Source organism: Coloeus monedula (assembly GCF_965178545.1).
Source record: "Coloeus monedula genome assembly, chromosome: 4".
In the NCBI taxonomy this organism is placed as follows: Eukaryota; Metazoa; Chordata; class Aves; order Passeriformes; family Corvidae; genus Coloeus; species Coloeus monedula.
The window spans coordinates 41,714,922-41,786,583 of NC_138784.1; the positions used below are offsets into that span (position 1 = coordinate 41,714,922).

Genomic DNA, 71,662 nt, shown 5'->3' on the forward strand with positions numbered 1-71,662 from the left:
CTGTATGTTCAGTAATGTGTATACATTGAACCTGAAGTGGCTGGTATACATCAGCAGTGATAAAAAACATGAGGTAAAGCTCAATGGTTGACATATTTATTAAAGTGTTTTCCCCACATAAGCTATTCCTATCTCTTAGCTATAAGGAGAAGATCTAAAATTGAACTTAAATCAATCAGTGCATAATGACGGATGTGAATTCCATTGTTTCAGGATAATTTATTGTGTTTTATTTAAAAAAAAAAGAGAGAGACATGAAGAAATATAATATGCATATCAGCATGGTGTTTCTGTACCTACTATGTTTCTGCACTAAAGAATCAAATCCATCTCCAAATTCAGACAGCCCCAAACCATCTATAAAAGCATTGTTGTAGTTTGGTAATTAAAAAACACCCTAAAAACATACGGAAATTACATTTGGCCTAGTTTCCATATATATATCAGAGAGGAAAGATTCCTGGCAAACCTGGAATATGTATTTTGAACATTGTATTTTTGCCAGCTGGCTTTTCACATTCTGTAGCAAGTTTGCGCATTACTTTAGAAAATGTACTGAACTAGACCTGATTGAACATTACGACATAAATCACTATAATAACAAAACAAACAGCTTTATATGGTGGACATAGCAGTTTCAAGTGTAATCGGCAAGTATATTATACCAAAAATTATTGCCTTGATCTTGAAACTCATGAATAAAGATGTATGAAACTTGGAAACAGTATCAATGCAGGACCTTTCTTCTGTCTTCCCCCGCCGCTGTTCGCACCGCAGAAGAATATTTTACTTTGCTCGCAAGCGTTTCGTTACAGATAGGTGCTCTCTCCTGTCTCACATCGACAGTAAAAAATTGTTGCTGGCCAGTTACACAGGGTCCCACCGGACCTAGACGCTGCTTGAGTGAGTGGGTCTGGCACTGACATTCCTCCCGTGCCTGGCAGGGCGCTTTGCAGAGGCAGAGCTGACAAAGCCCTCGCTCAGGAAGCTTTCACTGCTCCAGAGGCAACAGCGACCAGAACAGGCGCTGGCAACAGGAACACGGGGAGGGTCGGCAGCCACGGGCAACACTGAATGTAAACAGACCGCCCTGGCCATTCTCGGGCGGTGCGTCTGTCCGTGCACTTTTCTTTTCACAGCCCTCTCCGTTCTTTTTAATGTGATACAGTCAAAACCAGTCTGGATGGAGATTAGCAGGGGGAAGGCAGTCGGAAAAGCGACCCCCGAGGGAACAGCTGAACAAGAAGGTGGATTAGGATCTCCTGATCGGGTGGCGAGGTCGGGTGAGGTGGCGAAGGCGGACCGGCAGCTGGCACGCCATCGCAGAGGCTCCAGAAGGGTAGGAAACTTGGGGTTTTTCCCTTCTAGAAACGCTATTTTTGTACCAACATAAAGCTACATGCGTGGATACGCGGGTTTTTTGGTAACAAGGCGCCCGAGATCCCCCCAGCCTTGCGATGCATTAGCACGGGGTGCCTGCCCGTCGTGCTTCCCCAGAAACGCAGCGCTGGCCGCACAGCACCGTTACCCTGCCACGCGCGGGGGATCAGTCCTTTAATGTGGGCAACACGGCGAAAACAGCCCGCGGGAGCATTGCCGCCAGCGGAGGCGGAGACCGCGCGGCCAACACGGCCCCGGGGCAGGGCCGGCAGGGGAAGCGGCGGGGCCGGGCGCTCCCCGCCCGCCTTAGGCGGCCGCCGCGCAGGCGCCCCGCGAGCCCAGGGGAGGCGGGCCGGTGGCGGGTCCGGGCCCGGCGCTGCGGTGGCCGCGGCTCCGCCATGCCCGTGCGGTTCAAGGTGAGCGGGACGGGAGCGGGGCCCGGCGGGCCGGACACGGCCCCGGGCCCGGAGGGCGGCGGGAGTGGGGCTGCGGCCGGTCCTGGGGTAGCGGGAAAGGGGAGGCCCCTGCGCTGCAGCACCGGCAAATAAAGACAGAAGGAGGTTAGTCGTGCGGTGACAGCGGGTCCAGGCTGTGTTTGTTCTTGAAACCATTCACTTGAAGACGTAAGAGACATGTTTTTGGTTTTGTTTTTTTTAAATTTTATATTTTTTTTTGGTGCATGAAATGCTTCCACGTTTTCTCAGCAGTACTTTTTGTTCTCCGATGGGGGTGGGTTTGGAAGATGCAGAGCAACCTGCCAGCTTAGCTCATCCTGCAGCAGCGTGTTGGTGTTTTTCCCTCCTCGGAGATCTGTTACCGGCAGGAGCAGTGAAGCAGGATATGCGCAGGTGTCTTGACAGACTCCTCTCTGTTTGCTGTAGGGACTGAGTGAATACAAGAGAAACTTCAAATGGAGAAGCCCAGAGTTTGGTAGCCCATCCCAACAGCAGAAATCCTTGTGGGCAGGACTTCGGTCGGATCAGTTTGGTAAGTGCCCCTGAAAAATGCGCCCTTGGTTGCAGCCAAGGCCCGCAAAGGTTTGCAGCAATGAGTGCATGGCCACAGTGAACTGGTGGTGTTTACAGTTTGTGCTTTTTGTAATTAAATTAAAAGTATAGTCTTGGTCATCATCTAGAGTGTGTTTTTGAACTCTATATTCTTTATGGCTACACTGAAACTTTATTTTCAATTAGTGCTATTTATATAAACCTTGGAAAAAAGTAGTTCTGACATGCAGCATATGCCAAGATCCGAACATGAAATGCAGGTGCAGTGTTAACCCATATAAAGTGTGTAGAGGGTGGTATTGGGTTATCTGTGATGTATGGAAAAAGTAAATAAAATTCTGTTTTTAAGGGGAGACTAACTTGGGGCAAAGTTCGATAAAGTAAAATCTTTATGCACCTAACAGGTACAGCTAACTAAAAGAGAAGGTCAACCACTAAACTGAAAACCTTGTGGTACTGTAGTGTAGGATTTAAGGATTGTAGACGTTATCGTGGCAGGGAAATGCGGGGAAGAAAAAGGAAATAGCATTTGGATTGAAAGGACTGTAAGGAGTTGAGGAAGAAGAGTAAGCTGAAAAGGGACGACAACTGCAGTGCTTTGAAAAGGAGTGGTAAAAAATAGTAATTATTGTAGTGGCACAAGGCAGATTAAAAAAATTTCGTGCTGTTCACTGCAGCTGCAGTATTTAGTCTGTGTAATTAGAGTACAATGCATTCATTCCTACAATACTAAGTGTTGTAAATTACGGCCTTGTAATTAAGAACTGACTACCGGCAATATGGATTTTTTTTTAGTCAAGGTGCTAGACATTTAAATAAATAATTTAATCTTGCTAAAGATTTTGCTTTATGTATTTATTACTGCTTTCTTCCATTACTTGAAAATACGTATTTTTTTATCCTTGTTTTCCCTAGCACATGGGTCTGTGTATGGGTACCTCTTATTGAGGACTATAATTGTCACTAATTCTGAAATGCTTAAACATCTAAGCATGTTAACTTCTTTTTAAAATGGCAACCTATGCTTATTTTCCAGTCAAACTAAACTGCAAATTTTACAAGCCTTGCAGTAAACTCATAAGTTAGCAATGCAGCAGCTTCTCCTCTTTCTCACATTGTAATGATGGTTTTGTGTATGCCTGCTGTCGTTTCTCTACATATTTGTGTTAATTTTCACTCCCACCTCTTTTCTGGCCATTTAAGCACCTACATCTTTAAATGTCACTCTTGGTACCTCATAGGATTTGCAGATTGTTACTGATAATTTACTTACGGTTCTTCCTGTTGAATCACATAATTGGCAATTTTAGGAATCACTTGGAACATTTCACCAAAAAGTTGACAGCTGCAGGTGCTTGGAGTGCCCTTTGGCTGCTTTTCCAGTGCTTTACCACTGTAATGATTTTCCTATCCTATATGTGTAGTCAGACATATGGACATTCTGTATACCTTTCACCATAGGTTGTTCTCGCTTTCTACATTGCTTCTTCATGGGATGGGAGTGTCCCTCTCATGGAAGATACTTTTTTTCAGCCAGTTAGGGGCTTTCACTAATTTTTCCATTGCAGTTGAGCACTTTGAAGTGAATTATGATTTCCCTCTTCAAATGTGTTCATTTGTTCAATACTCTTCTTGAAATGATGGGGTAATTTTGTTTTCACCTGCCTGTGTAAAGCCCAGCAATTCTTGAAATAACTTGATAGCTGGTTTTGTTACAAAATATTTTTCTATTTTTGGAAATGTTTTTGTGTTCATACTGCAAAATGTTATCTGAGATGGTCTTAAATTGTAGGTGGATAGTGATCTGTCACAATCAGAGGGAACCTGTTGAGCAAGGTGTGTTGTGCATGGGTGATGAGAAGTGCTTGTAGCGTACTTGTCCCCACAGGTTGGTTATTCTGTATCTGTGTGAACCATGTTCTTTTCACTGGCTATGTTAGTTTTCTTGTTGTTTAGCTCCCAGAATCAGTTTGCACAGGATTGTCCTGGGGACATTTTTGCTTTATAGGGTTTAATCCAACATGGTTCTGGAGCACCATGTTCCTGTCTGTTCAGTGGAAGGAAGATAATTTGCACATAGGAAAGAACACAGAATTTCACAGCCATGCTCATAATTCATAGTCTGTCACTGCTCCAAGATACTAAAACCATGCTTTCTAGTAATCAGCTGTATGATAAACTTTCAGTTTATTCTTGTTATAGAGTGGTATTATGTCTTCAGTGAATGTTTTTGTTAAATCTAATACGGCTTTTTCTCAGGAATCACGAGAGAACCAAAATTCATTTCCAAGAGAAGGGTACCTTACCATAATCCACAGATTTCGAAGTCCCTTGAATGGACAGCAGATTGTGATTTGAGTGACCCACTGGAAACTGAAGATGCAGAGTTGCACACTGACCACAACAACAATAATGTGAATCAGGAAAAACTTGAAACACCAGAAGGACCCAGACTCCCCCCAAAAGTTCAATCACATGTGGTAGATTCTAGTGGTGAAACAGCTCTTGCCCTTGCAGAGAACATCATGACAAAATCAGCCTCTGAAGCTCCACCAAATCAAAATGAAACATTTTCGTCTCCAAAAAAGCAACCAGAAAAAATGGGTAATGGGGTAAGGGAATAGTTTTTTTTTTTTAATTGACCAGTCTAAAAATTACTAACAGTAATTTTGCACAGATGCTGAGACTCTCTTGTTGAACTCTTTCCTTAGTTTTGTATTTTGATACTCTGCTGTAGCTTCTTTGTTGGGAGAACAGTATGCTTGAGATCAGATTTTGGTGCTACTTAATTCAATAGGAATTTGCTCTTCATGTGTCATCACTGCTAATTTCAGTTAAACAAAGATTTAGCCAATAATATATAGACTTTTTGGGGTTGTTGACTATAATGAGAAAGTGTACTTAGCAATTCATTTTGTTCTTGAAACAAAAACCCAAACCATTGTTTTGAAAGTGTGTGTTGAAAGATGTCTGACTAGCAAAACATTGTAGGAAAGGGAACAATCATTGCTATTTTTTTTCTTTTTTTTTTTTTTTTTTTTTTACCTTGTCAGTTTCACAGAGCCCTTCAGAGAAAAGCAGACATATATATTCCACCTTTAAAAACTTTCCCCAGAAATTCTGAATATCGAAGCCAATTTGTCTGGAAGAGTCCTCATGAAAAGTCACCGATACTTGCAGCTGAACAGGTAACTTTATAAAATCCAAAAAGCAAATTAATACTTTTTTTTATGTCTCAGCAAAGTTTTCCTTTCAAAAATATTTCTTTTTTTTTTGTTCTTTTGGTGGGGGAACAACAAACTTTAATGTTGTTGCATGATTTTTTTTTCTCTCTCCCTTTACAAAAGTGTAGTATAATTGGATTTGTTTCCATGTGATTCTGTATTGTGTTCAGACCTAATAATTTGTTCTCCTTAGGCCTTGCATTTCATTCTTTCTAACAGGACCATGTTCTTCTGTTTGCATTAATTTATTTGTGTTGCCCCAGTTTCCTATTCTCAGTCTCCATCTCTGTGCACATACACTTCTAAGCCATAAAGTGTGTCTCTCTAGTATTTTATTCTTTCATGACAACAGCTTGTATTTAAAGTGGAGTCTTCTGATTTTAAGATACTCTTGTGACATTTTAATACATCTCATGAGTGTTTGGCCTTTGTAGGGTTGAAAATGCTGCTATTTCTAGCAAGACCTCAAAGAGTAACTGAGTGTGAGACTGCTTTGTGTTTTCAATTAACTAACTGTTGCTGGGATCAGGACCTAGGATCAGTCTTTTGGTCATTCTACAGTGTGAAATAGGCACTTCTGCATTTGTCTTCTATTTCTTCACTAGAAGCATATGTGTTAGTGCGATTACTAGAGATGGTGTGCTCTTTTTATCCTCAGGTGGCAGGTTTGTTCAGTAACAGCTTTCAGAGGCAATAAATGTTGTTGACTAAGATAATCACTATCCTGTCTTTTTCTGTTGGAGTACCAAGCAGGTGGATGTACTGCAGGATGTTTCCCAGCAGCCGCTTATGCAATGAAAACTCACTGAAATACGTGACAGTAGTATAGAGAAGCCAAAGGACCTTTTGAGGAAGAGGCAGGTCCCAGAAAGTCACCTTATGGAAAATGTCAAAGAGAATTCTGTTTGATTCTGTGTGCAATCAGTTTGATAATTTCCTTATTAATGCTTGTGAACATTGTGCTTTTTTCAGAAGAAAGACTTTTTTTCACAGCTCATACAGAGTAAGAAGCAGTGAGAATAAGTCTGTAGGCTCTACACATCGTGGATAAGTAGGACTTAGGGAAAATGTAATGATAAAAGTTACACATATTAACAAATTGATATTCTTCACCATTGATATGACTGAGAATATACCTTAATACTGACAATACCTTTCCTTTGAAGAGATTCTGTGAAAATATCAAAGTTATCCAAGTTAGATTATAAGTCAGACCTAAATTCTCACAACAAATCTATGGAAAATGCATGCTTCTCATGTATGGCGCAGTCTTGAAATTTGGAACCCCATGAGGAGATAATACTCTGTTAGGCAAATTCTCTACCTTGGTTTATAATACTACATTAGTTGAAAAAGAGTGGATTTTTATTTGCCCAAGCTGTAAGCATCCAGCTCTAAAACTGAGGGCAGTTTTCTCTTACTTATGGACAGGACATGTACTGAGGACTCATATGGAAGTTTTATGGCATGCCTTTAAAAAACCATGATCCTCCATACAGCTCTGAAGGTTAACAAAAAATAACCAACCAAACCAAACTTCTCATAGTAAACTTCAGTAAGAACAGTGTTTGATCACAGATTTAATTGTGTCTGGCTTGGTCACTTCTAAATGTATTTAAATTTCTCTTGAATTTCTCCTAGAAGTTCATTTGTCTCCACATGCTGTATTTGTACAGATGACTGTCACTCTGTTCATATGTGATGTATTTGTGTGAATAAATTATCAGATTTTGAAAATTTAGCCTTAAGGTAAACAAATCACACTTTTTTTTTGTTTTGTTTTGTTTTCTCTCTCCCGCACAGCTTATTTGCAACACGAAGAAATCTGTACCTCTGGTTAAATCTCCTGCAATTACTTCTGAAACTGCTTCTGAGAGAAATTCCAAAGGGTCTCCTCTTAAGAGTCCGCAAGAGAGAGGTGGTTCAGAAGAGAAAGAATTGCTGGTGTGTGAACAAGTAAATACTTCCCTGAAAGAAAAGCTTCAGTAGTACTTCTGCAGTTTTGATCTAATCTATAAGGGGGTGGGTTTAGGTTGAAATTATTTAGTGTTGCTGGTGACACTGGACTCAGTAGCGGTTTTGCTGTAAAAGACTGAAAATAATACTGTACAGCTCTGCTCTTTGGGGGTTCTGTAGTCTCTGTAGTGCAATTTTTCAGTTTAAAGTTTTAAATTTCTGAGTTTTGAAGTAGTTTTATTTATTTTTTTTTGTTCCCTATTGACACTTTGTTTTTAGTCATTAGAATAGCTTCTGCAATCTAAATCTCTGATTTATACTCTCATTGGTACCAGTGTTGTGTCTTGGTGTGCAGTAGGGCTAGGTGGGAGGTCTGGAATTTTTTGAATGTCATAAATCAGAGATAGTGAATTTTCTCCCTACAGTGGCAAACAGTATCTCTGTATTCTTTCCATGTCACCTGACTTTGCTTCCACTGGGCATACCTCTTCCTTTTTTGCCTTTCTGAGTCAGCTCCCTTAGGACCTGTTCCATAAAACTGTCATTCTGGTTTTTTAGGTATCTTCTGGGCTGGGTTGTACCAGCTGTTTGATGCTCCCAGTAATCTAAGTCTCCTCACTACCCATCTCTGTTGCTGATAGACCAGAAAGGGCCATTGTCAGGCAGGGTGTTCATTAGGACCACTGCTGAGCAAAAGGTGTACTTAACATGCAGTGCCTTGGCTTAGTTTAAGCCATTGGTGCTTCTGAGGGGATTGTTGGCTTGAAGGTTTCATCATTTAAAACTCAGACCTGTCCAGTTCTTTAAATCCCATCTGGGGATGAGAAATTTTATGTCCCCTTTTGCCTCTTTAAGTAGATATGAAGAAAGCTTGAAAAGCCTGAGGCTTTCAGGAAGCATTTGTCTGGTTTAAGTATTGGAATTTCAGGTTGTTTTTTGAGAGCAGCTAATAAATGAAGTAAGAGAAGTCATAAGAAGGGAATTTTTGTGGAAGTGTCTAAAAATTTGGCTGTTTATACCAATACCTCATCTCTGATGAATATCTTGAAAAAGTTTTGGGGGATTATGGTGGGCTTTTTTTTTTAAAAAATTGAATTTGAACAGTATCGGTGAAGATCTCTAGCAGAATCAGAAGTCATGCACTGGATTTCCAAAAGATTAAAATAATCAGGAAAAACAAAATCTTTGGTTTAAAACCCAAACAAATAAATCTAAACATATATAAAACAGAATAAAAAAATTTAAAAATTTGCCTTTTGGACTCAGGTTAGAATGCGCAGGTATCATATTATTTTCTTTCTGTGTTTCATGTTAAATTAATTTTGTAAAGTGGACAAAATGGATCATCTAACCAACAGAATGTTGCACTCAGTCTTAACTTTGGCATTTTGCTAGTTTATTTTTGTGTTAACGAAAGAATGTGGTGTTCTCGTTTGCATTAAATATTCAAAACAGCTAACACTAAAATAAAATTAATTATTTGCCAGAGCTTGATGTCAAAAGAAATATGAGGGTTTTCAGATTGTTAGCTAATGTGGTATTTTTAAAATTATCTTTGCCTTAGAGTAAGAGGGAAGAACCGTTTCAAAAACCAGCAGAAGATGCAGCAAAACAAGGGAAATCAGAACAGAAACATCCTAAACAAAATAATAAGCAGCATATCAGTCCAAAGCCCCTCACTTTACATACAAGTCGTGGGTATGTATAAAATAGGAAAACCTAGACTAGTGAATAGGTGTGCAGCAGCCTAGTATTTAGAATGATGGACTATGGACCTTGAACCACAGCATGCTGCAGTTGCAGGGGCAAATGCCCCTTGCAGCACTGAGATTGAGCTTCTTGTGGGTACGTCTAAATCTGGTGTTAATTTCCATCCTCTTCTCTGGGCAGTGGCAGCTTTGTAACCACTCTGTTCAGTTGAACCTTGTGATGCAGTAACAGTAGTATTAGTAAATTCAGCATGAATGAAATAAAATCAGTGCAGTGCTGCAGCTAAACTTTCAGCAAGTGCTTTGGAAGTCATAGTCACTTTTCAAACTGCTCTATCTACTGTGCCTACTCCACACCTTAAAGTTGTGGTGATTGTACTTGATGTCTGCTTATCCTGGTCTGTAAGACCTTGTGTGCCTGAGTAACAAAAGCATACACATGAGGTAGAGGGAAGTAAAGAAATCTGTCCCATGTAGAGTAATCTGAGAAGCATGGAAACGAAATGACATTGTATGTTATTGAGTGCTATTGAATTACCTTTTCTTTTCTGCCACATGCCTACATTGCAGGAATTGAACTCATATTTCCATTTCATACACATGTGAGATATGTCAAGAGAAATAAAAGCCAGGAAGTAGCCTTTAAAATGCTTAGATTAATGCATCTCTCCTGTGTTTGTGCTTAATGTATGCCCCAGCAATTGCTTTCATTCTTCGTGACAGTGTTAAGGCATTAGATTGAAGATGGGAGAGGAGACTTACCTGAATCTGAATGCTGTTGGATGTTGAGAATTGATTACAAAATGATCACCCAAAATTCTATGAAATAAAATTGCTATGTGGAAAAGTGAGTGGATGTAGTATAGCTGAAACCTTTAACTATTTGGTTTTCATACTCTTTGCAGTAGATTGTAGTCAATTTTGCAGTGAGTAATGTGCAAAATTCTTGATAATTTGCTGGGCTCTTTTCATCTAAGGGCAAATTTCTGCCTCTTATGCTTTCAGTGTAGTAGCACAAGACAAAATTTTCTTAAAAAATCACTGGGCAAATAGCTGTCAAAATGTGCAAGTTCTCAATATGCAGACAGGATTGTTACTTGCATGCAAGCTGTGTTGGCCTGCTTTTGCAGCAGGCTGACTGCGATAGCAGTGTTGTGTTTTTTTATGCTAATCCATTAGTTTTGCAACCAAAAGCGAAGGAATTCTGTCTTAAAGTTTTAAAGAAGGGGATGTATTGAAAGAAATTTTGAGTATAAAGGGTTTTTCGACTTTGGTATTTTTGTTTTTACGAGGTTCATTTTATTCTCTGACTTTAGGCTTTTATGACCTATTTTTGAAGAAGGATTGAAAAACAGGGCTTTTTCACCCAGTGCTGAATATATTAGAATTAAGTTGGTAATGTTCTGAAGCATGATTAAATCCAAAAATGTCTTTAGATTTAAGCTGATACATCCACAGTTGAGTGCTTAAGGACTCGAAGTACTACTTATTGCCTGCTATAGGTTAGATGATGTTAATTTTTCTGTTTGTATGTGTGTGGCAGAAGGGAAAAATGAACCCATCTTTTCAAGTACTGAGGTCTTTTGAAGATCAAAGCCAGTAGGACATAGTCAGATGAATTATACTGACCAGTGTTCTGGCAGTCAGATGTTTCCAGCCCCAGCAGCTCACCCCACCCATATGCAGAGCGCCTTTAAAGTGGAGTTCATAGGAGGAAATGTCTCAGACGCGTTAATGCCAAACCAGGCATTTTTACTTAAATGTACCTTCATCAGTGACTTAAATCAAGGTCCCACACTTTGCATTGAAGTAATTGAGGCTGATGTGTGTGTTATGTTCTGCTGGCTGGCTTGTCAGGGCAAAAGCTTCTGGTGGAAGTGTTGCAAGGAAAAAAACAACAGGAGAAACTACTTGAAGGACTACCAGCTGTGAATGAGTATTTTTCACAGCATTCCTAGTTGTGTTGGTTTGAGCTGTTGTTTGTGCATTTGTTTTTTGCATCTCACTGGCATTTAGGTGCAGGTATATTTTGCTTGTTGATGTAACTTTAAAAGGGCTCTTAAAGAGTGTTCTGGATATCAAACTTCACTTTCTTTTTTTCTCATCATTCCTGATTTCTTAGGAAGATGAACACTGAATATAGGTCAAAATTTTTGTCTCCAACCCAGTATTACTACAAAGATGGAGTTTGGTCTCGTATTAAGAGTAAAGCTCACAACCAGGTGAGTATTCTTAGAAAATCTGAAGCCTGAGTATGCTTTGTATTTTGATTTTTAGATGAAAAAACTTTGAATTGTGGTGTTTATAAGATACAGTTCTGAGATTCTAATGCTAATGACTCAAGCTCCCAAAGGTGAGTATACAAAGACAGATTCTGACAAGTCAGAAAAACAGGTAGAAAAAAAGAAAGGGATGGTGAGACTGAAAAAATGTATTAATGTCACACCCAAAGTGAGGGAGAAGTTTTGTTTTCCTTACAATCAGGATCATTCAGAACAGAGTCTCTTGTGACAGGTAATCTTATTCTTGATGTTCAGCCTAGTTTTAACAAGCAGAAGTGTTCAAAATACAGAGTTGAATGATAGGAGATTCCAAGAGAATAAAAAGGAAAAGGACAACGTATGTATCAGCCTAGGTTGGCTTGATAGTCAGGCTCAGTTTGTTAGCTTACCATGCTGAATCCATTCAAAGCAGTCAGCTGAATTCAGTCATACACAACATAAAATTGAGAATTTTTCTGGCAAGTTTCAGTCAATCTGTGTATTTTCTTGTAGTTCATTCAGAAACTGCAATCCATATTATACTGTATAGGAAGTCATTTGACAGAACTGTGAAAAGGCTGCGTAGCTTCAAGACCACAACATTTCTTAGCATTATTAAGTGTGATTTCCTGAGTTAGTCAAGGAAATCAAAACCATTAATAGTGTGCTAAGAAACTGCTAGAGCTTGCTCTGCAACTCTCTGATTTCACTGACTCGACTTGGTCTTCTCCCAGCTGATAGAGGGAGCCTTTGTGAGACACTGTGCTGCTACCTGTGTGGCAAATACTTGGAAATATGAGTTTCCTCATCAGTTGGGTCCATGGTGACGTGGAAGGTAGAACTCAAGCAAATGGTTTTGGGGTGCTGGGTTTTGCGAATTTGAAAGTAAGGTTCTCTGAGAATTGCAGGAATAGTCTGGTAGCTTTCAGTTCTGTGTTTTCTTGCTAGATTTAATCTAGCAAGTAATTTTCCTTTTAGAAAAAAGAAATATTGATAGAATACATACAAAGTAGGCAATAATAAATAGGTATCAATATTTAAAGTATATTAAAGTATGAGATGATTCATAATCAGATTTTGTGTATGCATGGATGAGATAATCCATTCTGTGTAAACAGCCTCAAGGGGATGTTAGAGGACTGAAAAGAAGCAATATTTTAATTTTTATATGCATTGATACATGCTTTAGATTTACTGTAACTAAGGTTGCAAAATGTTGTGAACTATGGCATGCAGCCCAAGTGGTATATTGAATGCTTCTGTAGAGTATTATGTCATTTTTGTGGTGTATAATACTTTAATTTGTTGATGTTGTATTGTGAAACATTCAAACCAATAAGGAGCAGTGCTCAGCTTCAAGAGCAATTGGCTGGTAAGCAGCTAAAAGGTGGGCAACTAAAGATGCATTGCCTTGGGATATAGTGTGTTTGTGGCACAGTCAGCTAGGAGGAGTCACTGCAGTACAGTTGAGGGAAAGAATGAGGAGACTGCAAGTGGAGGATGGATGTTCAACTTTACATGTGGCATTTAATTAGAGTGTATGAAAATGAAGGATTTCCCACACTGTCAGGATGTGTTTTGGGTGCATTAGGCTTTTCCACAGAGATTTTTTTGCTGAAAAGGGAATTGCAGGAAACTTGCAAAAAGTTCCATGGCAGTAGGCATGAAGAATTAAAAAAAAAGAATGATTATGTTTTTTGAGACCTTCTAAGTGAAGGATTCTGGTAGCTGGAAGAGCCACATATATTTTAAGACTATAATAACATACTTTATGGATCATGAGTGGGAGTGTGCTTTGATTACATACACATTTTCATGTACGCATACCTACATTAGATCCTAGTAGGAGTTCATATAGAAGGGACTTAAAATTGCAATTACCTGAATTTCTCCTCTCTCTGTTAGACTTCAAATCACATGTGTGTGAGTATATGTCATGTTTTAACCCCAGGAGAGAACTGTGCCCCACATAACCAGTTGTTCACTCCCCCACAGTGGGGTGGGGGAGAAAACCAGAAGGGTAAAATTAACAAACCTCCTGAGTTGAGATGAGGACAGTTTAATGGGTAAAGCCAAAGCCATGTGTGCAATTAAAGCAAGACAAGGAATTCATGTGCATACAGACTGGGAAATGAGATGCTGGAGAGCAGTGCCTGGAGACCAAGGGGTCTTGGTCAAGGCAAAATTGAACATAAATGAGCAGTGCCCTGGCAGCCAGGAGGGCCAGCTGTGTCCTGGGGTGCATCAGGTCCAGCATCACCAGCTGGGCAAGGGAGGGGATTGTCCTGCTCTGCTCTGCACTGGGATCCCAGCACCTTGAGTGCTGGGGGCAGTTTTGGGTGCCACAATATAAAAAGGGTATAAAGCTATTGGAGAATGTCTAAAGGAAGGCAGCAAAGATGGTGAAGGGCCTTGAGGGAAAGCCATATGAGGAGCAGCTGAGGTTTCTTGGTCTTCTCAGCCTGGAGGAAAGGAGACTGAGGGGAGACCTTACATCTACAGCTTCCTCACAAGGGGAAACAGAGGGGCATACACTGATTTGTTCTCTGTGGTGCCCAGTGACGGGACTCAAAGAGATGTCACGAAGCTGTGTCAGGGGAAGTTCAGGATGGATATCAGGAAAAGGTTCTTCACCCAGAGGGTGTTTGGGCAATGGAACAGGCTCCTCAGGGAAGTGGCCACAGCATGAAACATGTCAGAGTTCAAGAAGCATTTGGTTGGTGCTCTCAGGCCCGTGGTTTAACTCTTGGGGTGTCCTGTGCAGGACTGAGAATTGGACTTTGATAATCCCTGTGGTGCCCTTCCAGCTTGGGATAGTCTATGATTCTGTAACATGTAGGACTGAATAACATACTTCATTCATAGTGAGATAAAATAGAATCCAGACATTTGAGAAATGTTAACAGCCTATTAATGCAAGTATGCATAACTTGAAAAAGAGTGCCAAGTGCATTTTGTTGTAAAGTAACAGAGGTACTTTGGCCATTCACAGTATAGGCTGCCCAACAGTCCTTCTGGTTTCCACATGATTCCATATCTTTTCTCATACTAATGAAGAGAAATGTTCCTCAAAAGTGTATCTAATCTCTGCATCTGGTGGGTTATTGAGACTCACCCCTATGAAAGGTGCCTACAGAACATTTCTTGCTTAGCATAAGTGATTAGATGATAAATTCCAACTGAACCAGTCTTGTTTCTCCCTTAGTTGGGACTGCATGTGGGTGACTTCGCGTCCAAAGCAGACTTTCTGAAGTTCTGAGTCCAAAGAGGCAAATGCCATAATGGAATCCTGGTGTGACCTTGGCCATAGTGATTACTTGTAGGCTGCTTCTCTGCAATTTATTATTAAGGGTGCTTTTCAGCAATCAAACGAAAAAAAAAATCTCTTCCAATTATGCTTTTGAAAAATTAATGTGGGCAATTCATAATCGCAGTAGGACCCTAGGGCCTATGTCCTGCTGAGTTAATGCTGCCTGCTGAGTCGCTGAAGGAGACAGTTGTCCTTTGTACTTCTTCACAATTCACTGGAGACTTAGTATTCTTCCTCCCCCTGCAGTACACTGTTGCTCTGGATTTATGTTCCTTCTGTTCTGGCTATTATAATTAATTTTTTATTCCTCTAGTTAAAGTGAGTAATCCAGTAAATCACTTGCACATCAAACTTTAAATTCTCCTTTGAAAACGACAAGCATGTATTTTTAATGGGCTATTCTTTGGAAGTTTAGTGGGTCAAGTTGTGGGATGTTAGCTGGATATCCATTTGCTGCATCCAGTTACTTTTAGTGGGATTAGCTGAATTTAGCCCACTAACTCTGTTCCTTGCAGGAGGAATGATGTGAAATCTATCATGAAGGAAGAATAAAAAAGAAAAGCTATGAAAATGTGGTAGAGGAAATGTCAGTATTACTTTCCTGCTCTTTGATAAAATACTTATTTCCTGTGGACCATTTTTTAGTAAGTCAGAATTCACATGATATCACGAAGTTATTTTTAATAATTTAAATGTAAACTTCTTGGTTTTGTTTTTTCTTATTTCACTTTGTGTTTGGATGAAGGACACAAGACAGAAAGTGTTTAAATGGTCTTAACTGTAAAAATGATGGTGTAACCCTCCTTGAAGAGGGGGGTTATCACTTTTATTCTTTTGGAGTAAAACTGGGAGCTGAACAGTTTTGTATCTCATTCTTACAGTTACTGATAGCCTAGAAGGAATAATTTTAATGCTGTGTCTTGCATACAATAGCACGCAGAGTTCTTGTATTAATCTTAACTTTTCACTAATATTTATGTAGCTAGACAGTTGTGGTGTTTGCAGCATACAAATTCAGTGTTATCACATGCATGTAGATCTGTTGATTTGAATCATAAATTAGTGGGGAATGTATTTTTGTGTGTTGATGTTTGGAAATCTAAGTTAATTTCCTCAATCTTGGCAAGAAGCTGGTGGAATGCCAGTGCTGACTGTACTTGTTTGAGAGCTTTTTATTGAATCTCAGGGAGGCAGCATAGAGCTATGTTGACAGGTTTTTAGTATTTAATTTCTTACTTAGACTGAAGTAAAGTTACAAGGGTGATAATAACAATATCACCCTTGAGTGTTGAGAGGAAAAATAAGAAATTTAAAAATAACTCTGTATTCTTCCCTTTAGGCATCTCAAAACACCCTAAATTCCATGTGGTATATGGAGGTTGGTTGCATCCAAGTTCCTCTTTTCAGTGTTTGGAGCACTGTGTCTGAGCGCTGATGGAAAAACTAGAATCCAGCACTAAACGTATTCACAGTTGCTGCATAAATTTTTGTGCTCGTGGAATGAATAATTGACAATTTCGCTTTGGCTTCATGGCTCAAACATGCTTACTGAATTTGTGCTTCCTGAATAAATTAATTTTGCTTTCCGCTTCTTACATGTACTGTGGCATGCAATGTTTGTGCTGTGGCTGGCCCTGTATTATGAGTAAACTTACCTTTCTCTTCTAGCTGCCAGTAGCTAATGCAAATATTTATAGTAGCCTAATAGTGAAATTTAAACAGATGTGCAACTTATGAAACCTTGATGTGTAGGTGAGAGAGCTTCGAGAAAGAGCGAAGGCTTACAGGCAACGAGTAGAAGGAACACACTTCTCCCGATACCATTTCAATCAGATCCTGTCTGATAATAACAGTCTTTGGGATGTGTCCTCAACTTCCAGTTCGGAAGAAGGAATCAGCAACAACATCAGAGCACTAGATCTTGCAGGGTAAGATCATCATTCCTGCCTGTTACTTTGCGGCTTTGAAACTGAGCAAAATGCTGAATATAGGCTTAGCCTAGCTGCGTGATCTTGAATGTTTGACTGCATTCAAGATACAATTGAACAGGGTGCTCAGTAATCACCTAGGCTCCCTTTCCTCGTGGAGGGTTGGACTGGTTGGTCTTTTGAGGACCCTTCCAACCTGGGCTGTTCTGTTATTCTCTGATAGGTAAATTCTCTGGAACAGATGAGGGAGTTTACCTTTTCACAGATATGTCAGTTGATAAGTGCTCAAATTGAAAAACAAGGCACAGTCCACTCTTCTAAAAGTAGAGAAAGTTTCTCCTTTTTAACTCTCCACAAATGCATATTTAGTGTGGCAACCTTAGTCTCATCAAGTCCAGAAGAATTTTGCACTGAGGCATACTGAAGTAATGTCCTTTCCACTGGAATGATAGGAAATATGTTTTGCCTACTCAGATATTATCGATGTTCTTGTCAGGATTAACTAATTTTGTGGTTGAGTCTGCTTAGTTCAGAGGTGAAGACTTAGGAACTGGAAAGGTGTGCATCCATTTTCTCTTTTCTTTGAAGGCTGTCAGAACTGGCAGATACTAAATCCCTTGCTAGGAAAATTCAGAATTAACGTGTTAGTAGAAGGTCATCTGATATTTAAAAACAGTGCTCTGGATGCCTGTGTAGTCCTCTGTACACTGCTGTATGTGCCATCCTTTCTTACGTGTGTGTGACAGATCTGCCCTTTTTGCATGAGTAGCTCTAATAAGGGTTTGGTGATGACATGTAAAATAGCATTTATTACACCATAATATGTGATACTAAATACAGTGTAAGTTTTTTGGTTTACTGGATTGTTTTCTTCTGTGAAATACAGATCCTCTTACTGATCTCATTTCTATGCACTGATTTCTGTAAGTAGTTGAGAGTTTAATACTTTCAAAAGTTGTGCCTGAAGTGGAGTTTCCTACACTGCTTGACTTTCAAAATTATGCCATCAGACAGTCCCTTGTATGGAAATAGTTTTTTTTGAGTACTTCTCATAATGTTGTTTAAATTGAAAATACAGCCCTAATTTACATTGCATTTTTGGAAATGGTAATATAACAAGAGTTTTCATAAAATCTGGTTTGAAAATGGGATGTGCTTAAGCATCAATTAAAACTTCAGTGGCAGTTTAACCATTCATCATCTCAACTGTACCACTTTTTAATGTCTGAGCTGTACTGCTTGCAAAGAACTGAACTGGATCAATGTGTTCTGTATAGACATGTATATTGTGCAAATCAGTGATACAAAATGCTGTGTTTTTTCTTACCCAGTGTTTCTGAAAAAGAGGCTGCAGCAAGCCCTGAAGTGCTACAGCAACCTGGCTCCAGACAACAACCACATCAGGACAGCACAAAGAAAGACATGTCAAATGCTTTAACTGTTCCAGTCAAAAGACGTTTAGTTTGGGATGAACAAGAAGGTACTGAAGAAAGGGGAAATCAACAATCAACAGAAGAGAAAGAGGAAGAAAAGCCAGATGAACAGGCTGCAGTCATGGCCCAGCAACTAGAAGAAAACAGTAAGAATGCCAAAGAAGATAAGGAAGCTGAAGGGTAAAACTGAACTTTTTTTTGGTTGTATATATGTATGTGTGTGTATATTTCCTCTAACAGGTCAGAAATTTGTAGGTTAATTAGTTTTTGTTTTTAAATCAGATTTATTTAAGAGAGTGTAAATTGGTGTGACAGTACCTCTGTTTTCAACAGTATGATAAGGAATGAGAAGGTTTAAGACATTGATCTGGTTGATGGAAGTGGATCTATCATTAAAAATACTGCATTTCTAACTTGAAAGACTGAGGTTTGTAGACTCATGAATGATTCTAATCTTTTTCTCCAAAACTATGACATTTGCAGTATGGGCCTCTTAGAACAGACTGTTCACTACACAGCAGCCAAGTTTAGTGAAAATTAAAACTCAAAATTTGCTTCAAGTTGACAGTGTAGAATTGACAGGACAGGATATGTGCTAATATTGTACTTAGGCATCTGTTTTTCTTAAAAAAATTAAGATAAAGGACTTAGGGGAGAAAAATAACTAATATCCAGTAATCACTGGTGATTGTGTTACTAAGCACGGAGGGGTATTTACAAATAATGAGAGATCAGCTCAGTATGTGCATAGTATTGTATTTGAGAGATCCAAATTGTATCTAGTTTCAGAAGTCTCTGGCTTTTTACTGTACAAATTTTGCATACCTTTTTTTGTCGAACAATATTTAACTTTGATAGACATTTAATTCTGAATAGTTTTGACCTTCGTAACCATGTCAGCTACACATTTTCTATTCCTCATTGCATTTTGTCTGTGGTGTTGCAGCACTAATGAAAGGTAAGAAACTGTAATTGTCTCCATTGGGGATAATATTGTGTATGCAAACCCAAGCAAAGAAAACTTGAGATGTTAGTCTCCAACAGATATTAAATGCATGCTTTCAAAACCATCATCTGGAAGTCTTCCTAAGTTTCTATTTAATTGTAGAGATTATCTAGTTCATAGATTTCTCTGACATTGTCAATTTTCTGTTGTCTTGCAGTGGGGTTCTGTGTGTTCTGGGATGTGCGCTGGACTCAGCCACGCAGAGCTGCTTAATGCTTGCATGTCACACCTTCTTGAGAGCTAGAAATGAGGAATTCTTTGCCTAGATGTGTCTTATCATGCACTGATAGGATCAGGTTCCTCTGTAGCGTGGGTGTGCTGCCACCTCCTTTTGAAATGCACCTGCAGGCAGAAGACTGGAGTGATAGTGCTGATGTATATTATATATACATATATAATGTATGATGTATGTATGTATCATATTATGATGTATATTTAATGACCTGGGGGCTATAGTGTTTGCATAAATGTGGTATATTTGGCTTCGGTTCCACCACATGGACTGAAGAATGTCAAACCCACACTCCCACCTCTAAGGTAGCAACCATGTTCAAAGTTCTTCCAGGTTCAAAGTGTTGCAGCCCTCTTGTTGAGCCTCCGTATAGTGCATTCACATATAGCATACATTCAGGGTTTGTTGGGACAGAGGGAGCCTGGATTTATAGCTTGAGACTCTTTAAAATACAGAAACTAAATTAAGGGCTGGAATCCAGGACTCCCCTTTGCAAGCAGATGTTTTAGCTGCTTGGGGTGTTAAGGCCTTAACTGTCTTGCCTTAGGCTTCATTGTAGGAATGGATTAGAAGCAGAAAGCTTGAGTGCAAGACTCCTGAGTCCTTCCTTAACTAATCCTTTAATCATTACTCATTTTTTTTTCAGTGAAAATGCCTTAGTATTAAACACATCTGCAGCTGTGTCAGATTCTTCTGTATCCTCAAGGAGAGGCAGCAGGCGTCCTACTCCGAAGCCGAGAGCTCTTGGAGGAACTCTGAGGACCCATCATGATCGCACTACCCCAGCTGTTGGTAAAAAGACTTCTAAATGCAAAGCAGTCTTTCAAGAACTAAAGAAAAAAATACATAATTGAATTAATTTATTAGGTTATTTAATGTAATAAGGCATCTTTCATCTTTTCCAATACAATAGGAGGTACTGATCTAGTGTCTGCTCCTAAATTCAAGTCTTCATCTTCACCTCAGAGAAAGCAAAATTTAGCAACAAACCCTTCAAAAAAAAGGTCCTTCCAGGTGAGCCAGAGAACACACTCATACCATTATGAATTGTAGGAATGTGCTTTTTAAGTAATAATGAATAATTCATTTAAGAAACCTTTTCCTTGAGTTGTTATTTGCTGTCTTAAAGTTGTCAGTGTCTGTGGCTAAAAAGGGTGTGTCTGAATAAATAGTTCTTTTGGGGTGTCAAAGGAGTTGATGCTACTGGAGTGAGATTATAGATGTACTTCACTTTTTTTTTTTTTGTTAAATGTGTGGGATCTGTTTACAGAAAAATAAAAAGGTTGCCAGTAGGATTTCCCCTTATTGTAGCCATTGACATCACCGTGGCACAACTCCACATTGCTTGAGTTGGAGGAAATTCAAGAGGGAGAGGTTGGGTGCTTATGTAAAACATAGGTCAATGTGCCATAATAGTATCACTCTACCTTTCCTTGACTTTTGTGCTGCTTTTACTTTGCAGCTTGCATAATTACTAAAAGAAAAATAGGAACATTTAGGAGTTATTATCCTCAAAATTTTGATAGTTTTTTTGTCAAGTTGTGCTTGGTCTCTCTATGAAGAGAGCTACCATTTAACTGCATACATCCTCTGTAGTAAGTTCTGTAATAGAAGCAGACACAATTGCATGAGAAGTTGGTTATGTTGTAAAATCTAAAAAATCACAGTTTCAGAAAATAAGCTCTTGGTTTGACCTGATTAGATTACTTTCAGTCCGTGTTAAACACTTGTTATTAGGAACAGATTTTCTTTACACTGTCTCACAAGCTTGGAATACTTTTTCTTTTAGTACTTTCTTGAGAAGTATAGCAGTGTAAAGTCAACATTTGCTGCATATGTGAGGATCTGTACTGGAAGGCTGTATATGAGATGTTGTGGTTTTGTGCTTTTTTTGATCCTTCCTTTTTTTTTCTTTCTATTGTGTTGTAGCCTGATGTGAAGATGGAAGCCACTTCACACTTTAACTCTCCACCTGCTGGGCTGGGAACTGTGGATCCTCTGCCACTTAGGCAGGATCAGTGGCCTCCTAACAGGGTTGGTGGTGAGCAAGTTCCTCTTGTTTCAGCCCAGCAAGAGCAGTCCTCTGCAACTTCTGTGCTGACGTCAGCAAAAAGCTGCTCTGTGCCTTGCTGGAGTCCCTCTCATCGTATTCAAGGGACTCTTAAGGATCCAGAATTCCAGCATAATGGTGGGTTTTATTTATTAAGTGCGTGTTAGAGGGATGCAGGATGTAGATAACTACTGTGCAGTGCTCAGGCCAAGAGATGCTGAGCTTGCTGCCTTACAGTTTCTACAGAGAATGTGCTGTTTGTAAACAAAAGCTTTTCTATTATATGGTTGGATAGTCTTGCTGAGGAAATGTGCTCAACACCCACCTTCATTTCAGATTCCGTTGTCTGATTTTGCCTTACTAATTTTAATAAATACTGGTCATGAGAATAATTTGGTTTAGCATGAACAACTCTAAGTTTTGATATTTAAACTGCAACTGGATGCTGTGACACTTTTCCAGCTGCAGTTGCTGTCTGTGGTGTGTAACTGGGACCTTTATGGTGTAGCATTATTTTGCGAGAGTTGTGGATTTCTGATAGATAAGCTCCTTAAAATTATTTCTGCAGGATAAGGAAACAAAAAAGCTATCTCTAGAAGGTTTATTGGATATTGAGAAAAACCTTTTCTTGGCTGAGGAGGGATTTGTACTGAAGCATTTCAAAAGTTTTTAACAATGTTCAAGGGTACTGGGGATGTAAATTTGATAAAGACAAGACTCCTTGTCCCCTTAGTCTCCATTCCAGAAAGACTTTCTATAGCCGCGTAAAGTCCCACAATTCTTGGTCCTTTGATTATAGAGATTGGCTAAAAAGTAGTATTTCCATACTAGAATGGAGCAACTAGTTGTTAGGTTAAGTGGAAAGGTGAAATGCAGAAGAATTTCCTCAGAAAGATTAGAATTGGTGCTGGGTTCTAGTTCTGCACCTTGAGTGCAGTTCGTTAAGTAACTTGCAGCAGGTACCAAAGAGCGGTGTCTCGAGAAGAATACAGTGGAGTGTCTTAAGGTAAAGGAGCCTGGTAGAATTCTTGTTAGGTGTGCTATTTATAAGACTCTTGTTTTGGAAATAATGTTACAATATTTTTAAATGTTCTAAAATGAAATACTTTCCTTTGTCTGTTTTGAAATGATTCAAAACTATGCCTTTTGGCTTTTTGTCTTAGGGAATCTTGGCAATCCAAAAGTGAGAACTTTCCAGTTGCCCCTTCGGGAAAGAAACCGTAATGATGAAGGTATTTCTTGTCCCAAAGTATTACTGTATATCTTCTATGTAACCTAAATAAATTTTAACTTTTGCATGAATGTGAGAGGTTTCTGAATGCAGTAAGTAATAGTGGTTTATGTGTTTGCCTGAATAACTACAGTGTATTTTCATCAAAATAATTTGAACATGTTCAACCTAGTTATCTGAAGTATGAATATGAAGGTATAGGGTAATACGAATAAACCATTAAATGTGGCTGAAAATTAATAGACCATTGTGGCTCTTGATATGGTTACTATAGCTTGCTTAGTGCCATATCTAAAATTGTTTCCTGCCCACACATTTTTAAGCCTTGGTGTTGATAGCAACTAAAGGAAACTGCAACACAGCCCATATTGCAGCTGGAGTAGCTTTGGTTGCAACTTAAAAGGTACCACAAACTTTAAGATAAGGGTTTTGCCCGTGAGACTTTAGCCCCAGATGTGCAACATAAAATGATCCCTCTGACTTTAATTTTCCCACCTGTCCTCTGCTGAGTGTGTTAGGGGTGCTTATGGCATCCTGCCATTCTGATTGCTGTTTTGACGTTTTTTTAATGTTCGTTTTAAAGTTAGTCTGGGAGAGCAGCCATTGCACAGCTGCATCTTCTTGGCTTTTTTGTGGGCAGACAAAAATAAACTCTTTCAGTAGCATTAGCCAGCCAAAGGCACTGTATCTGCTATACACTTTTTCTTAGTGTGGTGTCTGAGGTCGAGCCTGGTGTGGTGCTGTGCTAGTTGCAATCACCTGTGTTTGGTTCAGCTCATAGTATGGGCAGAGCAGGTTTATATCTGATTGCAGTTTATTTATAGTTATACCCCAGAACAACCCAAAGCTTGTTTCTGTACCCCTTGGCGCTTCTTTGCTCCTTGGGTTTTAACCAAGGCTCAGACTGATTCTCTGTTTTACTCATTGCAGTTGGCTGAAAAATATGTGGGTGGTGCAGATGGCTCAGCCAAGCTTCAGTGCAACTACATAAAACATGCAAAATTCTGTAGTACTCTGCAGCTCCCCACCAGCTTGCTGCACACAGATTAAATGCTGTAGCTGCTGTTTCTTTATTATTTTTCCCTATAAGCTGAGTGGTAATGTATGAACTTGCAGAAACAGGCAAAATGTGCCAGCTCACAGATATTTTATATGTCTGTATTTGTTCATATACATACAAACCTGGGAGTTAATCCAATGACATGTCTTATTTGCAGAAGTGCAGTTAGCAATTTATCATACATGGGAATATAGTTGTTATACAAAATGTGTGAGCCTGTTGCAGGCTATTAGGATCACTGTATTTTAAGAATTTAGAAACTCTACTGAAAAGTTAATTCAAACACTGACGGAATACCGGTGGTGTTTGGATTGAGTGTAGGAATTTTTTGTTGTTGTTGTTGGTGAGGGGTCTGGAAAGTAGTGACACAGTTCTTTCTAATCCATTGCAGGAGAATGAGTGTAATTAAGGTCGTTTTTCATAGAGAGCATCTTTACAGACCTGTAGCAACATTTTGGTGCTGTTAAAGAATTATAATGTGCTTTATCAGGCAAGCAACATTGAGACTGATTAATTTTAGGAATTACACTGTGTGTGAAGTGGACCCTGTATTCAAAAGGAAGACCCTTCAAAAGTGTATTTCTAAAGCCTGCTTCTTCTTGTCTTTGTGGTAAACTTCTGTTTTCTTGAAAAACGTGTTCCTTTTAGCAGCTTTTCGCACACTAGCTGGATTTGGCAACCTAGCTGGATGTGGCACAGAAGGGCTCTTTTTGGCAACATGGGTTCTGGTATTTTAGTCGAGTTATTCTAAGGTTGTCTGCTTTGCTTGAAGCAGTGGGTTGCTTTCAAGAATGTCATTACCAGAGTCTAGTCTATATAGATTTCAGTGGCAGAGGAACAATTTCTGAGGTCTGCTGACACAGGAGAGTAAAGGTCAAGATGACTTGGAGAATTGGGCAATTCCCAGGTGAATACAGGGATCTTATTCTGGAGTTTTTCAAGAGATGGCCATGTCAATCTCTTAACTAACATACTAGAGGCTTCCTTGTGAGGTTCTTCTTCAGCGTGTTGGTTGCCAAGTAATTGAATTGAAGTGTATTGTGCTACTGTTTTAGCATCCATTGTGAAAGAGGGCATAAAAATATTCAAAATATGTTAACTGTGTTTGAATATATATATTTAATCGTCCTATTTACTTTTTCCCTTCTGCTTTCCCCACAGATGACAGGTTGTCTCAGATTTCTGCTCGCTCGGCAGCGTCTAGTTCTCTAGCGTCTCAGATACTGGAACGAGCTCAGAAGAGGAAGGATTTCTGGGGCAAGACATAGTCTCTCCTACCTGTTGTCTAGAAACTATTCTGTAAAATGATGTATTTTGTACATTTTGTAGTGTACATTTTAAATAATTGTGATTGTAGGTTTCACACAGCATCCTTTCACTTACCATTGATGTGGCCCGAGTTTTAGGACTTGCCATCCCAATTGAATATTAAATATTTTAAACTGATGATGCTGAAAATTTATGTTCTTTATATCTGGGAGTTAGGTCTTAATTCACTATGTCACAACAGCCATGTGAAGTTTTACTTTTTTTACAGTGGCACCTTTTGACACTGAGATAATAATTATTTTACGAAACCCGTGTGTTACTTTTCAGGGTATTCTGCTGTAGTGATGCAGTATGACCTAGAACAGTATTCAGGGGCGACGCCATTGTTCATCAAATACCTCAGTTGCTTTATTTTATCGAGTTATCTTAAGGGCAGCAGTGGTATATGTGTTTATGTTACTGTATGAATTGTCAGCATAACGCAGCGCTGTAACAAAAAGTTACTTTTATTACTTACTGCTTTTAACCTTTTACCAAAAAATTCTAATTTCTTAATGACACTAACTTAGAACATACAGGAGTTTAAGAAAAGGACATGAAGCATTAGGGTTTGTTCATTGTCCACAGGTTTTTGGCCAGGATGACTATCAAAGTTCAGTGCATACAGTAGTGCAGTTTGTCAGCTATACTGACATGAATGCTTGTCTTGTAGACTAAGACCCATGTTTAGTGTTAATTTCAGCTTCTCTAGAAAAAGAAAACTCAGCCAACTTAACCAGTGGTGTTCCCCAGCTCCACTTCAAACTCAGGTATTTAGGAGTAGTGATCTCTTTAAGTAAATTCAAAAGAATGTTATTTTCTTGACTTCGATATTTTAATTACCTCTTGTCTTAGTTTCCTTCTTTGGGGAGACTGATACCATTATGATTGTCACAGTGAAAAGTGTTTGTGATTTATGCTGACAGCTCATTTTATCTTTCCAAGTGATGCCGACAAGTTAAAATGAAGTAGAGGAAATAGGAGGCTGGCATGTATTTTGGTTCTTTGTGTGTGGCTTCAGGTTTTAATACTACTTCATTTGAAAATTTTATACAAGAACAATTTGAAATTTGTACACACTTGATTGCATTTTGATTTTGTATGCAATTATGTATGCATATTACTGAAAATAAAAATGGTTGGTTGCTTTGTTTCTCTTTAAGTTATGCTGGATAATTTGGCAGAGCCCATTACATTGGCACTTCACTGTTTAGTTCTCTCTTTCACCTGTTCAGCTGGAATATCTGTGGACTTAAGAAAGACAAGATGTTACCTCAGAGAGAGTAGTTTATTAAAGCTAGATATGATGACACTAGAAATCATAACTGACTACAGATACTTCATATGGTGACTCGAAGCAGATGGGTGCTACACAGGCTGGAAAGGCTGCAATGCCCAAAGGGTCAGTCCCCAGCAAATGATGTAATGAGTGAGTGAATTTGTGCTGTCCAGTACTGATGATGTTAGAAGAGTGTTCCCTTCATCCAGAAATTGTATGTTACAGTAGCTTCCTACCAGTGGAGTTGTCTGAAGCAAATCAAGGTATTTTATCTCACGGACTTCTGGGCTTGTTCTGTTATGTGTAAGTTGTAATTGGTCATGAAGTTTCTACTGAAAGGGAAAATGTGCAACAGTGTCTATGAAAATTTTCATTTTTCCTCTACAATGATAGTTTTGTAGTGGAAAACTTAATGGCTAAAAGGGGAAGTATTTTTGTTTAGGATGGTATGTTGCTGTGATGTGGGTGCATTGATTTTGCTGTGTCTATCTACATTATTCATATTCAGCATGTTCTTGTTTTCCTGGCCAAGAGCTCTCATCATCCATTATTTCTCTGTGATACCTGTTAATTGACTTTTATGAACTGTGTCCTCTTTCTTTGTTTTTCTGTGTTTGCCTGGGTTTCTTGGCTGTCTGACAACTCTGTCAGAGTTTTCGTGCAGGTCTAATTTTGAGGCGTGTAAGTCATAGGTACTGTAACACCCTAAGTGCCAGCTTTGCTTATAGTGTTGTCTGTACTGGTACAGATGAGTCTGGTACATCTTAGGTAGCTCTGAGTTTGTTAGATGTATTTTGATTTCTGCCAGGGAGAGAGTAGATATGTTAAAGGAGAGAGACGTTACCTTTAGACAGAAGTATTTAAAGGGAAGTGTAGACAAAATACCTGGTTTTGAGTTACACTAGTGCTGAAGTGTGTTCTGTAGCCTTCAAGGAAGATGTAAATTCTTTATGCATGTTCTCTGCTATTGTTTATCTTGTTCAAGAGGGATTTTGGTTTTTCAAATTATTTCAGACCAGCCTTCAAACATATTTCCTGTTGTGTTTTCAAGGTAGCTGAACATGGAAAAAATGTTCAAAAGTGCACCCTTTATTAATAATTACAAGTGTGTGCTGTGTAGTGAATGTGTATTGTTTTGTCAAGGAAACCTTAGAAGCCTTGAAAATGGAGAGACCAAGTAGATAAATAATGAGGAAGGCAGTTGCCAATAGGATATGTATCTCAGGAATAAACAACTTTGTGAGCTTGTCAACTTAAGGTCAAGGTTTACAAAACTGGTGCATTAAAAACCAACCCAGTCAGTAAGTGTTGAATGTCTTCAGCTGCTGTTCCCAACTTTCACCAGCTGGTCAGGGGAGGTGAGGGAAGACCTGATTGTAGTCTGCAAGTTCCTTGTGAGGGGAGGAGGAGGGGCAGACACTGACCTGTTCAACGTGATGACCAATGATGGAACTCAGAATGGCCTGAAGTTTTGTCAAGGGAGGTTTAGGTTGCATACCAGGAAAAGGCTCTTCGCCCAGAGGGTGGTTTGGCACTGGAACAGGCTCCCCAGGGAAGTGGCCACAGCACCAAACCTGTCAAAGTTCAGGAAGTGTTTGGACAATGCTCTTGGGCACATGGTGTGACTCTTGGGAATGGTCCTGTGCAGGGCCAGGAGTTGAACTCGTTGATCCTTGGGGGTCTCTTCCAGATAAGCTTACTCTCTGATTCTCTGACTGGTTTTGTATATAGAGTCTGGATTAAGTCACAAAGCCGCTCAGTAAGTAGTCTTCTAGTGATACTTGAAGTCACTATGAGTATGTTCTATAGGGATTTTTCAGTCTTTTTGGATTAATAGATCCACATCTACTGTACTGCTGATGGATTCCTATGTAGTGAGCAACAATATTCTGAAAACAGGTTTGGCTTCACCAGTGTCTTGCAGGTAGCTGGACTTCCCTCTGCACCCAAGGGCCACAGCCCAAAACCCCGTGTGTGTTGCGGTAAGGTGAAAGAAGTGAAATTATTTACCAGCCACCAGCTTTCTCTTTCACTCAAAAATTCTTGGAGCCTAATAATAGGCTCCAAGAACTAATATGTTCTCCTTATCTGACTCCTGGTTTCATTGCTTTCTGGCAGATAACAGTGGAAGAAAAAGGGATTTCCAAATACATAATATTCAATGAAAAGTTGAATATTCATCAATATTTGTATATTATTAGTACATTAATATATTCGTATATTATTAATACAAATCTGTAGTACTCGAAGATGGGGTAGGAAGCACAGCTTCTTTGAACAATTTAGTGTGTGCTTATTCCTGTGATGCCATAATGATTCATTCCACCTTCCTGTTCTGTAAGGCTGAGCTGACACCTGACGTTCTAGTGTCACAGGAATTCTTGACCATATGGTGAAATTTGTCAGCAAAGAGCCCCATCACCATTTGATGGAAGTGGAAGTTTTGCTGTGACCTTGTTGACCAATTTTTACTGTAGCCTGAAGAAAAATTGTTTCATTATCTAGATGCACACAAATGTGTGATAAAGAAAACTAGCTGAACAGTAATTTTAATTGTAAGTGGCCTAAAATAATGTCCTGATTCTAGCAGCTATTCAGACCTTTGCAGACCAGAGTCTAGGGAAGAGAGTAGCATGGTGGAGCTGTTGTTAACTTTTAGGTGTGCAGTCATTTCTTTGGTTTTCTGTGCACTGGAACACAATGGGAAAATGTTAATCACAATAGCAGTGATCACACCAAAAGCAAAACTTGAAGAGCAGTCAGTGGATGGTAGGTAACAAGAAAACTCCAGTTTCATGGAAATCTGAGTTTTGGTTTGCTTTTTGATCCAATTTTTCTATTGTGTCAAAGAAGGACATCTGGAGTTCCATGTAGAAATGTGAATGAGCTTCCTAAATGTACTAGTATTTTCTACAGTTTGTTTATGTCAGATGTGAGCTGACCTTGTGAGGTTTCTCTTTCACAGGCTGTGTCCTAGAGAAGCCCATGGAGTGACTGAGGAAGCCTGAACTTGGCATGTCAAATGTGCTGTGCCTGGGAAACTAAAGGATGGTGCTTGGTGGTCCTGTGTGGTATCATGTTAGGGTGGAGGATTGAGAACTGACACAAGATTAGTGTGAAGACTGATGGTCCTTTGGGAAAGCAAACAGGGCCTGATTTGCATACAGCTTTCACACCTGTTGGGTCGCTTGTTGCATTCGTGGGGCTTGATTAAAAGTGTAAGAGCAGGAGCAGTCATTTGCAAAGAGATTGCTCTTTGCAGGGAGAGTTGGGTGGTACAGTCGGGGCAGCAGATCCTGCTTGGTGTAGATGGTTCTTCAGTGGAGGGGGAAAAGGACAACTCAAGCTTCTTATTCCCCACTTTCTTCAGAGGTTGTGATAAAGTCTTCTAGTAAAGCGTGTTGGCTTTGTAAATGTGACTGACTTACGTTTATGCCAAGGTAACTAAGGTAAGCCTGTGAAGGTTTCAAGTAGACCTCAGAGGTTTTTCCTTTTAACAGTGTTTAAATCTGATCTATGCATATACTGTATGTGTCTCTGTGTGCGTTGGAACAGAGCTATTTTTTTCCCAAGTAGCTAGTATGGGGCTCTGTTTTGAAACTATGCTGAAGATAATGTTGATAATACAGGGGTGTTTTCTTTTTTGCTGGGCACAGGGTCAAGACCTTTTCTGCTCCACCCTACTCCATTAATGTGCTGGGGGTGCACAAGGAGTTGGGAGGGGACACAGCCAGGGCAGCTGGCACCGACTCAGGGGAGATCCCACACCATGTGGTGTCATGCTTAGCATATAAAGCTGGGGAAGAGGAAGGAAGTGGGGGGACTTCTGAGTGATGGTGTTTCTCCTTCCAAGTAACCATTATGCATGATGGAGCTCTGCTTTCCTGGGCCTGAACACCTGCCTGCCCGCCCATGGAAACTGGTGAATTAATTCCTCATTTTGCTTTGCTTGTGTGTGGCCTTTGCTTTACCTATTAAACTGTCTTTATTTCAACCCACAGGTTTTTGTATTTATACTCTTCTGATTCTGTTCCCCATCCCATTCCAGTGGGAAGTGAGTGTGTGTCTGAGTAGGGCTTAGTTCTGACTGTGATTAAATCACAACTCTCTGTGTGTCTGTGTATACATGATGATACATGTATCATTTTTAAAAACTCAAGGTGTCTTTGTCTAATACTGTCATGTGCTGGAATGTCTTCAAAGCACCTACCTTAGGATGTGAATTAGAATAGAAATGGCTGGCAGGATCCAGAAAGCATCCAGAAAATACTTTTGGATTTCTGCCTTCCTAGGTCCCTTTCTGGTTACTGGGTTGTTGTGACACATACACTTATCTGCAGATACACCCTGTTCTGGAGAACTGAGTGCCCAGGTCTTGTTGCAAGGCTGTCCTTGTGGACAGGGGAAACCTGCTGAGGCTCAGTGCTCCCCCAGCTAGAGTGGGCCTGTGAGTTCCCAGAACAGTGCTCTCGTGAGGAGTGCGTATTTGTGTTTCCAGTGGGAAGCTGGCTCCAGCTGTTTGTGTATTTTAGCTGACACGACACATGGCTAAAAACAGATAACCCAGGAAAACAGTGTCATAATTCCTATGCTGTAGCTATTTTTTCTGGCCCCATAAATCTCACATTCTTGACAATAGCTCCACTCCGAGAGGAAACTCATTGAGTCATGGAACTCTTGGGAGATGAGCAGTAGCCTAACTCCAGTCTGGGGAAGGGCTGGGGCAGGGGCTGTTGGCTTCCTAGGGATAGACACAAGTTAGAAGAATGCTGTTAGCGACATGAGAACTGTCACCTTCTGTCATGGCTCTGTTATACTGAATAACAGCTGCCAGGGGCTCGCTCTCAGGAGATGCTGAGCTCCAAGTCTCAGTGGAAGTGCTGATATATGGGCGGTGTCTCGGCACAGGTACTTCACCTTAAATAACGTTGCTTCCCTTCAAAATGGCTTCATTTACTTACTCTGTTACATGGTAAAACTGCTGGTACTAGGTCAACCAAGGTGCTGGGGCTATTTCTTAACCTGAGTAACTATTACTGAATTTTGGATTATAAACCAGTTAGCAAAATTCTGTTCCCAATTAGAGTGGTTTCCTTTGAGCTACACTATGTCATTAATTCCACTTCATCATGTTACTGAGTCACGGCTGTGCAACCACACCACACATTAACAGGAAGCTCAGTAGTTTCAGTTCACCTGATCTGATGGTTCAGAAGACATGGTTGCATACATGTAGGTCACTATATAGAGTGACAGTCTTATAATATGTATGTGACTTTATATGCTGAATTAAGAGTTACCATCTGGTGGAAGGGTTAATAGTGGTGCCTTTGGTGCTGTGAGGCTGTGTGCACTGACATGGTCTCGATTCTCTTTTCTCCCCTCTGTGTCAACTGAGTGTTGGCTGCTATTAAGAATTCTTAATAAGACTTCTGTTTATGCCTTACTGATGTTGGCAGGAGTTTTCTGAAGAGGCAAGACTGCTGGACTAACGTCTATTGCAGTTCCACTGACACAGGTTTTTGGTTTTTTGTTTTTGTATTAATTAACTTTGGGATTCAGTAGAAGTTACTACATCAGTGGTCTTGGTAATAACATGGTATTAACACATTAAGAACATTGGTCGTAGCAATATAGTGTTGTCTCAACACACCTCTGGATTGCTTTCTCTTCTATCTCCACTATAAGAGTGTTTCTGAGGTGAGAATAAAGTTATTTAAAACAAGAAGGTTTTGGGTTTTTTTTTGTTTTTTTGTGTGTGTGGCTGTGGTTGTTATGTTGGTTTGGGGGTTTTTTTTTTGTTGGTTTTTTTTTTTTTTGTCCCAGAATGTAATTTAAAATTGAGCATTCTTCCTCTTGGATGTTTTATGATATGAAATACCAGTTTTATGATACAGCATCTTATGGTTAGGAGACACAAAAATTATGTAACAAAACCAAGTGAAGGTCAGCGACAAAGATCTTTGATGAAATATCAGATATAAAAGCTGAAGTGTTACTGTCAGAGGAAATGTGGTACTCTGTGTTACAAAAATGTTACAACCAGGGAAGGTAGGAAATTGCATATGGTCTGCAAAAACCCTGAGTCAGCAGTGCCTGTACTGAGAGCTGACTCCAGAGTCTTTTTCAATCACCTAATATTCCCAGGCTAAGCAATTTTGTTCATACTATTCATTCTTCTTCCAAAGAACTCACAGTTTCTTACATAACATTAAACCTATCATTAAAAAAAAGAAAAAACACCAAGCACAAATATAATGGTTAGATGCTACATCTTCTCTCCCAGTCTCTTCATTTCCTCTGTAGAAATTGAATCCCTTCTGTCATTCCTAATGATCCTGCCCAGAAGACACTTGCCTGTGTACTAGGATGTTTCCATAAGGAATAGCTGGATTTCAGAAAAGCTTATTTTCAAGTTTTGTAGAAAAGAATCGATTTTCATTACTGATACTTTCATTGCTGGGCAGAAAGCTGACTAAACTAAGACTTTACTGGTGCTTGAACTGAAACAATTTTATACTCTACTTTAATCTTTGGAAATTTGAAGGTCTGGGCAAAAGCAGAGAAGAACTGAGATGAAATGGAGCTGACAGCTGACTGCTTCACAGATGAGCTGGAGCAAAATGAGGGGATGAGTGTGACCTGAAACCTGAGATTCAGTGTTCAGTTTTAGGTCTTACATGACCTATGGCCCATTCATAGAAATGTTTAAGGGAGGAGAATTTCATTGCACAATAAAAGATCCAAGAGCATGATACGCAGGCTCACTTTTTCACATGCCTACTCTTGACAGTATTTCTAGCCCAGTGGCCAGTCCTGACATTTCCAATAATGCAGTATAATTCTGGCTGATTGAAAATGTACTAAAGCCCAAGAAAATTCCTGCGTGCTAGTATGTTGCTGCTGATACACGGCAGCTGAACATCAAAGCACAGTATTGATTCTTCACCTGTGACCTCATTCAAAGTCAGAAGGAAGTGTCTGTGGCTTTAGAAGCAGATGTGATGCAGAGTTCCAGTCCTCCTCAAAAAATTCTGTCTTCAATATGGGTCAAGAAGTCATTGTCGAGAATATTTACCACTATGGTTTCTTAATGAATTAGGGAAATCTGATGTAATTAGACTTAAAAAGTTTATGGGTGAGTTCAGTGATGGGATAGGCACTTAACTCTTGGGACAGTACCAGGGAGAAAAAGTGACCTGTGAACAATTTCAAAATAATTTCCTTAATTAATTATACCTGAAAAAAATACAGAGAGTACTTTATAGAAGATTTAAGGTCTTTGGTAGTTTTTAATTGAAATTAAAGCAGAGCAGATAGATTTTCTTGTAAGAATTTTGTATTTTAAACAGTGCTGATGGCGTTAAACATTAAAAATATTATCAAACCTATTTTAAAAAATCATGAAATAGGAAAGGGAAATTACTTCCTCCTCATTCTTCAGATGCATTTTGTCCAGTTTACTCTTTCTCCACAAAGCAAGACCCTCCAGTGACAGTTTCATCCAGAGTACCACATTTTAAACGAAAGGCAGTTTTCCTTCCTCTCTTCCTCTGTGCAGTTCAGGCTAGCCCATTTGGGAAGGGGAATCTAACCAAGCAATTTCCCTGAGGTTCACCCTCAGTGCTGGTTTAAGACCTTGTTTTTCAGAAATCTTTTGTATTTCTTCCTCAAGAGTAAAAATAAACTCTTCCACAAATGTAGCAGAAAATACAGAGCTGAGGTCTCTCTCTGGACTTCAGCTGGGGACTGGAGTGAGATCCAGTGCTAGTGCAGGTTTTTAGCTCCATCTTTCCATGGGATGTATGGCTGGATGTGTATCTCCCATCCGGGGTGTGGTGAGCTAGTGAAAAGAGGTGGTAACTGTGACTAGACTTTGTTCAGTGCAATCTCGTAACAGAAATACAAGACCCTGGGAACGGGAGGCATATCTCCACTTCCAAAGAAATTCTACTGATGTGTTACAAGGAATAACTGTAGCCTTGACTATACCATAGCTCTGTGGTACACCCAGGACCAACAGTCCTAGGAAAAGGCCAGGAATGAACTGATGAGCATGGGAGCCACACAGTCTACTCGTGTTACCAAGCCTGGTAACATTTCGGCCCTTTGCTTTTGGGCTGGACCGCGCTCAGAGTGAGCTAGAGGGATGAAAGAGAGTTACAACCCATAGCTTCTAACAAAACGGTAAATAATGCAAAAGCTTTAGGAATGTCATAAAAAGGGAATTTGCAAGACACGAATTAATGAACTTGAAATATGCATTTCAGCATCTCAGTGTCTGGAAAATAGCAAGGTGAACTAAACAACTGAAACAGAAGGAGGGCATGATGGCACAACCAAAAAGTAGCATGGCTGAAAAAGATGGCTAACAATACAACTTAAGGTTTTCTATGAAAATAGATATGTCCTATGGTTTCAAATAACAGAGAAGGAAGACAGAAGAGGTTCTGTAATTACTGCATAAAAAAGGGCAGAAGAAAGAGTCAACATCTAATTCCTCATTAATCTGCTTGATTTTGTTTAAACATCTGTCAGGATGTGTAGGATGCTAGGGAAGAGGTATGCTCCTTACAGTGGTTTGAACAAATGAGTGTGGCACAGCACCTATTTACCCAGGTCATGCACCCTTTCCATGGGACTGGAGCCACAAAAAGAGGTCAGGCAAGCTGGATCTGTGTCTGATGAGTAAATGACCAAAGGGATGGAGAGTTAACATCTGCCAGAAGGACAAGAGGACAGGGCATCTGAATGCCTGTCCACAGCTCCTGTTCTGGGTATGGGACTTCACTTCTGATGGATGAGCTGATGGAGAAACCTCAGTTGGAAGCAGTCTTTGGTTATCAGACTGTGTTTAACACCTGGGGAGGAGTTAGTGGAAATGCATTTCAGGGAAGGTCAATCCGTCAAAGCAGCCTATCTGTCAGGATTCTCCCAGTTTGGTCTTTAATGTCTTTTGGTTAAGTAAAACTCAGCCTTTCATCTTCTCATTAACCGGTATCCGCACTGGGACTATTAGCTTGGCAAATGAAACATATGTGGAAAAGAGTTTAGAAATATATTCTTGAGTAGCTTTGTGGTGCATTTGGGTGTGAACTGGACTGTTGACATCCTGGGTCCAGACTCGTTTTCTGATGCGTGCTGCAGTCAAGGTGCTGTTGGAAGCTGGTCATGGGAATGGGTACCTGAGAGGGGTGCAGAAAAAGAGGTGGTGATGGTGGCTCCAGGGTGCAGCTTCAAGGGCACAGATCTGTGCAGAGCTGATGTAGCAGGTGTCTAAGGGTAACTGAGGCAGGACTGAGGCATGGAGAAATAAATTCATGCTGCAGATGCATCAGAGGAGACTAAAGAATAAAACCTTGTGCCACTCAACCTTTAACTGCTTCCTTTTGGGTATAAGAAAAAGATCTGGGCATTCCAGACCATGGGGTAAGGTTGATAATGGCTCTTGTCCTGAGAACCTGAGCCAGAAGGGATGGAGCCCAGGCACACAGACACTCACTCTCAGAGTTCTCAGATATTTGCTCTCAGAGGTAGAGCTGAAGCCTTGGTTTTCCAATTCTGATTTCTCCTGTTTGTCACCTGTGTACCTTGTGGGTATTAGGCAACCAGTAGTTTATGTTTGTACCAGTTCTGTGTTCTGATGCATTACTGTCTACAGATGGGTTGCAAATCACCCTCTAAAGAGTGCAGTTTCCCTTTAGCACACTACATGACATTTCAGACTGAAGGTGCAGCACTGCCTTCATGCTAGCAGAAGAGCCCTAGGAACATGGAAATCACCTGGATAAGTAAGTACATGACCACAGCTCTGGTCATTATACCTGATTACAGCCTTAAATAAGGAAAATATTTTTGAAAAAGGGAATCTGGAAATCAGGTGCATGATAAGCACAATGTTGGTAATGTTGGTCCTACACAGTTTCTGATCTTTCAGAGAGGATTGCACAGTGATGTGCAGATGGCCAGTGACTCCAGTGGGCCACAGTGTGGGAAAGGGTATTTTCATGGTAGGAGCCACAGGTGTCCAGTTCTTAGGTTCTGATACAGTCTCTGATCACTCGTGTGTACCAGTCAGCAGCAGTGAAACCAGTCCTGTACAACAGAAGATTAAAAAAAGTTTAGATATGTTTGCTGCCATCAAATTGTCAATCAAGTAAGTGCATTATAATTGGGACAGGAGGCGCAAACTCATAAAATTCTCAAATATTTTTATGCAAAAGGAATTCAGGATTCCTACCCTGGTAAAAGCCCCTCCTTTGCCCCACATTAATATTTGGTTTTTTTTATAGGAAACTAAAGATTATGATAGCCTTGAAGTTGTATTTGTGGGTTTTGAAGTGGTTAGGTAGTTCTCAGAAGAGGATACTGGAAAGTAAGAGACTTGCTGATGTCATTTTTATTTCACCACCAGTACCCAAAAAAAAGCTGAGAGAGATGTTGGTGGCCCTATATAAGGTGCAGCTCACCTCCTGCGGAGCACGTCAAGAATCACAGCAAAGGTAAGGCTTGCAGCCTTTGTGCTGCTCTCACTTTGCTTCACCCGCTCTCCTTGGTGCTAACGCTGCCTTCTCTCACATCAGAGCTCAGTGCCGTATCTGCAGCCTGCTGGGACGGACGATTTCACGTCGTGAGCCATGGCCTCCCTGCAGACCTTGTCCAAGAGCTTCCCAGGATGGGTTTTCTTCTGCTGCTGTTGCTGTCTCCCTCTTCTTCTCACCAGCTCTCTGCCTCTGAAAGGGGCTTCCACTGCCCATCATGCCTGCAAGCTAAGGAAGATCAACTTCCAGCAGCCCTACATCAGGAACCGCACCTACACATTGGCTAAAACGGTACAGTCATCCATGTGTTCTTCACGGTGGGATCTGAGAACCTACTCCTCTGTTGGTGCCCTGGCTTCTAGCCTTTGGCATTCCTCTCTCTTTCCCATGCGTTTCTCCAGAAAAATAATGTGCATTTGAGTTAAGGCCGAGTTTGGGTGTGCGGAGCAGTCTATTGCCTGCTGGCTGTGTAGCCACGGGACGCTGTTGCCTCTCCTCCTCCTGCTCCCCAGGGGAAAGGCAGCCCCTGGAGCAGCACAGCTTCTTCTCTTCAAGCAGCTGCTGCCAAAGTGGGCAAATTGTGAAATATGGTATTAAATTTCTCAGTTTGCCCAGTCCATTTGGAGCGGGGCCACGACTGCAGTCAGCCAAGCAGACGCTCAGGCATCTGAGCTCTGCCAGGGCAAGTTTTTTCGCTGCTCTTGCCATGGGTGGGTCTCCCTGGGTGTACACCGTTGAGGGCTGCAGCACCTCCCAGCAGTGCTGTGGGCAACCATGAGGTCGGCCACCTGCAGCATCTGGTTTAGTCATCATAACCACGACGACTTCTGACATTTAAGTGGGGGACATGAATTCAGACTTTGGCTTATTTATTTTCCTGTGATACTGACCTTGAATCTTACCCAGCTGAAGGGAGAAACAGACACAATGTCCAAATTTATCTGCCTGTAATGGTCTGTGGTGTCCATTCCCTCATTCCACCTGCACTTTCATTACTGATGAAAAGTTCAGGGTTTATTATTAATTTTTAGGTAAGGTTCCCATCACCACCTGACACTTCCTTCTTTTCCTCTCAGGCCAGTGCCTCAGACAAGGACACGGACAACAGATTGATTGGGCAGCAGCTCTTTGTTAACATCAAGGTAAGCCTTACATGAGGAATCTGCTCTTTGCATCCCTCTGCAGCACTCAGTGTTCTCTGGCCTTGATGTAACATGACCTCTTACTTTCATACATAGGAAAACAACCGCTGCTACCTGATGAAGAGGGTTGTGGAGTTTGTAGTAAAGGATGTTCTCCTCACTGAAGTCAAGTACCAGTACCCTTATGTTGAGGAGGTGGCACAATTCTTGGCATCCCTGACCTCGGAGCTGAGCAGTTGTGTGAGTTACACTGGCTTTCTTTCCCTCTGACTTTCAGTGTTGCTCCTGAATCTCAGAAAGCTACAAGCAGTGGCAAAAGGCAGTGATACAAAAGGAAACCTCAGATCAAAGATATGAAAGTCAGAGTTAATAGAAAGGTGTGAAAAAGAAAAAAAAGTACATCGTTGCACATAGCTGTCAGTCTTATGTCTGGATGTTTTATTTCTTTTAGAGATTTTCAGGACAGAAAGAGCACATTGAAAAGAACCTGGAACAAATGAAGAAAAAAATGGAACAGGTATATTTTTTCCAAACATTTAAAAAGAGCAGTTTCAAACCCCAGTCATTTAGTTGGATTAAGGCTGATCTAACTATGAAACAATCTCTGGAGATTATTTAGGAGGTGAAGCCTACAAGGACATTAAATAGGGGATTAGTGATATTTCCCCTTCCAGCCCTCCCTCACTTGTCCTGTTAGCTCTCTGCATGTGTTATGGTAGTTAAACCTTCAAAAGCTAGGTTGCAGGAAACTTATATGCTAGTCTAGATTTGAGCAAATTAGTTTATATCTAAATATATAATGACTCTAACAGAACTATGTGAGAGAATTAGGCAAGTAAATTCTTGATTCAGTTTCTGTGACCTAATTGAAATCCTGATTTCAGTTTTCTGAAAAATAACTACTTCCTAAGATTTGCATTCTGCTCTTTTCTAGTTGGGAGAAAATGGAAAGACTAAAGCCATTGGAGAGCTGGATTTGCTGTTTGACTACATGGAAAATGCCTGTACTGATGTCCCAAAAAAGGGAGGGAACAAGAAGAAAAACTGAAAAAATTCTGGATCAAGCTTGAAGAGATGTCTCTGCAGATCTCTTGTAATAACTCAAATTGACTCGCTGCAGCTATGTCCACTCCCCCCAGAGGCAGTATATTTTTCGCTTGTGTCAAAACTAGCAAACTAAGTGGGCAGAGACAGGATGCATATTGCTGCCTTCTTTGAAAATGAAAACTCCAGGACACTGCCTCTCCATTGCAACACAGGGCATTAGTTATTTACAAAAGCACTGTTCTGTCCTCCTCATCTCCATAGGAATGAGGCAACCATTTCTGTCTTTTATATACTGAAATTTGACACCTATGGATCATCTTTGATCAAGGCAGTGATAAGCAGCCAGGATGTTTTGAGCCTCCTAGTTGGAAATCTCTCTTGCGTATGTTGCCCCCTTCTGACCTTTGCCTGAAAAGTTGGTATTTCAGACTGGTTCAGAAATAATTTTTGTTATTTGTATTTAATGGTAACTTATTTTAAGGTAATAATTATATAATACTTTTATTTATATAGATTAATTGAAAAATATCCAAGGAAATGTATTTATGAAGCTTTACCAGAAATTAACACTGCTGTGTGATATTTATATGCAGATGGAATGTTTTATAAATGCTTGCACTTTAATTTATTATAATAAATATTTTGGTCCTCAAATATAGCTATTTGCAGAGCTTTTGTCTTTTCTTCAAACACAAGGGAAATGATACACGTTGCACCTGTGGCACTGCTGGACTAGTGGCTGTATTCTCGTATCCAGAAAGGATGCAAGCTCTGTCTGGGGCTATGCTTCTTCACCATAAGCCTGCAATTTCAACTTCTCACAGGCCAGGGCTTAGTGGGGAGCATGTCAGTCAGCTTTTTTTGTAGGGGATGGTGGGAAAAATAGCATCACTCCTTAAAGTCCTTGATTTGGTTCACTGGTTCTGCCTCAGCATGCTCAGAGACAAGGTCCCCCCTTGAACAGCTGCTGGTGAAAAGTCCCAAACTGTCCCCATGGGTCAGATGACGTGGAGACAAACAGGCAGCAGCTGCTAATGAAAACTCAGAGCTCTGCATTCCCACTGCCCATCCATAGCACACTGAGCACAAATGGCATTCTGCAGCATCAGGGATCTGAGAGTCCTTCAGTAGAGAATGTTTGGTGCCTATTCTCAACACAAGCTCCAAGACAGAAAGAAACCCAAGTCCCTGAAACGCAGTTTAACCTGTCATTATCATGTCATGTCCTTCAGCAGTGTCTCCTGGGCAGAGACAGAAGAGTTGCTCTGGTGTAGACAGAGAAATTGGTGACTGGACCAAGGTTAAAGGGGTGAAAAGCATCCAAATAACCAGAAAGCCAGAGGAAATATGTAATAGCAGATTTCAGCAACTGCTGAAGTCTTCTTGAGCAAGGCCTTACCGTTTATTGATCAGGGCAACAAGCATCCTGTCCGCATTTAAAAAATGTTGCTCCTGAGCTAGAGCAATTTAAAGATGCATTTAAAAGCATCCATCCATACCTATTTTGAACATGGTTTATGTGAACTGAAATCATAACACTTTCTTGTGGGAAATCACATATTAGACTGGCATATGATCCATTTGGGTGATGGATACCTATTACCTGTCAAACTAGATGTATTCAACATGGTTTACTTTTCTCCACACTTTCATTTGCATATCACAGCATATGATTTACATGCCTGTTCACAGTCAAGGCAGAAGTGACCCATTAATGACAGGCAGCCAGGATCAGGTACCACATGACAGTTTCAGGGATGTAACCTTTATTATATATTCAGAGGGATATATGTTTCCTTTCTTGTGGGTTAAGTAATGATGTTGTCAAGAGCTGTTGGCCAACATCCTTTCTCTTATCACTCAGAGTTGTGAGAGCTGACAGCAAAGTGAGGGAGTTTAAACACCAAATGAACAGTTCACTTCACTGACCTTTGATATACACAGTCTTTCCCTGAGCTACATCTGTCTCCCTTTACAGGCAGTGGAGGGTAAGAGGAATTATACAGGTGTCATTTCTCTGGTCTACACTAGAGGTTTATAAAGATTGTGACTTTGGGCAGGATAACATGACTTTGCCCTAAAAGTACCTCTTTTGTTCCTTAATTATAAATAGAGACCATAAGCCACATACGTGCTGTTCCTTATTGATATAATCTCTTCACAAGTGGATAAAGAACTTATTTCCTTCTCTACTTCCTTTAGGTCTCTTCTACATCATTTTCAACTTGTTGAAATGTCAAATCAGACTCTCAAGTTTTCCGCACTGGGGCTAAATCCAGATTAAAACCCATCTGTCCACAAAAAACTAAAAATGAAGTCAACTATTAACTTCTCCAACCCTAAAAACTGCCAGCTGGAAGACTCTACCACAGAAACCTCATGAGCTGGAGCCCTGGAAATGCCACACAGCAAACTTTGCAGAATTTCCTTCTCAGGTTTTCTTGCAGCGTATGTATGATTTATGGGTGTATGAAGGATGGTGGCGATGATCAGTTTTGAACAGACAAAGGAAGTAAGAGTTGGAGTAGGTTTCCCTTACAACAGGAGGAAATGTCTGGGACAAACAATTACTGACCAAAAGAAAATAAAAATGTAGTTTCAGTTAGGCAAGCTGGGTTTTTATTCAGTTAAGAGTTCCAGCTCAAAAAAGGAAAATCTTGCTGAAATGTTTCATTCTGACATTTTCTAAATAATTTGTGTTTTTGGTTTTATGTGCATTTCTTTCAAAGGCTGAAAAGAGATTTGAAAGAAAAATGAGCTGTTTCATTTTGAGTTGGACAAGTGCTTTGGCCCTACCCACAATGAATTATTTTAATTTTTCAATTGGGTCACCAAAGAGAAACTCCATTATTCACACAATTCTGATTTCTGTTGCCCTATTTTCCTTTCCGTTTTCTGCCTCCAAGTTGTGGACTATTTGTAATTCCCAGAGGTCCTCGACTAGAAACCTTAGGGAAAGCACATGCTCCACATCCTTCACTGAGGATGCCTCCACTGTAGGGGCTGCAGGACCTCTTCCTGGTCAAAAATTCACAGACCACGCTACTGTCAAATTTGTGTTTCATTGACTCTTCTTCCCCTTCTCCTACATTAGGTGACCAGAACAGGTGCTTTTTTTCCCTACACAGATAATTATAATGCATTTATAAAACTGCCTCTGAAATGTCATATTTTGCAGAGAGAGGAACCCAAAGCATGAACAGAAGTTTCCACATCCTGCTGAGTAAGTATTGGTGACAGTTTAAGAAACATGTCTTAAATACATTGCCTGGAGTGTTACTCAGTTAGGAGATTTGCATATTCAGTGTATGAATATATACTCCCCAAGTGACCTAGAATAATAGAGGGTTGGTATTTCCAATTTGCTGCTGGAAGTATATTCTAGGCAAAGCAAAATGTTGAAGCTATCCTGTTCATAAATAAGTGGCAGGTGATTATGTCAGCTTGTGCTTTAAAGCACAGTTAGCTAAACAATGGACTGCGCTGAACAGCAGTAAGTGCCTGACAAACTTTTCAGTCACAGTCATCTTCAGTAAGGATGTTTGTAAAGTCTGTGTAACTGGGAGCAGAACCAACCTGCTAATGTGAAGCAAGATAGGTAGAAGTATTAGTCAATCTCAGGCTTATGTATGATACTGCCAGGAACAAGATAATGATCATGGAAAGAAGGAAAAACCTACAGTGCAGTTCTGTGGGATCCAGAATATTTTTAGCAGGCTACTACCCAAAAATATGTCACATAAAATAACATATTTAGGATGGAAAGCAATATAACCTCCCAGGGGATTCAGACCAGGAGTCTGTGCCTTTCCAGGATTTGTTAGAAAGCCTAATTTGTGGGAGGTAAACTACAAAATACAGACTATACTCAGGCTGTTGGCACTTCGATTCACAGCACCTACCCATTTTCCATTTGAGACACTTTTTTCATGGTTAACACGAAGCTGCAGACATTATCAGATTAACTGTATGGACTTCACCACTAACAAAAGTGCTAAACAACAATGTAAGTGAAAAGATTTCTTCTCAAGTCTAGGAAATCACTCTCTCTGTTAACCTTTAAATTACAAATCCCTGGCCAAATTCACATATGCCAATTTCTATAATTTAATTTGGAATTCAATGATGAATGGTTTGAAAAGAAAATATTCCTACATTTTCCTTCCCTAAGGAGAAATTAAAAATTATATTGAGTTTAGCCATTTATCCTCAGCAAACTAACTCATAGGACCCAAATGTAAACATTTTTTCAGTATGAAGGATTAAAGCACAGCATTTAATATTTCCAGGATCTGGCCATTTTTTTATCCAAGTTTGAATTAGGAAAAAAAAAAAGGGCAGACCTTCTAAATAAAAAATGTTTTCACTTCAGCTCAGGGCAGCATGGGTAAAAATATTTTGAAAAAACCCAGACTAATAAGTATGTCTTTAACTAGCTTACTTGAAACTGTTGTATGGTTGTTTCTTCAAGAACCAGTAAGGCTTTCCCTGTGGAAATTGTAGACCTAGTTTCAAATGACTGAAAGCAAAGTGAGACTGTTTTCCAAAAAACTGCAAAATTGCACCAATTTAAAGTTCATTTTGTTCTTTTTGTACAGATTTTTTCCAAAAGAAAGATTTCTGACTCCTACTGCACACTTAAAGAATAGTGATGAATCTCCTTAAGATGTGAAGAATGGGGAAATCATGCATCTGTGGTAAGAGTCTAAAAGCAATCATGAAGATTGACTTTCTGATTAGGCCTTGTGATGTAAGAACTCCCCAATGGATTCATCCTGTATCTGGTCCTGCTCCACAGAAGGTAGAAAGAAAACTCCTATTGCCTTCAAATATGTAAGATTAGGCTTGTAGTTTGTGTATTATCAGGTTAATTATATTAACCAAAAAAAAAAAAAAAAAAACCAAAACAACCCCACCAAAAAAAAACCAGAAAAAACTAAAGGTTTCAACACAGATGGTAAAATGGAAGTGATGAACTGGACTGTTTTTATTAAATGTTTGTCCATGAAAATCTAGTGTATTAACACTGATTTGTGAAGCAGAGGTTCCAAAATAAAGTTTAGATGCTTCTTGTCTTTTCAATGACCTTGTGTTTATTGTTGGTCTAAAAATATCCAGGCCTTGTCTTAGGTTAATACTTCTTACCAAACACACCTGTAAAGTTTCTGGTTTGACCAGCTTTTCTCCTTTAGTAGTTATCCTTTATAATGTGACCCCTAAAATAGGGGAAGAAATTTCAGATTCTCTCTTTTTAATATTTTGTCACCAAATGAATACATTATGTCACTGAGATTTTAGGTAGATATTTCCAGATTTAGGGATTATTAACTCTGAGGCTTATTTTTACTTTGGTAGCTCAAAAATAGAGAATGCTTGCTTGTCAAGGACAGCATTTGGCAAAAAATATGATTATTTTGTAGTCATTAATGTGAACATCAACACAGTGCTCATTTCTCCTGTAGGTAATAGAGGTTTGATTAAGTTTAGGAAAGCATCTTGGCTTGAGGGAACCATGTGTGGCTCAGAAAATGCGAGACAGTTGCTTGCACATGAGATATCTGGCTTGACATGAGCTTGAAGCTTCCAAAACAGGGAGCTGCTCAGTGCTGTCATTGTGCTCTCATTTTAATATCTGCCAGTGATTCAGTTCTTACATGCCATGGATTTCTGAGCAACGACTGGGAACTCAAAACAAATCCGTGATCAAGACTCTGATCCTGCAAATTGCTGAAACACCACATATTGTCCTCATTTTGATAGTAGCCTCGTATGAGTCATCTGCCCTCGCTTTGGTGCCAGAAAACCAGCTAGCAAAAGTTGAGATGCTGCCCACGAGCACTCACAGAGCCTGTCTCCAGAGCAGCAAGGGTGGCAGGCAGATGAGAGCCTGGTCCCTCCATCAGCCCCCCATAATGAGCACAGGCTCAGACATCCAGCCTCGGGTGGTCTGTGGCTGAGCCTTACAAATTCCAGGCATGGACTTCAGGGTGTTATGTTGCTCATGGGTCAAGCTAAGGGCAAGTGAAAGAACCAGAATCAAGCAGCTTTTTCTGTGCCATTTTACTTTGGAAACCTTTTGGCGCTAAGAATGTAACTGCAATAGATTTCAATTTTCATTTCCTAACTGTTTTCCACTGGTACTTGCAGTTACAGACTTCACTGTCTGTTGGTAATCCAGTGACGCTGGAAATGAATAAATAACAGAATGTTTTTTAGGGGAAGTGAATATGTGAAGTTTCTCTGAAAATAGGAAGACAGGAGAAACTAATTTTTTCTACACTGCTGAAGAGTAAACCAGAGAGTTTCTTAGACCCGCAGTATGAAGTTTTTCCTTATACCATAGGGTTAGGCTTATACCATAACTTCATTATCAGAATAGAGAAAAGAGATTGATAAATTGTCTCCTGTTCCTTGCTGTGTGGTTACAGGAGTATAAATAAAATGTTTCCTTTTCCAAAGTGACAGATTAGTAAAATAAACCATCATATGTTCAGAGGTTTGGGCAAACGTTTCAGACCTGGAATACTTTGCAGGGCTTGCCTGAGAGTTTTGAATCATGTTGGCTGAAGATCAAGGCAACCAATGTGATTTTTATGGAGCTGCTGAGCTGAATGAAGGGAAATCTGGTACAAAAATACCTTTCTCAAGAAAAGGAATTCTCATATGTAAAAATTTGCTTTCAAATAATCTAACCTAAACCTGGAAATGTGAGGAAACCTTTTATAACCCATGAAAAGTGTATTTGGAACCGATAAAACCTTTTTAACAAATGCATACAAGTGCTGAAAATTTTTAGAGACGGGAAAGAAGTAATTAAAATCAAGGCTGCCATGTGATTTTTCTGGCCCACACAGTGAGCTATAGAATTAACCTCTTTCTGGTGGTCTAAGTAATATAAATAATCAGAAAAATTATGGCAAAGGATTTTTTTGTTTTTTCTTTGTAGTAAATGGTAGCTCTGAAGATCTAATTAAGTTTGAAAGATCTTCTTAATTGGATTTTTGAAACGTTTTTCTGCTTTTCTACATAAGAATGATTTTCTCCTGGAAACTCAAAATTTGGTAAGCTCAGCACTGATATTAAATTGTAAAAAAACCCAGAAAAGGTGTCCATTCGTTGTTCTCCGGAAACAATATTTTAGAAAATTAAAAGTAGCTATTTTCGTATGGAGAACACTAAGAACTTACTTATTAGTTTTGCTTCGCTCCTACAAGCATATTTGATGATTTAAACTTCAGTCACAGTTACTATATGAATTGGATGTATAGGAGTTTGCAAAGTCAATGCTCAGATCTCTAACTGCAATTTTGCACATAAGGATTCTCTGAAAGCTCTACTAAATCTACAAATATTAAGAGGTGGAATATTTCTGTTTTGTTCAAAAAGCTTTTAAAGAAGGTATCTGTTAAAACATTTCTGTAATTTAAAGTATTGTGCATGTGTTTATGTATTGCACTATCTACTAAGTAAAAAGTAGACCCTGAAAATATGCTAAAGAGTGAAATTCCAAACAAGCAAGTTATCTGAAGTTAGATATAACCGGTACTCTACTTTTTTCTTAGGTTTCTAAAATAAATTTCCTAAGCTTCTAAAATACAGTTTTTCGGTTGTTTTAATTGGGAAAATCATCAAAAGTTTCCTGATCTAAAGTGAAAATCTCAATGCATATTTTGGCATCTGTGGCGTCTCTCTTTCTTTCTAGTTATATTTTGTGATATTTTATTTTTCTATAACTTTTCGGAGTCTTTCCAATGAAATCTCTGTTTTATAAATCCTGCCAGCAAGAAACTCAGATTTTACAGCACCATCAAATACTTCTCTAGTGGCCTGTGCCATAGGATTTTACATGCTTTGGAGCCTCTCATAAGTAAATAATTATATCCTGTATGTTTTCTAGCAAAAAAATGCCAGATGTGACCATATCTAATAATTAAATATGTAAAATTTCCTCCACAAATATCTCTACTGATGAGGTTCATTGAAAGCACCACCTCACAAAGAAGGAAGATACAGAGTGGGAAGTGGAAAGTCTGGAGCCATGAACGTGCCGTTGAATGGAAGCAACCTCTGACTGAAGGGACCGAAGATGCTTCTGAGGGAAAGAAAACAGAGGGAAGCACATTTATTGCCAATAGGTTTAAGTTCACTGGAGAGAGAACGGCACTTCCAAATGGAAAACCAGTCTGGGAAATCATTTTGTTCCCTGCTGCACTCTTGCTTCTCTCGCTTTTGTTCTCTGGTCCTTCTCTGGAGAGTCAAGGTGGCAAATGTCCTATGGTAGAGTCCAACAGAGTCCAGCACGGGCCAGGATTTTGGAACAAATCTCACTTGTGAGACAGTTGACCTGAGAGATGACTTGGCAAGTCTTTCACATTTGCCAGTGCAGGAGGTTTTCGTGTAGCTCAAAATCGTCAGGCTAAAGCTAAGATTCAGCTTTCAGTAAACAGAGGAACTTCAGCTCCAAACCAAATGGAGGACTTCAGTTCTTTACTGAAACCAAGGAAATCCACTGCAAGCAAGTATTTCCTGCATAGTTTTTTGTTTGATTTGGTTGGTTTTGTTTGTTTGTTTGTTTTTGTGGTTTTTTTGATGAAAGACTATTCTTGCCAACAAAAATAAAATATAATGATTTTTCTTATTGTGGTTCAATTTATTCCCTGGCATTAGCATGGGCATATCAGCTAAGAGATTCAATGCCAGTCTTTCATCCTGGCTCCCAGGTGGTGTTACTCACAGAGCTGTATGGGCAGCCTGTTCTGGCTCAGGAATGTCCTGGGTTAAGAGAGCGGAGGGGAAAAATCACCTTTAAAAATTTTGAAAAAAGAAGCAAGAATGAAAGTTAAAAAAGATCATGGGGAGAAAGAAAACTGAGAAAATGGTGCACAAAATTAGAAGGAGGACAAACTTTGCAGGATAAGAGTTGTGCCATGCAAACTGACACACTTCTGCCAGCCTAGCAGCTGTCGACATCCTCCTGCCCCAGAACCAGACCCAGGTTTCCATGAGATTGGCTTTTTCCTTTTGTAATTTTAGTACAACCTTTTTATAAAGCCATGATGACATTACAAGAGAAAGCAGGTCAGACTTTTGAACACTCCTGTGTGTCACAAGAGAAAACGAGGAGTTTGGAATAGCCACCTGCCCATGTGGGCAGGCTGAGCTGTTGTTGCTGAGCACATCTGTACATTCTGCAGAAATACCGCTGCACAGGGATTTCCTATTGTGAGTTTGGTGGTGGCAAACAAATGTTTTCTAAAGAGTTTGGGGACTGAATCACTGTTGCTAAGTGAGATCACTCAACTGGTTGATGGGAATGATGTGAACATGCTCAAACATTTTTTCAAATCTGTTTCTTTCCTAATCTCTATTCTCAGATGCAAGGCTACACGAATGTGACTAGTAAAGTCTATTTACATAAAGGTTTTATGTCAAACTAAGCTCCTTTTCCAGCCAGGAAATAATTACTAATTTTTAACTACATAACTGAACATTTGAGATATATCTTGAGTTACTCAGATATCACTGAGCATTCTTTTGAAGCAGTTAATAGTTGGCCATAAAAACTGCTACTGCTTAGAAAACTGTTTGTTGTCTATTTCTGTGCACTAATGCATAATTTTAGTTCTAGTGCCCTTGTGGTTTCAAAATAGATGCTGAGTATACTCTGTGATCTGTCTCTGAAAAGACTGAATGTACTGAACCTTCCAACCAGATTTCTGAAATAAAATTAGCTTTACAGACAATTGTCAGCCATCCATCACCAAACTGAAACACCAAAGCAGGCCAATAGCACAGGGAAATCCACCACTTGAACCAGTCCTGAGGATGACAGAGGATTGATAGCATGTTTTATAGCAATTCACATTTGAAGCTTACTCAAAAGTTGTTACATAAAGTGCAAAGGGGTACAAATTCCCAGGGAAAACGTAATTGTGTTTGGGGTTTTTTTTGTTTTATTTTGAGTTAGTTTGGTTTAGTTTGTCTTCTTCATCTGGTTTTGAGTCTGATTTCTGCTTTACTTAATATCTTAAAATTTTTATGAGGTTTGTGTAAGGGATAGAGTAAAAAACTTTTGAGGGAATTGGATTTGTGGAGCTGGTGGTGAAGTACCACAGAGATAATTAAGGGACTGGACGTCTTTCGTCTGAGGAGAGGCAGTGAGAATTGGGACTGTTCAGGTTAGGGAAGAGTCAAGGAGATCTCACCGATGTGTGCAAATGCCTGAGAAGAGGAAGTAAAGAAGAGAGCCAGGCTCCTCTCAACAATGCCCAGTGGCAGGACAAGCCACAAATTAAAATCCCTGAAATTCCACCTGAATATAAGACAGTTTTCTACTGTGACCAAAAATTCGCACCAGAATTGGTGCGACCAGAGAGGTTGTGAAGTCTTATCTTCAGAGATATTCAAAACTTGACTAGACACAGTCGCAGGCAAGCAGCTGTAGGTGGTCCTTCTTGAACAGGAGTGTTGGACAAGATGACTTACAGAGGTCACTTACAACCTAAATCTTTGCTGCTCTTCAGCAAAGGCTGTTGAGGGGCACCCAGACAGGCACCATGAAACCCAGGTTAACAAATGTAGGGATTCTGTGTGTAAGGATGGGAGAGGCACCAGACTGGCATCCAGTCTTGGACATCCAGTGTTTTTAGTTTTCTTTGCACTGTCCTTATTTAATTTATGCAGGTTTATTTTTCCTAACCAGAGCAGTGTGTGTATAATATGTAAGCTGGAGCTGCTAGTACCATCTGATTGTGCTATTCTGTTGTTTCCCTGACATTTATGACTACTGAGGCTACTGGTAGTGGATTGCTGGGTGCCTGTGCGCTGAGTTTGCATGGGTAATTCAGGTACCCTTGTCTGAAAAACTGGCTCACAATAGTTCTGTATTTGTACAAAATCTATAGCAGCTCCAGGGGTTCCTATTATACTAATTGAAGGTCACAAGAAACAGAGTTTAAACACTGGTCAGTATTTAGGGCTTACCTATGTGTTCATTATAACCATTTTTAGAAAATTGCAGACTCGGTTTTGAATGCTAGGAGCTTCTCTTCTCCAAAGCTCTCTCTCCAAGGGAGGTACTAGGGGATCTCAATTTTTTATGTCCTAGCAGTAGTGTTGTCACCCTCAGTTTTTTAAAATCTCTCTAAACTTCTTTGTTATTTATCAAATCACATTTCTGAGGACAACTACTGCACTTCTTGATGTAGACCTCTTATTTTTCAGAAGACCAAAGTGAATAAAACAGGATAAGGAAACAAAAGACATAGAATAGTCTTAAGGGAAGGCATAACATTAGCAGCAGTTAAGCAAATATGAGTAATGTAATGTTCATAGGAAGTACACGACATTTAATTCTAGTTATACTAACAGGAAATGAAATAAACAGAAATAGTGAAAAGTGAGAAGATTCATAAGTAAGAAACTAGAAAAGGCTTTTCATGGACGTAAATCAAAAACGTTTTAAGCTGCAAAACAACCAGTACATATGATTGTTCCCTTAAATGGACTAACAGAACTTTGCAGCAGTGGTAGATATATGTGTTTGTTCTCCATAGATCAAGAGAATTTAATCTTAAAAATATTTATTAAGCTCCTGTAGATGAAGACAATTCCGTGACTCATAATAAGGCAGGGAAGAAAGGATCTTCCTCAGGCTGTAATTCTCATGCACACACATTGAACATAAGTCATACACAGCCTCCTTTGAAACTTAGTCCCTACACAGGGCAAATCAGGCAAGATTTTCTTACCTAATAAGCTGCCTGCTCTGGTGGTTTTTCTTACACTTTTTTCTTAGTTATTTTCTTTCTTGTTCATTCTCATGGTCTTTACACATTTTGTGTAGATGTAACACACGAACTGTGTTTGTGTTATCAGAATTGCATTGTTCCTGAACTATTTGCTGATAGTGTACATCTAAAATTTTCCATTAGAGAGCCCATTTCCTCTGGGGCAGGGTCCTTGACCTTCTCTGGTTTCCAGCCTATGCATGGAAGCCAACATGCTTTGTGGTGTGCTTTGCTCTTTTCCTCAGACTATCTCTGGATACATCAGTTCCACTGCCCATACAAAGTTTTTCATGTATTTTCTGTCTTCATTGCTAAAAGGGCTGGTCCCTGAATTTGTTTTTTCTTCTGATTCTTATAACTTTGAAATACTGAGTAACACTGGTTTTTTGGTATTCTATATTATTTATACCATAGTTATGTCTGAGTGCCAAAGCGGCACTGAAATACAATGTACAAAGTGCTACACAAGAGCTGGAAAGCAAAGACCATCTTTGTTCTGAACAAGTTACACATGAAAAATTTGAAGAATATTGGTTATTTTTTGACTAGAAATTAAATCATCATATCAAAAATTGTAGAAGTGTAATTGATTTTATAGGATTGGTTTTTAAATGGTAGCCCCCATACTTTTGTGAGTGATAGGAAAGCCCTATTTTATTTTTGTTTATTTTTTTTAAGTATGGCTACCTTGCACTTGCATCCATCTGCATCCTTTTACACCACCCAGTTGCAAAGTTAGCCAATTCAGTAAGACAGTCACTGATTAACATCCAGAGGTGTCTAGAACCCAATGAAAAAGTGTCACTGCTACAGCTCTGTAAGCATGGTGATACGAGTTCACAGAAGAGACAAAATGAAACTTGTGGGCTCAAGGGTTTTCCAGCAACATTAGAAGTTTCAGAGATGTTGAACATTGTTGATTTTCATATGAAAAGCCATTACAGACTGGCTGCATGACCCATTTATTCCATTCAGAGGAAAACTGTTGACCAAGGAGTACCACACCTTTGGGAACTCAAGGTAGTTTTGCATTCTGACTGTATTGGTTTCAACCAAGATCCTCTTCTAGGAACAAACTAGCAGTAAGAGGCTAATCTGCTGTCCACACACCATGTGTGCTGAGGTTCAGTGCACCTCATCTGGCAAGCCTGACCAGCATTTAGAGTGTTTAAATACAGACCACAGTCCAAATGAGGACTAAAATGCACATAAGGCTTCAGGCCACCATCATCTCCACTTTCCAAAAGCCTAAGATAACCTCCTCTTGTTGGTTCTTTTTGTCCCTGAGCCCCATTAGCATTTCAGTGCTGGTGAATGTGATGTGTAGGTGGTTCTGTGGAAAAATGCATTTCCCAGAGCTGTAACAAGTGGGATCTTTGAAGCTGGATGTGAACCAAGTTTGGCCTGGAGGCTGCATATGTGCTTGTCTGTGTAAATGGTCAGTGGGATCAAGGCTGAGGTGAGTTCGTTACCCAGCTTGTCTCACTTTTCTTCCTCCCAGAGCTGACACATGTCCAGGCACAGGCATGCTGGTGGCACCATAGAGGGACGAACAGCTCTGCTGCTGATCTGACAGATCATGGTCACTTTGAGTCATTGCAGTTTAAACCACTTTCTCTGATCTGTTTAAAGTCTTCTGTGTTTCTTTTGAAACATTAAAGGAGTAAAAAACTCTGTCCTTTATGAATATTTCAAGGGCTTGCTTTTACTTCCAAAAAAAATCAAGGTATCAAGGAAATATTTTGCTTATCCAAAACCTGCTTTCTTCGTCTTCTTGCACATACATCAGCCAGTTCCAGGATCTTGACATTTGAGTTAAAACCATCCTTGGCTTAACAGCCTCACATTGTTGGGGTTACTTCATGATTTCCAAGTCTATCCTTGCGGTGATATTCTCCCACGTCTGGAGTGGTACCTGAGAAACTTGCAGCATCTGGCTGTCTTGGAAACAGGCCAGAGACACAGATTGCCCAATCTTTGTTCCACCACCTTTGTAGAAGAGTGGTCATCTGATTCTATGGTTTTACTGTTACCATCTCTGTGATGGGTATGCTGGGATCCTGCACATTATTTCCCAGTGCCTGCGGCTCTCAGTGAGCTTTTAAAGTGACTTGATAGCCAAGGATGCCCTAGTCCTCCCACAGAGCCCTCCCTGGAGTCCTCCCTTTCACACTAAAAAACCTACTGCTCCTACTGGGGCAAAGTACCCTGTAAAAAGACTACAGAATTTAAAATAGACAGGAAACACCTTTGCTATTAGATGCTATACCCTGGAAAAAACACTCTTCTAAAAAACTGAACGGGGAACTTTTAAATGCTGTGCAGTCCAGCTTCCTTATAGATAACAGATTTTCTAATCTTTTCAGGGTAAATTAGGAAAGATTTTTTTTTCCTCTCTGGGACATTACCTTTCAGAAAAGTGCTGCCATAAGGTTTTGTGGAAAAATAAAAAACCCCCCAAACATGCATTTAGCATACTTTGTTACAAAACTAAACTAACGCTCAACTACCTTTTCCTCACTTGACCACTACTTAAATGAAAGAAGACTTCTCACATGATAGGGAAGTTCTTCTTTCTTGGAAACCTTGACCCTGCTGCCAGTAAATATGGAGATATCGTTTAGAAAAACGTCACAGATGATTGTGGTCAAATTTGTTGAAAGTGGAGCAAGATGTATAAAAAAGCACAGCAAAAATACCGATCAGCCACCACATGAGCAATAGGTTATCTACGTGAGCATCTCGGGGAAGAAGCTACTTTGAGGGTTAACAAAATTAGGTTAACCTCTGTCATCTAACCAGTCTGGCTGCATCACACATGCTACTGTGACTGTAGAGGCTCGAAGATCTGGGAGCGAAGATGAAAGTATGTTCTATTTTCAGATCTGGGCATTTTTTATTTCTGCTTTGTCTTTTTGCCGTGGAAGGCAAAAAGTCACCTACAGGAAAACATACCTGCCGAAAAGGACTCCTCTCCCAGCTGACAGAGAACCTGTATATCAAGGCAACTAGTTTAAAATCATCTGTTCCTGTAAGTTGATCCCACTAGTTGAAAAAGTTTATTTTATTTATAGATGCTTCTTTATTAGTTTAATTACTGAGCTTCTGGAAACTTTAATAAGTTGAATGTTCTCTATGGTCCTTAGAGATAGGGTAATGCAGCTACTCCTTTTGTAAAGATGGGAAAAAATGATGCATAGAAGATGCATAGAGAGGCTGGATGAGTTTGCCATGAAAAAAATTTGTAGTTAGCCTGGGATTGGAATACAGATTTACTGAGTCCTCATCCTACATCTGAAGATGATGAAGAAGATTAAAATTATTATTACAGAATTTTGTACAAACCAGACTTGATATTGTGTCCCTTCCTCTGCTTGGATTAATTAATACTAGCACAATATATTTTACAGAAGGATCTCATCAAGACCACAAGACTGCTTAAAAAGACTACAAAAATGATGTTTATGGTAAGATTTACACTACTGGTTTTCCATTTTCTTTAATTTACCTTTGGTCAATAGAAACAGGAATATGTGATCAAAAGCAATGACAGCTGATGTAAAAATCACTTGTGTTTATTCGGGAAAGACATTTATGAAAGCCATCTTCTTAATAAAGTCTTCTGCTTAGAGGAAGAGTGTTATTTCTGTTGCATAGAGAGGGGTATTCCCCTGGGACATGAAGGGACAGTTGATCATGGTATGGGGGGAAATAGGTGGATTCGCAAAGCCTGCCTGGAGGCACTTCTTTCTAGGCAGCTGGAGTCGTGCTGTGCCAGGGAAATTGGGGTGAGGGTGCTTGTTGGTCAGGGAGGAGTGTGCTTGTGGTAGCACTCACTCCTCTTGTGAGCTCTGGCTGCATGTGAGCCTCCTAGCAACGTCTTCAGGCACCAGCCCTCACAGGAGGGCCAGAGCCACTGCCACTGTCCCGCAGCTGAGGCACCTTCTGTTGAGGGTGTGCAGTACCATGGATAGCCCGAGGATGCTGCAGGGAGTTGAGACATCCAAGGAGCTGCTTTGAGCTTAGACCTCTGCAGGCGCACTGGAAGAGGGATGTCAGAGTTCCCAGTGCAATTCAGCATGGGAGTGAGAAACAAACCTTGGGTGTCTAATTGTAAGTGACTGGAAGTGTGTGAGATATTATAGTTTTCTTCACGCAGAGATCTATCAGCAGGGGCAACTGAGTTGGTTTATCTTTAAGATAAAGTATAGCATATACCTTAAGTATAGACCTGTTGGCCTTTGCTGTCCCTTGGATTTCACCAATTACCTTGGGAGTGAAGGCTCCTCACTTGGCTGTGGGACCCACACACAGACATTCACATTCGAGTGGTGTAATTTGCAGCTGCATTACCCTCCTGATGGGAATCTCACACCTGATACTTCATTCCATTGCCTAAAAATAGTCATATAGTCATTTGAAATACCTTTAGGTGTCCAGGAGAACCCACAGGTCAGGCAGATATGACACAGAGTTGACAGGATGACTGGTCGTTTCTGGGGCAGCAATTGGGGATGGGCCGGATACCCTACAGCATATCAAATGTCATGGGACACTGATGTGGAGGAATGGAAAAATGACACCCACAATGACCCAGATGATCTGACTTAACTCCCCAATTTATCTTCCATTTATTCTTTGTGTATTAAGTACATTCGTTGCTGTCACTTCTGCTCATGTGTAGCCAATACTCCTGTGCCTGCCAACACAGTACCCTCCTGCTATTCCTTCAGAAAGCAGAGTTACATTCAGCTGTGTAAAACAAAAGGAAGAAGGTCAATGGGATACTAAAGTTCACAAAAATGGTTTCATTGATTGCTTTCTAAACATGCATGTTTTTTATGAGGATGAAATTTCAGGCCAAAGTTGACTTATGAGGTTTTCATTTGTCAAATCATTACTTGATTTGTTTTCAGACAAACTGCAGTGTTCGAGATCAGCTCCTCTCCTTCTATGTGAAAAATGTCTTCTGTCGTCTTGAGGTAGGAAGTGACAAGTTGTACTTTATTAGTGCCTTCCAGGTCCTGCAAGCAAACATGGATGCCTGTGTGAGTATATTCCTGAGAGCTAAGCTAACTTTGTCTATCTGAAAAGTTAGGGAAGGGCTCCATCTCAGTTTTTCAGCAGATGGAGAGGGAGTGGGTGATTCAGAGTCATGGTGTGTCCCATGCTACAGGGGACCTAACTTGACGAGGGCTTCCCCACTGGGCCCAGGAAGTTTAACACCATTCATTCTCTCCCAGAGTGATCCTGTGGGGAGTGTGCAAGGTGGCGCAGATCCCATGGAGACAAGCCACTTCCCTACTGATGATATCACCTTGTGCTGCCCTCTCATCACCAAAGCTGCAAAGAGACAGGGTGATCACAGGGAGAAATGTTGCTCCTCGAGTTGCTGTAATGTAACAGTGGTAATGCTTTCCTTCTTCAACAGCATACCCTCTTGCATGTATGTAATCTTTACACACATGTCACATCTGCTCCTCCATACTGAATTTTGAAAGAACGGGTGGCGTCTCATCAGTAAGCAGGCACCGCAATTATGAAGCACACAGGAGCAGATCCCATGTGTCAGCTGTGCTCACGGTCAGAGCAGGTTGTCAGAGTGATGCTGACCACTGGTGAAATGTCTCCATGTACCCCAGAGAAGAGGCACTTTTACCAACTCTGCCTAAGTAACAACAGGATAGCAGTTAGAGCACACTTTTGCCTGTGCAAATATACTTGCCAACATACCAGGCAGGATGCTAAGACGATGCCATCATCTTCTTGGCAATTTCTCATCTAATTTTTAAGGGTGTATCTAAACAAACAGCAACAGGGTGTATCTTAAAACTTAATATCCTGTTGATTTTTTTTTTTCTCTCCTAAACCTGCAGTCCTCACAAATCACAGTCCCAGAAAGTGGAGCCTGACTTAGGGTGAAATATAGCCGTGAATATCCAGGCAAACAACTATAGTGATTTGAAAAAGTGAGAGCAGGATGGCAAGTCAATGAATGAATTAATTAAATTAATTGAAACTTTGTCTAATCTGAACTGCATAGTAGCATGAAAGAGAAGGACAGTGGTTCTACATGCACAAAAATATTTGCAATGCAAAAACAAACAGCTTCAGAGATTGCTTGCAGAGTTATAGGGCAGAATTCGACTGGGATATTTGCATAATGTAAAAAGATTCAAATCTTAATGGGAGAAAACTCCACCAGCTTTCAGGTTCTGTATTTAAAACCATGTTAAACAGTTGCAATTTACAGCCATTATTCACAGCAGTCTGCTGTGATCATACTGCTGTGTTTATTTGTTTCTGTCAAAATTCCAGATAATGCTATAATTCCAGAAAGCCATAACATAATTTCAGATGGTATAATATGCTTTATAGACATTTCATTCTGTCTGGAAAAGCAATCATATTCTATACAAGTGTCAGTACACACTGAGGAGTTTAGACTGTCAACTGTGACTGAATTCAGAATATCCAGTGACTGTGGCTTGCTGGATAGCTTAGTAATGCACTTGTTTCTGTGCTGTATGGAGACAAAATGCTGCAGATTTCTCTGCGCTCCTGCATTCTTTTTCATAATTAGTGCCAGTGTTTTACCCAAAAGAAGTCTAAGCATAACAATTTACATTTTTGGGTCTTACAAAGTGCTGCTAAGGGAGATAAGACTTTCCCTAGAAGACAAACAACAGTTCTTTGAGAAATGGTATCTTGTCATGATTTTCTAAGAGACACCTCATTTCTGGAAACTAACATTTTTTGAAATGTTTGTGTTAATTCAAACCCAGCAATACAAAACCACGTGAAAGAATAATAGAAATTGTGAATAGAGTGAAAGTAATGGATCCCTTGCTAATACCAAACTCGAGATTTCTTCATCACATTATTCTTCAATAAATTAACACTCATTCATCCGTGTACATAAGCTCTTCAGTTGTTATTATCTAGCTGAGCTATAAGACGTTTATCAGAAAGGATTTCCACCATGACAACATACTTACCTAATTGATTTGTTACCTTTCAATAATAAAGTTGTCTGTACAACTAAGGGAAACAGTGATACCCTTATATATGTATTTGCCCTATATTGTCTCACAACTCGGGCTGTAATACAGCCAGCTAGAGGCACGTGTGCTACCTGAAAGTCCTAACAATATTTGCCTGCCAACCACTTTCAAAGACATTATACTACAACATTATGATTCTCACCCTACCAGTGCTTGGTTTTGTCCAAACAAGGAGGCATTAATATTTTCCAGTGATACAGGGGCCCAAGTTCAGTTTTTTAGAAATACGTAAGTTTGAAAACCTCTAAACTAATTTTCTGCAGTAAAGTCAGACTTTTTCATTTAGACTATGACTGCAAGGTAAAGGAAGCAGGCATTTTTCCTTGGATACTTGGAGCATCCACCTGGAGCACCACTGACCTCTTTACTTGCCCGAGTGCCCTGGTCAGCATTGCTGAGAGCAGTGTGAAGTTGCTTCTGAGGTTGGACTTATGTTCTTATATCAGCAGCAGATTGTGGAAGTGTTTTCTCATATTTGAATGGAGTGAAGAAGGACAATATATTCCTTGCAGAACTTTTAATATTTCTCTATCACTTTAGGCAGAGCTTGTAGACCTCAAGCTGACTTTGAGTATTGTTTGCAATACTCAGACTTGCTGGCTAGCTCATTTAGTTACTTGCAGTATATGCAGGAAGATAAGAGTTTGTAATGTGTATCATCACTAAAGCCAACATACTCATTTAAGGTCAGTTCTGCTACCAAATTATATTTTGTGGAAATCTGCATCATACAAGATGGAGATAATTTAAAAAAAAAAGGTCCAAGTCAAAAAGAAATGCCCTGGTTAGAAGATTTTAAGACATTTATTTTATTTACACTCTCTTTTAAAGATTTGCTTTTTTTCCCCACTTTCATAATGTGAGGTGACTTTGGGAAGCACAAAAGGTAACCTGAAAATGTTTGTACTCTTTTTTAAAGTACTGTGTGTAAGATACAAAAGAACTAATCATTCATTTCAGTGGAGTAATTTCCTTCCACGAGTTGAGGTGAGGACCTTTATCTTTTCCCTTTTCAAACATGGTTACCCTTGTCTGTAGATTGGAAAACATCAGATTTTTCCATTTTTTTTTCTCTGAAAGAATGTATCTCTCCCTTTGAAAACCCAGGTAGATAAGGATCAGCAAGCCGTGTTGCTCAGAAAGCTTAGTCTGGCAGCTCAAATAAAACACCAGCTGGAACAGCTTTGGATGGCCAGTGCTGAGCTGCTAGAGATAAATGGTGAGGAGAGAACTAAGCTCTCCAGCCTGTAGTTAGTCAGACAGTGGACAAACAGGCAGGGCAACAGAGAAAAACATAAATTAACTTTATAAACGTTTGAAGGTCTTGCAGAAATGTGCAAAATTGCTCCCTGTACTTTGCAACAGCCTTTGGTCCTTAGCCTTGCCTTCTCTCAGGTTCAGAGGTTCTGAGGGTTTAGAGTTAAAGGGCCTTGAGTCTTAGAGCTTGAGTCTTACAACGTGAAAAAGGTGTAACGGCAACTTAAGTGAAGATTCCTGAATAGATAGAAAGTGCTTAATAAGAAAACTTAGAGGTACTCATAGTACCAATTTTGTGTGTTGTGAACTCAACTTGGCAGGAAGCACGCAGGTAAAAGAACACGTTTGAAGTATTGGGAGATGCTGAAATGATGCTGAGATCACACATTTTACTGGTAGCCCTACAGTGCCACACTGTGGGCTGGACTCTTCCTCATCACTATGTCTTTATATCAGCATCTTTGGGTTTTTTTCATCCTTCAGCTTCCGTGTGCTCCATCCACAAGGTTAACTTCTGCAGTCAAGAAATTAAAGAGAATGTTTCTCAAGGTAAGAGCAGGAGGTGCTGGCTCCCCACTGGATTGTTCAAGGGCTGTAGATAGTTTCTTTCTAATGCCTTGATCTTCTCAACAGCTTGGAGATAAGGGAATCTACAAGGCTATCCATGAGCTGGACATTCTCCTTCCCTGGATTCAGGCCTACATACAAACCATCATATGAAGAATGAGGATGTGACAGGCAACGTGCTGCTTCTGTGCTAAGAACAGATCAACACCCAAAAGGCCTGAAAATGAACTGAGAGCTGGATGTACAACGTGTCTGGCAGTAATTCTGTCCCATGGAAGGACACCCTCTGAAACACAGCAGCATAAGGAGGGGTTCTCATAAGCTTTCGCAGTTAGCCTGGCACAGCACCTTTGCCTGTTCTGCCTCTGGAGCAGTTACAGCAGCCTGCTGTGCTTCCCATCCTGCCTGCTTGCCTGCTGTCTCGCAGGCGGCCCCCGAACACGCCATGCCAGCACAACGTGGAATCTGCTACCTTGCGGACCAGACACAATGTGCCACGTGCTGTGGGCATGAGCTAGCCACAGCTTGTGGCCCCCTGTGTGAGTACAGCTCAAAGCAACGAGGATCACTTCGGAAAATCCCACCCCTAAGCTATATTTCTTCTGGGGTTTGTGGTTGCAGATATATAACTGTATACACAAGCCAATCTACATGTAAATAGGAAAAATAATTATATACTGATTATCTTTATTATTAATTTAAGGTAATAATTGATCCCTAATAAAAATACACAATTAATGTAGAAGCTTTGTTTTGGGACCCAAGCATGACCTTTAGATGTCACATGATCTACATGAGATCAGACATTCAGAAAACACAATAAATGGATTGCTTTGACTAGGATTGTAAAATTATTTGTGAGAGGTTTATGGAAGTAGATGGGAATGGTTTCCAAAATGTCTTTCAACTACATCACAGTCCCACCATCTGGCGGAGTCAATATTCAACATCAGCTTGCAGTGTCATGACAAATGTCTAACTAATACAAGGGGGTTGCTATGAAAAAACCTTTTTTTTTCAGTTGAAGACAAAATGGTTAATTAGAGGGACAGTGGAAAATTTGATGTCATGGTCTTTTTTGAGCATGTAATTTAATTTTTAATTAACATAATGTCCCTTTTCATGGATTTTTTCACACAGCTCGCCCATTTGTTTTTGAAATTCACGTTTGCGTTCAGTTTTAGTGTTTTTTGTCCAAACTCTGGTGTATGGAATAGAAAATTGACCATGGTCATGGCCTCCCCAGCCTTCATCAGACATAACTGTCCAGTACTTGCTGCTGGCAGGGAGCAGTATCTGGGATCTGGGAGCCCTGTGTCTGTGGGAATTGGAGGGATTGCTGCTTCTCTGCCTCAGAAGGGAGACAGTGACACCTGCAAGCAGAAAAACTGCCATGTATAACTGGGGAGATCCATGGCCAATGGTTTCAGGTGGTTCAGGTTGCCAAAGACTTTTCTTGTGGAAATTTTGCACATCCAGTCAGTGGGTGACACATGAAGGCATGAAGAGACAGATGAACTTTGAAAAGGGCAAGTAGCACCTTCTCTGCCATGCTGCATTCCTGGGGTCAGCCCTGCAGTGGGTCTGGGCAGGCAGCAGACCTCCTGCAGCAGGGTTTGAGGTCAGGCTGCAGCAAGGCTCAGCCTCCATTCATCTGACAAGGAAATCAAGTCATTTTATGGCATAAAAGCTTAGGATTTGCATATTTTAGCCCTCATTTTCCATATGGCTTGGGACACTTTGCGGATTCTTAGTTGCCTTTTCTATAAAATGAGAGTACCTCTGGGGATGATGCATCCCTTCATAAGGTAATGAAAATCACATTTGCAAACCTGTTAAACACTCCTGAGTGAAAGGCAAAATACAGCATCTGCAAAATGAGGGACTTTACTTAATGCAAAAGTGTTGTGGTAAGTGATACATGCCATATGCAGGCTACCTAACAACAAATATTGCTTTGAATCTTCACAAAAACATACCAAAATAGTTGGTATTAAAAATATTCAACTGTCAGTTCAAATGATAAGTATGGACAAAAGCTTGCTGCCTTTTAAAACCGGACAAGCGAAGGAGTGAATTTTAATTTTACAGATGAGACTCTAGGTGTCACTCTTAGAAAACAAGACTAGTGTTAGTCCCAGTTAACTGCTGACTTCAGTTGATGGAGAAAGTGTTAGAACATATTTCATAAGTAGTTTCCTTGGATGGAAACTGAAATAGATAAGCAGTTGGGTTAGAAAGACTGAATTATTTAAATTCAATTGCCACAAATGTAGAATTAAAATAAAAAATGCAGGGTGAGAACGATAGGCGTATAGCCAAAAACTGATTGAATTCAGTCTGCAGTTTTACTACAGAATTCTTATGTGACTATAGACAAGTTCCTTTATTAAGGTACCTTTATTAAGCCAAAACCTGATCGAATATTAATTCAGTCTGTAGTTTTACTACAGAATTCTTATGTGACTATAGACAAGTTCCTTTATTAAGGTACTATTCTCCTTTGACAAGTGGAAAAACTGTCTATCAGTTATTTGTTCAAGTTAATTTATCGTTGCTTAGTGAACAGAAATCCTCAGAAGGAAATTATTTCCCACGTAGTTAATTGTTGTCACTGTTGCTTAGCGTGGCTTGTCTTATCACAGTGTTTTGATCTTTTTGAAGCAGTGACTCTTATTACATGGAAAAAAAAGATATTTTAGGACAGTTATTGCAAAAGCAAGAATGAAAAATATGTGGCTGTGCATTAAAATTGTCACTAGATCACAACTTCTTGAAAAATACTGATCTAGTGGAAAGTAGCAGCTGCACATGCAGTTTTGATGTTATGTAAATAGTACAGCAACAGACAGTGAAGACAATTTCCATCAGAGACAAGATCATGTACAATTTTCTGGTTTCCCTGAAGTGTTGTTTTTCTCTGAAGTGAAAAACCTTCAGAGCAGAGGTTATCACTTAATAAATAATTTCTGCTGTAGGCTTAACCATCTACAGCAAATTCCTGCTCTCATCTGCAGCCCTGGTGTTAAAATGTAGTCATAGAATCATGGAATCATGGCATCATAGAATCGTTCAGGTTGAAAATGACCTTTCAGATCATCGACTCCAGCTATTAACTCAGCACTGCCAAGTCCACCCTAAAACCATGTCCCCGGGTGCCAAATCCACAGGTCACCTCCAGGGGTGGTGACTTGACCCCTTCCTTGGGCAGTCTGTTCTGGTGCGTGACCCTTCCAGAGAAGAATATTTCCTAATCTCCAATCTAAAGAAGTCCCGACAAATACAGGGATAGTTTCCCTTAGAGAGCATTAGAAGGATTAGAAGATTAGAAGACTGATTCCTGAAACATGGAAATAAGAATGGGGTTTGGACAACGATGCAACTTGTGTTGGATTTGGCTATTTGGCCACTGCTTCTGTGTGCCCACAACATACACCGATTTCTAGAGACTGCAAGAGCAGACTCTTCACTGCAAAGATGCACAGCCAAAGGTGAAATGCATGGACTTTTGGTCTAGTGATTAATGAGATGCTCCCCAAATAGCCCCCAGTAGCCAGTGAGCCCAGATACTCAAGTCAAGTCATCTTCCCCTCAGCAATTGTGGGGCTGCCAAGAGAAGGGGTGCCTGGGCAGGCTGTTACAGGAATGGGAGGGATACGGCAGCCCCCGTACAGCTGTTGCAGTGGTCACATTACAGCTTCTCTCATCTTTAGCCAACCTTCTTAATGTTGCAAATAATGAGTGCCTTGGGGCTACCCTGCCTAAATGCCACCAGGAACTGCTGAGCTGTGGAGTACTCACTTTCCAAGAACACGTGTAGAGAATGGTCTCGCCTCAAATCTGTTTTCATCAAAAAATCAGTATTTAGATTGACATTCCAATTCTGTTGGCTTCAGTGGAAGAGTGATTTGGAAACTAAAGGCAGTTGGTAGGTCTACTGCTCTAGAGGAGCATTGCCAGAGGGAAAAGGGAGGCAATGGAATACCATCGATTGAGGGCGGAGATTATCATGGAATAAAGATGCTGGTGACATATGTCAGGAGGAGGTTTGAATTGCAAAACATTACGAATAATGGTTTTTTTCAGTCCTTTGGATGGAGTGGGTTGATGAAAGGTATTGATGATCATACAGCCATGGGGTCCACAGGATAAATGAGGCTGTCAAGGGCTCTGGGGACTTCTGGCCTGACCTCCTGCTCAAAGCAGGGCACACAAACCAGGCTACTTAGGGCTTTATCCAGTTGGATCTTGAAAAATCTCTAGTAGGAGCCATGGAAGGCTGACTTTGAAGGGACATTGCATCATTTCTAGTTCTGTAAAGTATTACAGAGCTGAATGGAGCCACAGCTGAAGAATAAGGGGCTTTGTTTCCATAGTTGAAAGGAAACCTGTGAGAACTGCCTGGTCACAAAGTATTTGTGCGAGGTGAATGACAAATTGCAGGCAAGCGTAGAGTTCTGTGAGAGGAAAGGGTTGAATGAATTTTGAAACAGAATTAAGGCAGATGAGAAGTCTCAGATGTTTCACTTCTGGTAAATTATTTCTGAAGGTTGCAGGCCCCTCACAATTTATACTGAGGTATATCTGGTCCAAAGCCCTGAAGATGGAAACCAGCCCACTCCTTACCTGGCTCCTGGCTCCTCTCCTTGCAGCATGGGCATTGCCAGGGAGGTTTTTCATGTGTAGTCCATAAAAGGGTCATGCACATCTCCCTGCTCCTTGGCCATTGACTCTGGATATCCCCAGAGTGCCCCACCTTCTCGTCCCAGGTTATGATGCCCTTTTTAGGGTTTTGTTGGTTACACTAGGATATTGAAATAATATCAGCTATATGATTACCATTACCTGATTTTTGAATCATCAGAGATAGAAACCTGAGAAAACACAAATTTAATTCTGTTTAGTGAAAGAGGGTGTATAGAGGTAGAGGCAACCTGAGGAAGAAGAGTGTAGAAGAGGAGTGACCATGGGTGAGTAGAGGAGCCTGGGGTGTTTGGGTCTTATCTGTATGCTTCAGCATGTTGCTGTATTCTGCACATTAAAAAAAATCCACTTGAAGAAAGCTGGATGCAAAGTTTCTAGCAGCTGGAGTTGCAGAGACAAGAGTGAAACTTAAACAAAAATTATGAATGAGGTTATATATAGATATTAAGGTGCATGTAGATCTTGTAGATACTATAGATACTAAGATATCTAGGTGTGAACAGGTTTTTGCTTTTCAAACAGCCTTTTAATCAATTACATTTCTTCATATTTAATAAAATATTATTTTTCTTCCATTTAAGACCTCAGAAAGTCTTTCACTCTCCTGACATAATAACAGAGTTTGTGGTTCATGGCGTACATCACTTGTTAATATTAAACACTGAAGGTTTTTCCTTCCATTTTCTCCCAGTGCTGCTTATTTAAGTTGTTTTGGCCATACTGTCAGACAAGCTGATGAGATGGAAGTAACTTCCTTGAAGTAGCCATGGTGCAGGGGGGGACTTTTGTTTGCTTGTTTCTTCTAAAGATTCAATGAGCAGTAGTAAACAGCAGAATACACTCTGGCGGTTTTATTGCTGTAGGTGAAACTTGTAGCCCACGTCCATCATTAATAAAGCATCATCAATTATTTTCTGATTTTTCCCTCCCCGCATGAAAGACGAAGTGGTTTGTGCCACCCCACCTCATTGTCCCTAACCACGCGTGAATAACCCACTGACGTCTCCTAGGCAAATTTTGTCATGTCAGTCTAAATGTTTTCTCTGTTCCTGTAGAGTGACTAAGGAATAACCAGTCGCAATTTCCAAGTGATGAAGAAAGCTCGCAGAGATTACCCACAGGTGCCTTAAATTAGTCACTTGATAAGCAATTTACAAGTGAGTCTCTCAGATGTGAGGAAAAAATTTTTTTTATGAATGAGAAACCACAGGCTGTCAGTGGAAAAGACAACCTGTTTTTCTACCCGCGGTAGGGGAAAGAGTGCTTCACATACAGCGATGCCCGCGAGAGTCACAGATGTGAATCCCAAGAAGGAGCACAACTGCAGTGCAGAAGGAGAAGTTCAAAGTTCGGAGAAAATTGCAGGGCAGAAGGATACGAAAAGGGGTTGCAGCATCAGGTGCAGAGCGGCAATTTGAGTCAGTGGATTGCCCTCTTTGGGACCAGCAAACCAAGCTTGCATGCCCTTTTGTCGCGGGTTGGGTTTGTAACCGGGCGGAAACACCAGTTTAGTGTAGTGTATTTTGGTCCAAAATACTCATTACTGTTTATCTTCTGTGAGATAAGAATTAGGAGAAATGCAAAGCAAGTACCAAGCTTGAAAGAATATAAAGAAGTTTATTAACAGACCTGAAAGAGGGGAAAAAAAATTATAGCATACCTTCAGAACTCTCCTCCTCCCCCCACCTTCCTCCCTTCTCCCACTGACAATGTAAAAAGACAACCCTTAAGATGTTCAGTCTGTTTACCACTTCCATAATAACCTTGTTCAGTCCATTTAGAAAGAGAAGTCTCTTCTTGTTCGTGCTATGAAAACATTATCACAACGAGACAGCCACCCACTTCCAAATATTGCTCAGTCCATTTAGGAAGAGGAGTCTCTCTGCCTGCATGTGAGTCCTTTCCCCCAACTTGCAGCTTTTCCCGCAACTGCTTTCGAGGGTCCACTCTTGAAGTTTTTGGGGTACAATTTTAAGGTTGAGCCATTCAGAAACAAGAACAGAGGCCCTTCTCCTTCCTGGGGAGCAAAGGGTCTTCCTCATCTTCATTGTTAGGACTATCTCTGGAAGCATCTCTAGGAACTGAGGTTTCTCCTTTCCCATTTGGAGCAAAAGTCCTCATCGCTTCCATCTCTCCCTGTCCAAACTTCTCATGGAATTACAGCTGCATCAGCATCTGCCTATCTCAGCGCAGGTGCTTTTGCTTACGAGTTGAACACTCCACCCCCCATATCTTCATGAAATTACAACGGGATACTCTGATATATCATAGCTTCACAACAGAATTTCAGCTTTAAGCATGTCCTTTTTCTCTTCCCTCAGATTTTCAGCTCTTCACAGCACTAAAAGGGTTAATCTCACCTCGGCCTTGCAGCTGGAATGTGGCTTATCGCTGTTGGTCACCTGACCTCTGCCGGACAGAGGTGCCGCTTTGCTGAAGTCTTGGCCGCAGTGGGGGGGAGGAGGGTTCCGAGCCGCTCTGGCTGCCCACAGCCCTGCTGGAGGGGGTCATCCTGGAGCCGTGACCCGCTCAGGCCCTGCAGCCACCTGTCCCAGCGCCGGAAACGAGAGACAGCTTGGCGGGGAGGTTGTCTATTCTTAAGTGTGGATCACTTAAGAGGCGGTCACAACTTTAAGTGGCTTAAAGAATTGTCCATATTCAAACTGGCCAGCTGATAGGTTCTATCAGTTCCCAGAGGAAGCTGTAAGCACCCCTTAGCAAGGACATCCCTTTCGGGACTATGCTTGCTAACCTATGACACCTGTACCCCTAAAAAAGCCTGCTGATTCCAAAGGATGATCGTGGCAAATATCTGACTGATATGATCTGCACTCAGCTGATAGATAAGTTCAGCACAATCTGATTTCAGACCATCTGAAGCAAGATCCTGGTGCTTATTTCTCTGCATAGAGGAAAGACAAGTGAATCTTCGGAGAGGTTTTACAGAAGGAAGGGAAGAGGCCAAGCTAATCTAGTGGCAATCTATTAAATAGTACAACCACTCATCTGACAGATGGATTAAAATGCCTCACTACTGCAAGTGCAATTTTATGTGCCCATTTGTTCCATTTGTTTACTCGATGGAAGAACATTTAACGCTACCTTCCTGCTTGTGCTTTTGCTGTAGAGATCGATTCCATTCCTGTTGTGGTTGGCCATCTTGACTTTACCTCTGTGTTTTGTGTCAACAGCTCTCAAAATAATCTTGTTCACCTACTACATTCAATGCTTCTTAACGTACCCAGCCACATTAAAAATTTAGATTAATTGTCTGTTAAATTTTGGGACGAGAATGTAGACAAATATCCAGCCCAGTCCCTGCACCAACCCCTCTTCTTCCCTTATGCTCTTTTTTGCATTGTCCTGACATGATTTGCTACTTCTGTTTTTACATGGGCTGATTTGGTGTGAATTTGGGGAAGTTCCTTCACACCACTTTTGCACATGTGAGATGCAGTTATCACTGCAGATCAGGTCTTCTTTCTGACCCTTGCGATCCTGCTATCTTCCTGTTGTTCTTGAAGAAGTGGATGGGATGGGTTGGGTTGGAATCACAGAAGAGCCCAGGCTGAAAGGGCTTCTTTCTGTGAGTGCAACAGTGGGTTAGTTATTTAAGATTCTGTCAAGCCCAGTGTTGAAGGTAGGTTCTGCCACTTCTTTGGGGACTTTCTGACATGTAATATTTCTCATGTTGAAGAAATTCAACCCGTGTGCACCACATCCATTCACTATGCCCTGTGTGAAAAGAGTACCTCCACCTTCTTTGTAACTACCTTTCGGGTAGTGGAAAACTGCAGTTAAATACTCCTGAGCCCACTTGTCCTGTGGCTGAACAAATCCTCTTCCTTCAGTCTTTCTTCATAAGTAGAGATCTTCAACCCTCTCATCACATTGAGGGCTATTGGCAGAACATTCTCCCATTTTTCAGTGTCTCTCTTGAGCTGGGGGGACCTAAACTGGTTGCACTATTCTGGGTGTGGACTGGGAAGTGCAAAGCAGAATAGGAAAGTGGGTCCCACGACCCACTTGCTGCAGTTCTTCTCATGCAGCCCAGGATACCGTTTGCCTTCACAGCTGCAAAGATGAAATCCGCTTCCATCCAGTCATCCACCAGCACTTCCAGGTCCTCAACAGCAGACTTACAGTCCTGTCTGCCTTATTTTTCTTGTTTACTTTTGAGGCAAATTCTAAATAATTTTGCACTTACGACTTGCAGAAACTCCAGTCTTGCTCTATGTTTATCTTTACCTTCTGGCTCACTGATCAGTTCCTTTAACTAAAGTTTCTTTTGGAAATATTAGTTTGAAATGAAATGTTTCTTTCTGAAATGAAAATACAATTCTTTAATTGAAAAGTTACAACTCACATGACAACACCCAGTCTTATTCAGAGAATGAGCATCTACTGTAATGATACCTTTTGCAGTAGTGCTAACCTTCTGTCGAAAAGACCCACACACATCCTAAATCTGTGAATATTAGCAAAGCATGACCTTCTGATTTGGGATGTCTTGAAAAACAAAATGAATCCATTCCTTCTTAACTAAGCAACACTTCATTATCCTTGACTCCTAGACACACACTTCCCACAAAGACTTCCTTGGAAGCAGAGGAGGAACTGATGCGTCCCACCACAGGCTCTTTTAAATGCAATTCAAGCTGCAATGCCATAAATTAGAGAGATTTTTAAATGAGTTTCCATGTCTACCTACGTATGAGACTATCCATGACTTCCTTCTAAAATTTAATTGCTTCTTCCACAAATATTTATTGCTGTAAAATAGAGATGTCTACTCACATCTGATTATTCTGGTTCAGGGCCTAGTACAAGGAACATTTTAATTTCATGCTTCCTGTTGTTTGGACCACTCATCTTTGGTGCTAAAACATTTCAGGTAAGATCAGAAATCATTGCAAGATAACTTATGTCTTCAGTAGCAAAAGAAGAAATACTATAGGAGCAGATTAGTAGGTTACAAAAATTGATGTTGAGGACCCAACTTTTACACTGTGCTTGTTTTGAGTTTATTTTGAACTAGCTCTAGCCTGGTCCTGTGGCCTGAGTTCCTGTCAACAACTGGATGACATCAAGAGAGTTTCTGAAAACACTTTCCAGTTTTATTTTATCTGAAAGGAACTAATTTTTGCTGACCCCCAGAGTGCTCCCAAATGTAAGCCAAAGTAAAGTGAGTGGTGATCAGGAGGTTGGTTTTAAGTTCCCATGTGTAGAACAACTGGCACACAAACATAGAGGATCTCACTAATATGCCGTTTTTCCTTATACGTAGAGAAAAAAATTTAAAAGTTAGTCTAAAATGTCTTTGGGAATTTTTATTTTGGCGCCTATTGAACCAGAATTGATGGTTTTCCAGAAGAAAATTCTCTAATGGGAAGGGCAGAGCAGTTCAAGTGTGCTGATGGAAACCAGAGTCGGTGTGCCTGAATTCTGAGCTCCTTGCAATTAATACTCAACTTGTCTGTGTACTTTTGCAAAGCTGCGAAAGGACTGTTGTACTTTGCTTGTGCACACGGAGGCAGAGGTAGAACACCACAGTTAAAGCCTGAAGTACCACAGCTCCTCTGCTACTGATATCCACACTAGCTAGATTAAAATAAATCCACCCTAGCTGTTGTGGCAACACGCTACAGTTTCTCCTTCAATTTTGCTGCATAGATATACACAGAATAGGCTGGTGTGGCAAACCAGAGATACTGAAAAAGAATAAAGTGAGAGTCCAGAGCCCTGTACACATTATTACAAAACAGAACAATTAATATAAGTGGCAGGGGAAGGTTCTTTTCACTACTTTTTTTCATAAGTTTTGGGAACTTTTCATAATTGCACTATAGACTTTCCTAGATATTAATAGGGATATCAATAAAATTAATAATTTCCCAAATTATTAATAATTCTTGAATAATTGGTGGAATTAATATTCTTTCACAACAACTAAATAGCAGTATTCCCCTCCTTATGGTAACTAACTCATAGAGACACTTTAAAATATCAACATGTGGTCCATCACTGGTAGACCAATCTTTCTGTTGCTTAGCAGTCAATTTCAATGTAGGTGTCAGGAGTTAAATTAGCTGTGAGACTTTTGAATCTCTCAGAATCAGAAGAAACTGCTGACTCTGCTCAAAAGTAACTGACAAGGAAGGAACTGACAGCTAAAAAACTGTCTATGTTTCATTTCCTTAGGAATAGATTAACAACTCAACCTGCCACAGTAGCTACATTTTGATTACTTAAAAGTATGCTACTTGAAACTGCATTTTGTTTTTTTTGAAAAGTGTTTTTGCAGTCTGGGGAGAAAGAAAGAGAAATATTTGTTTATTTTATTGTCATTTTAAAAATTTGTTTTATTTTAGTTTGGGGTCAGAAACTCAATGGTCTCTTCAAAAAACCTACAGAAATTCAGTTTCTCATTTCTTGGGTTTGAAGTTTTTAAAAAGTATTTGTTACTAACTAATTCAATCTTTTTATTTCCTAAAGAGAACTAGAATATGTTAATTCAGAGCACTTCAGAGTTGTTAGTTCAGGCCTTTGAAAAAGGAAGATGCACAGTTTTAAAATGAAATGCGTCTACCCTCGACTCACAGTAACTCTTCTATAGGCAGCCTTACTTCCTGTGGGGATGAAGAGGAAATGTACTTAGGGTGTGAAGCAGCCTCTTCATTTTTTAACTACTAAAAAGCAAAGGTCTTGCATATTTCTCCTTTCACTTTAAATTTTGAATCTAACTGAAAAATCTTTGCAAGCAAACTCCTCTCAAGAAATTAGTTTCTAAGTAAAATGTTATCTGTGGATGAATTGCTTGTAAGCTTGACTTTGTGGCATTCTCATATGTGTCCTGGAGGCTGGACAGAAACAGGTAGGACCAAATCTGTGTACTGATTTGCTTTTTTTTCAGTGAGTAAAGATGACTGTCTTGCTTAGTCACATAATTATGAATGGCACTAAAGAGATTGACAGATGAGGGGAATCCCCACCAAACCGTCTTCTGGATTGTTTTAGAAGAAAAGATTGCACCACGCAGTAGATTTCTTCTAAGAAACGTCTTGTGGAGGTTTCCAAATTATCATGAAAGAAAACGTCCACTCTCTAGGCTGGTTTGAAACATATAATAGATATTTTCTCACTGATGCATGAAACAGATCATTGACTTAGCCTCCAA

At 40.1% G+C, this 71,662-nt stretch overlaps 3 protein-coding genes across 5 annotated transcripts; all 3 read left to right on the top strand.

Moving 5' to 3' along the window:
- The first annotated feature begins 1,174 nt into the window (after window positions 1-1,174).
- MDM1 (Mdm1 nuclear protein) lies at window positions 1,175-26,257 on the top strand. Of its 3 annotated transcripts, none has more exons than XM_082280789.1 (15): window positions 1,175-1,339; window positions 2,262-2,367; window positions 4,647-4,999; window positions 5,441-5,575; window positions 7,415-7,555; window positions 9,132-9,265; window positions 11,399-11,498; window positions 16,187-16,225; window positions 16,600-16,775; window positions 18,107-18,388; window positions 20,093-20,238; window positions 20,360-20,460; window positions 21,376-21,634; window positions 22,660-22,728; window positions 24,949-26,257. In XM_082280789.1, the coding sequence occupies exons 1-15, from the start codon at window positions 1,184-1,186 to the stop codon at window positions 25,053-25,055; spliced, it is 2,304 nt and encodes a 767-aa protein (XP_082136915.1). In that variant the 5' UTR covers window positions 1,175-1,183; the 3' UTR covers window positions 25,056-26,257. The 3 variants fall into 3 exon arrangements, with proteins under 3 accessions (XP_082136915.1, XP_082136913.1, XP_082136914.1); XM_082280787.1 differs by lacking the exon at window positions 1,175-1,339 and adding an exon at window positions 1,704-1,796; XM_082280788.1 differs by lacking the exons at window positions 1,175-1,339; window positions 9,132-9,265; window positions 11,399-11,498 and adding an exon at window positions 1,704-1,796.
- Window positions 26,258-37,011: 10,754 nt separating this feature from the next.
- Window positions 37,012-39,105, top strand: IL22 (interleukin 22; the record flags this gene model as incomplete). The annotated part of the gene is made up of 5 exons (XM_082280724.1): window positions 37,012-37,206; window positions 37,992-38,057; window positions 38,154-38,297; window positions 38,509-38,574; window positions 38,992-39,105. 5 exons carry the CDS (start codon window positions 37,012-37,014, stop codon window positions 39,103-39,105), a joined length of 585 nt encoding a protein of 194 aa, XP_082136850.1.
- A 14,648-nt stretch (window positions 39,106-53,753) lies between these two features.
- IL26 (interleukin 26) lies at window positions 53,754-59,934 on the top strand (the record flags this gene model as incomplete). The annotated part of the gene is made up of 5 exons (XM_082280359.1): window positions 53,754-53,924; window positions 54,304-54,360; window positions 55,810-55,941; window positions 59,698-59,763; window positions 59,848-59,934. The coding sequence occupies 5 exons, from the start codon at window positions 53,754-53,756 to the stop codon at window positions 59,932-59,934; spliced, it is 513 nt and encodes a 170-aa protein (XP_082136485.1).
- Between the last annotated feature and the right edge of the window lie 11,728 nt (window positions 59,935-71,662).

Coding starts and splice junctions, on each gene's coding strand:
- MDM1 (XM_082280789.1), top strand. CDS start 1,184: ATGGAGATTAGCAGGGGGAAGGCAGTCGGAAAAGCGACCCCCGAGGGA. Junction 2,368..4,646: donor ACTTCGGTCGGATCAGTTTG/GTAAGTGCCCCT, acceptor GCTTTTTCTCAG/GAATCACGAGAGAACCAAAA. Junction 22,729..24,948: donor AAGAAACCGTAATGATGAAG/GTATTTCTTGTC, acceptor CTTTCCCCACAG/ATGACAGGTTGTCTCAGATT.